At 39.1% G+C, this 52053-nt stretch overlaps 1 protein-coding gene across 2 annotated transcripts; it reads left to right on the forward strand.

Annotated features, from left to right (window-relative positions):
* The first annotated feature begins 15401 nt into the window (after positions 1 to 15401).
* Positions 15402 to 51643, forward strand: GXYLT1 (glucoside xylosyltransferase 1). 2 transcript variants are annotated; one of them, XM_052790183.1, is made up of 8 exons: positions 15402 to 15704; positions 24037 to 24129; positions 37354 to 37528; positions 38510 to 38635; positions 39496 to 39747; positions 47643 to 47766; positions 48073 to 48245; positions 49757 to 51643. In XM_052790183.1, the coding sequence occupies exons 1-8, from the start codon at positions 15505 to 15507 to the stop codon at positions 49916 to 49918; spliced, it is 1305 nt and encodes a 434-aa protein (XP_052646143.1). In that variant the 5' UTR covers positions 15402 to 15504; the 3' UTR covers positions 49919 to 51643. The 2 variants fall into 2 exon arrangements, with proteins under 2 accessions (XP_052646143.1, XP_052646144.1); XM_052790184.1 differs by lacking the exon at positions 24037 to 24129.
* The last annotated feature ends 410 nt before the right edge of the window (positions 51644 to 52053 follow it).

The raw sequence follows: 52053 nt of genomic DNA on the forward strand, positions 1-52053 counted from the left end.
CCCCAAATTATTACCAACGTATGATATGTCTTCTTAACAGCTAAAACAATGGATTTTTGTAGCCCCTGACAATTGTGATGTTTGGTGGTTTCTTGTAGTAATGTATTTTTCTGTTTATAATGCAGTACTTCTACAGGCACAATGGTACTGTTCTATTTTGTAAGATGCTAGTTGTGAAATACAGTTAGTTGCATAAAATGAAAGTCTGATGTGATATCTGAGAACATACATACCTCATTCCTTGGTGTTGCTGTTTGAACTTTTTAGACATCAAATGTTAATTATAGGCTATTTCAGATGGATAACTGCTGACCTGTTCATTATGTATTCTGCTTTATCTTACTAAATAGGATGTCTGTTCATTGCTGTTACCTGGCCAAATCTTAGTATCTGTAAAACGATGCATTTTAAGGTTCTTAAATGTTTTTGGGGCAGGGCTGGTGTTCAGAATAACATACACTAGTTTTTAAAAGAAAAAATAACATGCTTCTCAACTTTATTTTTTATATTTTATTTTTAGGTGGGACTATTTGCGGAATATACTGATGTAATGGATTACAAGAGAGCTAAAACTGTTTAAAGTAAGCAGTTTAATGATAGCAAATCTCATCGCAAGATGTTTTATGAAATGTGTTTCTAATTTAAAATGTAATGAATGCTAACACATTTCAGAACTCCTTGCAAACAAATCATAATCTATTACCAGTAGTTCACTAAATGGGAAACGTATTTTCATTTAATTTTATGTGAATAAACCACCCAGCACTGCCAACAAGAGGTCTCTTTGTATCTTCAGAAATAAGTAGCCATTTGGTTTGGAAGGAAGGGAGAATGGAGTGGATTTTGCTATGATTCAACTGTCTCTAGAGAATAATCTCAAAAATGTGGTACAAATATGTTTATAATCAAAAAGAATGCAGAAAAGTCTCACTGTTCTTTATGGAATAAGACATAGAAAAGCAGTTTCTAACCACAGGTACAACACAAGTCAGCTAGGATCTAGAAACTGAGCTGTGGTGGTTTTAACTGAACTGTTACGTTGCCAGTGTTTACATTGCAGTGATGCCTGTTTTGGCATTAAAGAAAGTTAACATAATTTTTGCCTGTTTGTGATTAAAGGGATGTGACAATACTGACAGCAGAGTAGACAAATTCTGAGTAGAATGTGGCATTTGACTCTGTTCATAATGTTATAATTTAAATGAACTTCACTTTCATAATTTCTAAATAATTTTGACTTGTAGTAATCCTAAGTCCTTTTTCTAACTGTAAATATATTTAAAAGCATCTTTACTCCATTTATAAAAAGTGAAAATTTAATGTTGTAATGTGTTTTGATTAGCTATTTTTCTCTGTGACTGCTCTCTGCATAAGAACTGTTATTTGTTAAATCTATATATGCACCAGTCCTCAACAGCCATACATCCTGGGTTGTTCATGAAATGGTGACCCAACAAAGACAAGTGTGATAGTGTTCCATGTAAATGAGTTCCTTTATGTGCTGATTGATTGTCCGGTTTCAGAAAAGAAAAGAGGGGAGAAATGGGGGAAAATGAAGTATAAATAGTTCATTGATAAAGTGTACAATAATTCAGTTCTTAAGTTCTTAACTTTGCCACTAATTATAGGTGGTATAAGGAAAAGAACAAATACACAGTTGTAGACTATGATCCATTTTTTTCCTGAATTTAAGTCTACATATTGGAGATAAACAAAAGTTGTTCTACTTAGTAGCAGGTTAAATTATGCCATATAAAATCTTGATTCTAACAGAAGCGGTAGTAAAAAAAACCAAATTACATTATCAATTTTAAAATTCTTGATATTAAAAGTCTTGAGATTTAAGACTATGTCTGAAGTTTTAACCTATTATATGTTTCTCTAGATACTTGATGTTTTGGGGCATAGATTGTAAAATCTTAAAAATGGTTTGATTTTATAATTTGTGCACTTTTTTTAATATTACAGATACCACATTTTTAGGTAGCTGTGTAAGATAGACTGCTTTTTATAATGTTTCCACCAGTTCACTATAGCGTTCAGGCAGATGTTCTAAACTTGACACAAGTGTGTGGCTCTGCATCTTAGATTCTTTAATTTTTCTCTGTCCTGTCTCAAAAGCCTGACCATTTCCCACATTATGCTGATTGATTATACTTTTGTTATACAGGATGGATTTGGCATGGAACTGTCTATTGTGTACTTTTCATGTACATCCGGGGTTCTTTAACTGTATCTGCTTGGTTTTTTTCTGTCACTTGCCTTTATTTGACTCTGCTCCCTACTAGGGAGTCTGGGTATACTTCCTTTCAAATATCAGAAACCATGTGGAAATAGAAATGCAATTTAATTTAATTTCTCCCAAGGGAGCAGCAAGTGCTATACTTGTAGTAAATTTGGCCTGTGCTTACTCAGGAATAAGATAGGTAAGATAAAAAGTTAATGCTGGTTTTGGCTAGTGGACCAGTCAAATTATGATATGTTGCAAATGCGTATTTCTGTCGTAATGTTAAGATCTGGGTGTGCTGGAAATACAGTTTGAGCTTTTGAAGGTTTTTCTTACCTGAAATTATGCCCTGGCTTAAGTCAAAGCAGTCTCAATTTGAAAGGGTGTAACTTCACAAACTAGCAAAAGCTGTACAGTAAAATCGGTCAAACTGAGGAAGCTCAGTTGGTTTTCTTTTGTACTGTCAACGTTTTAACAAGAGGAGAAACTGTTAAAAAGAGACTTAAGAGATTAATTGAAGACAACAATTAGATATTGAATTTAGTTTGAGATCTAAAGAACCACCCATGTTTTAATAAGAATTAACAGGACTTAACTACTAAATTAAAATCGGCAAAGTACTTCACAAGTTAATTACAAATCAATGCTTTACAGAAATTATTGTAACTTCCTGTCTAGGATGGAGTAAATGGTGCAACAGCAATGGATAGCTGCACACTTGCTAGTAAATGGTATTATCCAACAGCAAGTGATGTTTAAGTAACTTTCCTAAGACATTAATGCAAGAAGATTGTGATATGTTTATGAACAAGGCCTAGGAGTTCAGGTGTCCCCCTTATGCCTAAACTATACCATTGGATTCAAGCAGTGAAAGAAAGTGCAGTGAACAAATAAATTAGTTTCAGATCCTAGAGTCTTAGTAATGCAGGAACTGTTTACAGCTTCTGTTTAACTGTATCGGTGAAAATTAATTAAAATGAACCACCCCTGTGTAATACTTAATCCCTCAGGAGACGTTTTTGATCCTAATCCTGCCCCTTTTATTACGGGAAACAGATAGAAGTCATCTGACAGAACTTGCTCTGTCCACTGACACCGGGGATTGTAAGAGCAAACAGTTTAATGGGCACAGGAAGTTTTAGCTGTGCTTCTAAGAAGTTAAATATGGAAGATGAAGGGCAAAAGCATTTTCCATAGCTCACATGAGTATTACTAAGAATGATTACAAGATTGCTGTACCATTTGGGGTTTGTAAAAGACAAAATGGTAACATCACCTAATCACTCCTTACGTTTAAAAAGAAAATTGCCACCAGAAAAAATACTGTTCCATTTACAATAATTTAAAGAATAGTTCCAAAATGTTAATTATTTTGTAGAAAGTATGGCATATCTTGACAGAGGTAGGAATATCTGAGCAAGAAGCCCTTCAACACTACGTTTTCAGGATCTAGGCCACCTGGAAAAGTGTAATCTTTAACTACACTGTTCTCTGTGTATAGATATTGATCTTAGTCAAAGTGCTCACAAAGTGAACAAACTCCCTTAAACCTTCAGGTTTTAAGAAATGTGGCTTTAGACCAATGGAGCTCTAATTTACAACGAAATTATTGAGAAGACAACTGAGGAAAAGAGAATGTAAATCTATTTTTTGATAACCTGCTAACGACGTGCTTATAATTTTTCTCTTCTATATGAAGAAGCAAAAGGATACAGAAGAAGGACATATATGTAACCAGGGCTAATGAAATTTGGCTCTTTACCTCATTCCCAAACTCACTAGATTCTGCAAACTACAAATTCTGTTTGGTTCAAAGGCGTTTGCAGGTACTTTGTCACTAGAAAAGGATGGAGGTATTATTAACTTAGCATTTGTTAGTTAAGACAAGTGAGTGGTCAGGCCAATTCTACTTTCTGAATACCCACTTTGGGAATACAGAGATCTAATTTGCTGTTCATATGCATCTAATATATAACTAGCATCCATGACTAACCTATTTCAAGCTGATCCTTCTTTGCACAGAATAAATCAAAATGCTTCAATGCCAAGCCCAGTTCCTGACGGCACAGATCTCTGAGCAAGAAAATCTGCCATCTGATTTATCATCTCTTATTCTAACAGCCTTCAGCTATGAATTAATCTCAGCAAGGGAAATCTCTTAAGGTTACGTGTATTTATTGACTATCACCCCTCCCATCTCTGAAGGAAACACATTCTGATTCCTTCTTGTCCTTTTTTTTTTTTTTTTTTTTTAAAGTACATCTATAGTGTAAGTGGATGCAGTGAGTTCGAAATAATTTATTATGCCTGCTTTTGTAAGTGGGGAATTTGACTGCTATTCCCAGTTCGTCAACTATGTCTTGGTTTCCGTAAGACCAAAAATGGTATGTGGAGCTTAGAGGTTGTTATCAATTTTGTCACTGTTGTCCTTGTTTCTATATAATTGACGTACTGAACAGATACGTGCTGAGCAGACTTACTTACACCGATCCTGTACCATTCAAGCATTCTGGCTGGGGTAGCTGGCATTCTGGGATGCCAATTACTGGTCTTCATATCTGCATTTCTGCAAGTGGTCTGATTCTATTGTTGGGACACTTCCAAACATGGAAAAATAAGCAAAATGCTTTCCAACTGATGGAGGCTTAATGTTGCCAAGTAACTTGCGGTACCTGGAGGCTTTTTGAAAGGTGCAAGAAAATGCTCTCGGTGCCAGCTGGAGAAGGAGATCTGAGGAGTGTGCACAGATACTGAGCACTTTCTCAGCTTTCTTGCAGAAATTCCAAGCGGGCAGCTTCTGTTTCTAAAATGTCAAACACCTTCAAAAACCCTCAGTCCAACAAAAAGACAAGAGGATAAGGGGGGAAAGAACAAAGAAAATGTATTTTCAGAATAATACCTAGAAAAGCCACTATATAGTGTCGTCTTTGTGTGTTTAGTATTCCTTTCTCTGTGTACTGTATTGGAAGTAGGCAGCATCCCACGCTCCTTATAGGTGTGTGTTGCTTTGTAATTCTTGATACCTGTTGGTTCAGTGACTTTTGGCCTAAAAATAGATGTAGGGTTTTGTGAATTTAATAGTAAATGCCATGAACATTTCACTCTTGGATACAGGTCATTTATTGAAAGGGCAGAAGTATTGGTTGAAGAGCTAGTCAGGAAAAAAAATAAATTCCTCTTGTACATTTAGACACTAACCAATTTTAAAGGGTCTAATTCCTGGACTAACTAGAAAAAGGATAACCCTATATTGAAGGGGTAGTAAGAACCCAGACTAGAACGGATGTGGCTTGTGAAGAGTTTTGTGGCCAGTAGTTCATATGGCTGTTTGCAGTGATTATTCCACACTTTAGCCCGTTAATCTTGAAGCGTTGGTAGAGCATCCTCACAAACAAATCGAAACTACCAACAGCACTGTCAGATGCTCTTAAAATTTACTAAGTGCCTTACACAGAGCATCACTGAGGCAATGGTTCGATTGAAAGGAAGTTTGATAAAAGATTTACTCTGGATGGAGTCGCAGGTTATCAGTTGTAACCAAGGCGGTGTTCCTGGTTATAACACACTAGAATCTTATATTTTATTGCTGATACAAGTACCTAATAAGAAACAGTCCAGAAATTTCTGAGGCTTTCAGTTTGTAAAACATACATTCTTCAGAGGAGGTTTTTTTCTTCTAGTCAGCTGTGATAGCCTACTGGAATATCACAGAAGTGAATAAAACTTCTGAGTATTTCTGGAGTCTTTCATACTTCCTGGCTTCTCAATCAAGGACAGTATTACCTTTCTTAGGAAGGGGTACATGAGCTTGGTTTTATTCATAGGCTTTATGTTTATCCAACAGTAGTTTTGAAGGATTTTATTGTCAGAAAAAGGGCTTGTTATTTTGAAAATAAAAATCTTACCTGCCAGGTGTCTTCCCCAAAATGAGTAAGTGCCTTTTCTGTTGAAACTCTTAGAAGTATTTACTTTGTCAGATTGAATCTGAATGTCCTGCATAAACCAACTATTAAGTACCGAGTGTTACCAATGGCTTGAAATCCTTTCACTGGAAGAACGAGAGACAGAATGTAAGCCACTTGAATTATTTTGAGACTTGATGTTAACAGAAGTTTTATAACTGCTGTGAGTAGTATACTTCTAAGAACAATGTAACTTTTCAGGAACTTGATACTGATAGGAAATAAATATTTATTAAAAGAAGTATATTAAATAAATATTTATTTACCAATTTAAGTAAGAGAAAATGTTACACCATGGGGGCAACAGTCTTGCTGTTAGCAGTCCTGACTACTTAGTGGAAAGTAAAACTTAGGCCCTGAACTCTGACTGTAAAAGAATGTGTGGTATTTGGTGAGAGATTGGGACTGTAAATCTTAGGTCCACATTCTAATAAAGTAAATCTTCCTACCTAAGTTTTTACAAATTCTCAAGCAGAAAAGAAAGCATGAGCAGATATCAGTAAGAGGCCCTCTGGTTTTATTGGTGCTGCTTCCTATCTCTAGAGGATTTTTTGTTTGGTTTTTTTTTTAAACTTTGCTCAGGACTGGTACAGCTGAAAGTATATTTTCCCTTCATTCTTAAGCCTAGACTTTGAATGGAGTTTCTCTGAGACACTTTTGTAGTGAAATCGTATTCCCTACAAACATTGAAGACAAAAATAAACATCTCCATGAACAAAAGATTCTGTGTGGTTGTAATTTTTTAATATATACAAATTTATTATAGAAATTCTCAAGGTACTCTAAGAAAAACATAACCAGTATATTGGTCTACACGTAAAAGGCCTCTGTGTAGCAGTCAGAAAATACAGTTTGCATCATGAGATGCTACAGATATTCTGATAAACTATGTTCAATTCCAGCTAAGCACTTCTTTATTTAAAGATGACAATACATTGCATTTAGCCAAGTGTATAGTAACCCATTAAAACACTGCCTTAAAGTGAATTCTTCCTGAGCTCAATTCAAAGGCATTATTAAACAATTTGAAATTCTGAAAGCCTGGCAGAAAAGCTGAGAGGAAGTGTCTGGAAAGGAAGAAACAGTAAGAATCACAGTGCAAAGATATTTTTTCCAGAATAAATGCTATACAATTAATGATACTGGAATTGTTTAAAATGAACAACTCCATGTTGTTCGATAGCATACGGTTGGTTTCAGATGAGTGTAAATAGATGTGTTTGAAGCCCAGAGGAGTGACGTATTGAAATGCCTTCCCCAGAAATAAATTAGTACTTCTTGCCTGTGAACACTCCAACAAGAAAATTTTGGTGAAAATTATTGTGGGTGCGCTATATTCAATCTTGATTGGCAGTGGTGATGCATAGGGTGTGTTATGATAAATAAAATGGTAAATAAAATTATTAAAATCTTCAGAAGCCTTCTGTGAATGTGTTATTTGTACTGTCCAGGAAAAAGTGCAAGAAATACAAGTGGGCAATTTGGGGATAAACAGCAGACTTAGGGAGCTGGCTCTCAAAATGCCAAGAGGCCTTTGCTAATTTATCGGCACAGGTGATTCATTACCCCTTTTGGCTATGATGGAAGTTGAGATGCTCCTGGGAGTACTGCTTCTGAGGCAACAAACTATGAAAGCATCCCTGCTTGCAAATTAAAGTAACAACTGAGGTAAGAAGCTTGGGAAGAAGGCTTTGTCTAAGGCTTCATTTCACTGCATATGCAACTACTCTTTGTTACTAATGCAGGTTCTAAAAAAATGGTCTGTGTGGGTTATCTTCAAGCTACACACAGTTCCAGCTTTCAATTCTCTGAACTGTTTGTCTTTTGTGTTGCTTTGCAGCATGAGGCTAAGCTCCTACAAGGCATTCTTGAAAGAAGCTGCTTCCCTTGTAAGGTCCGTCAGAGTTTCCCATTTGCGTAGCAGGCGACTGAAGTATCGGCCATGAGTTCGTAAACTCATCCTCGCTCCAGGGAGGCAATGTGTGAGGCCGATACATCCTTGGGTGCAGAATGCTTTTAATGCCACCTGGTAAGTGCGGGGCAGAGATCCCGAAGCGCAGCCAGAGAGTGGTAGCAAAAACTGTTGATATAACTACCAAGTTTGGTACTAGGAGAAATGCTGTCTTATATGAGACTAAATTGGCATTAGATACCAGAATGGGGCTATTGTCGCTAATTAAGGGAGTCTAATTTAGTCTACTTGCTCATCTATTTTAGAAGAACAGAAGGAATTCAAAAGAAGAGAGCGAGCTGTAAAGCCCTTCTATCGCCCTTCTATTCATTTCTTTCCTCTGTTGACTGTTCAGTAAGTCCGCTACACAATTATGGGTCTGAAGATCAAAACAAATTTCTTGCATTCCACACAAATGTTTTGGCAGCCGTGGGAGATCACAGCATTCCACTGTGGGCCTGGTGCCTGGCGATAGTTAGGAGAGTGCCCAATTTTATTTTACCCTTTCTTGACCTGAAAAAAAAAAAAAAAGTTTAAAAAAAATCTTTCTGAAGTTACAGATAAAAGATGAGTGAAGGGAGGCTGAGTAATGTGCAAGTGCAATCATGAGTCAGCAGCGCTTGAAGTGATCTTAGATATCTGTTTCAGGCTTGAAGTTCAGTGCAACACAGTATCCCAACTACTCACCGACTCTGCTGCCACTCGTGCAGTGGAATAGTTTGAGAACACAATTCTAACGACACCTTAGGTAAATCAGTGTAACATCTGCACGCTCCAGGGAGTGGCACAAGACTGTGCGATGTAAGCCCACTGCTCACCGTAATTACTATTGTGAACTTCAGACACGACTAAGACTGTTGACCTCAAGTATAAGGATGGTACCAAAGCCTGCTCTGTACCCGAGGCATTTATCTGTTATGTGGCTGTTCTATTCAGTTTCAAAAGGAGCTGTCGGTACAAAGGAAAATATTAATGTCTTATTTCTTCTTCCTGATAATTCAAGCACTAAATGCTTTAAACAGCTAGCACATTTAACTGCTCTAATCTGGTTTTTGAATTCGTAATTATGGAAATAAAGCAACACTTAGAGAAAAGAATGTGGAGAGACAAACATTAAGACTTTATTTCTCTATCCTTGACATGTCTCTCCATCGGTCTACAATGTTAAACCCTACTTGAAGAGGACCAGGGAGCAAAAGCAGGGTACAGATAAACAAAATGAAAAGGTAAAACAGCAAGTGGGCTTGCTAGAAATTGACAAAGTAAATAAACTCTTCACCTGGTTTGACTGACTGACTGCTTTCCAAAACCTCTCCTTACTGAATGACTGTCTGTCATCTTTTCCGTTCTAGGCTATGCTGCTCTTTTGAAACCAGGGCAGCTGGCTACCTGGCTCACTGCCTCCGGTGTTACTGTCTGGCTTGCGCTGCCGAACGGCTCTCTGAGTCCCTGACAGCTTTCCTAAACCTCTGGTTCCTCTTACAAGGGCAGCTGGCAGTTGTCATCTAACTTTTTTTTTTTTCTTTCATTTTAGCTGCTTTCTAGATGCCATTTCACTCTCCTAGCAGTGCAGGCTTTTTGCACTTGGAAATAATAAATGCCTAAAGTTTTTACATCAAATATGAAAAAATAAACTAAAAAAAAAGCAGCGGTTTTCAGTCTGTGGTCTGAGCATCTCATGAGCTAATGCATTCCTTCTAAGGGTCTTCAAAAAAGTGACGAGGATGAGCATACTTACTACAAGTAGCATTAAATTCACTGCGTAGAGTCTGCACTGTTACTGTGAAGTGGAAAAGGTAGAAAATACCTTACAGGATTACCTTCCCATTATTTGATATATTTCATCTTAAAAATGGAACTTTCAAGCCGTAATGCAAAGTTGCTATTGTGTATGATTTCTGTTAGTAAATATTTATTCCAGTACAAGAAAAAAAAGATGTTGTATTGTAGAAATTTAAAGACCCTGATCTGGGTGTCAGGGGACTCAAAGCACGTGATGCTGTAGCAAACAACAGCAGGACAAGATAAGGACTTATAAACTTGAGTGTGGTTATATATATAAACAAACAAACAAACAAACAAAAGCCAGGCCTGCTTGCCTTACTTCTATATTTTTGTATATGGTACATATTTGCGTAAGTAGATAAGTTTGCTTTGAGTCTTCCAGGATTGCTTTAAACACAAATACCCATGCCAGGTATGGTCCTTGGAGAATTTTAGATGAGGCAAAGAAACAAAAGCCCAGCACTGAGAATCCCCTTTGGACTGATGTTTGGGAGCTCCATATTTAGAAATCTTTACAGAAAAAAAAAAAATTACCCATAAATAAAGAAAAAGATAAAAAGAAAATTCTCTTTATGCTCCTAGAAATTATTCTTTCTGCTTTTTTAATGTAGTAGAGCACTAAAAATTGTGCAAGTCTACATATATAGATGCATATTTATTTATTTAGGACATAGAAGTTGAACTTTCTTAAGAGGAGCAATACAAATATTTTGACTCTCTACTGTTTAATAACTTCTACTTGTTCCTAGAGGATCCATTAAATAAATTTTGAAGTAAATTGTACTATTGGTGAAATAATTGATTCAAATTAGAAGAAACTAGGAATTTTGCGAAGTATCACACCACTTTCCAAACTGCTTACAATGCAGCTTACTTAATTTTGTGTACTATTGTCCTCAGATGTGTATATTGCTGATACCAAGAGTAATTGCAAAATATTGTAAGCTCCTGCTTATAGTCTAAATAGGTTAAACGCACACTACAATGCAACGCAATGAGAGCTAAAAAGGGAAGGAATGGGGGAAGGCAATAATACATTGGTCATCAATAAAAACTGCTTTTGAGAATTTTTATTAACATTTTTATACGGGGGTGGGGGGGACAGATTTAGGGAAATATGAAGAGTAGATGCAATAAGAGTGGAAGGCAGTTGTACCAAACTAAGCCCTCGTCTTAAAAATTAATTGGAAAGAAAAATGATGTCTGGCAGCGACAGGGAAGGGACATTGCACCAAGAAGTCTGATGATACCATATGCACAACACATGGTAGTAAAGCCGTTTCCCCTTGCTTACCCAACCTTGCAACCTGTCATAGCAAAGTGTTGACGCTGCAGGTTGTACGAAAGGCACGTGAACATCAAAGAAAGTGTCTTTCCCTTTGAAAAACCCTTAACTGGTCTGCACACAAGGCAGCATTGACACAAATCTGTCAGCACAAAATCTTATTGCTTTGCCAACTTAACTAATGGTTCAACTTCCTGAAAGAACAAAACCAGAGGGAATGATACAAATGCATCTGATTAGGACTGGGTTTTTTAATTAGCAGAAAGTTGGAGTGGAAATTGATTTCTTTCTTTGTTCTCTCTGTTGCATGAGATAATCCTCTTCCATAATTGTGAATAATTCTTTTTTTTTAAGTTGGTCTGATTTATCTCTTGATCTAATGAGTTGTTAGAATTTTGGTTTCATCTTCTGGCACACAGTAACTGCTCTTACAACCCTTGAACACACTTGCAGAAGTATAAGATGCTGATTCTTTTAAAAAATCAATTGTCCTAACTACTTATTTAACATTCGTAGTTTGCTAAGATTACTGTTTTCTGGATTTCAGCTATTTTCCGGACATAGTAAATAGAATTGAATCCTAAAGATATAAAAGTTACCATGGCTAAGTAACTAAATTCCAGTAAAGAAAAGGATTTCAAGACTTAAAATTGGTAATAAGTGGAGAGAACCTTGCATCTGATGTACCTTTTCATGTTTTAAGTTTATTAAAGAGTAGCAAACATTATAGCATAAAATGTTATATATTGTTCATTAACTGTTTATGGTGAGTAATGAAGATGATACATAATTATTTCTCTTTAAAGAATTATAAAAGCTGAATTAGCTCATTGGATACCATGTGATAGTGGTTTTTCTCAGTGATACAACCTAGGTATGACATTTCAGTCACTCTTGCTTATCTTTGTTACTCACAAGGCTGAGTTTGTAGGAAGAAGCTTTTTATCTTTTATCAGACCAACCGATAGTTAGATTAAATGGACAGATCTTGCAGTGTGAAAAAAGGCTTCTGTGGGTGCAAGTTTATCTGTTTTTTTTCTCCCCAATAGCATCAGATACCTTAACAAAAGATACTAACTTTCTCTCTGACCTTGCTTCAGTTATATTTTTAGAGCACTGCAGATACATTCTCACTCATCAATTATTCAGGCATTATTGGACAGCACTGAATGAAGAGAATCCTGTAAATTCCTATTTGGGAAATGGTATGATTGAAAATCCCCCCCCCAAAATTATTTTCTCCCTCTGTCATCTCTCTTCAGCACTCCTTATTTCTTCCTTTCTCATCTAAGAATATACTTTATTCTTCTGAAGCATGAAAGCGTTATTGCTGCCCAGCTGCCACATTCATTCTTGATCCCTCTAGAGCACCCTTCAGACCTCATTTTCCCTGACTGGAACACTCCTCAATACAAAAGGCAAGTGTCACACCTCAGTAGGGACTAACTGGTCTTCGCTTTTATGCTCACTGTCAGTAAATACTCCATTGTAGCTCTCCACTCTGACTCCCGTATTGCTATGTTACTTATTCCCTGCCATATGGGCTTAATAGTATATGTAAGCACCTGTGAAGTGGGACAGGGAGTGAATTCATGACACAGGTCGGCAGGCAGATATGCAGGGAGCAACGAGCCAGGTTTTGAGCACAAACAGGTTCAGGAAAGCTGAGCGGCGGGTTCATCTGTTGCGGCAGAAAGCACGGAGGAACAGAAAACAGAGGGGCAGAAAGCCCAGCTAAGACTCTGAGTGGCACTTTCGGAGCCGGTTCTTCCTGTGGTACATGCCAGCACGTGGATCTCACTAACATAAATTTCCCTTGCTTCATTAAGCAATTTTTTTCTAGAGAGTCCTTTTCACAAGTCCTCCCCCATTTCATCTATGACTCTCCCATCATCACCCTGCCATCTTTGGCCCCAAATTCTCATCCTCCCTAGTTCTTTACTTCTCTTGGATTCTACTTCTTTTCTCAGTCCCAATTTCCCTGCTTGTATCTCTTAGTAATCATCCCGGTATCTGCACTGCAAGCGTAGCTGAGTATCCAGTATTTTCTGAGGGTCACTTTTTCTCCTCACTTCTCCTTTTGTTTTGAGGAAGAGGTGATGAACAATTCTGGCCAGACAATTTTGGCATTACTTTTCTTCCAGCTACTAGAATTGCCAGCTGGCATTCTGCTTTTTCCCTTCTGTTAAACACAGCCAAGAGCAGCAGTAAGCTACGGCTCAGGTTTTACGGGCATTCACATACGACATACACCCTCGGGCTCCAGAATCTACATCAGAACTATTTTTTTAAGCTTTATTGTAAATCATATTGGCATTTTTCTTAAAATGCAGGGTTCTGAATTCATGCGATTAAGTGGGGATATCATCGCTTATTTAAAAAAAACGATGTTTCCAGTCTGTAGAGGAAATGTGAGCCAAATGCATTGTAAGGACAAAAAACAAAGCAGAATTATTTCAAATTTGCCCCTTTTTTTTTTTAAACCAGCATGAGGAGCTGAGGGAGAAGCACCGACTGATGACTTTAAAACACTTGGTTGGCATCAGTGGGTTAGGCTGTTAGGCCTTTGCTCAGCAGACTGAGCTGGAGAGAGGGGATGTGGTACTACTGTATTGGATTCAGCTGAAACCCAGCCAACATCCCCCCCTGTCCAGCAGGATGCACGTCCATTATTTCTTCTCCCCACCGCCCCGCTTCCCAGACCTACTTCTTGTTCTCCAGAAGCAGGACTGGGGGTAAGCCAAGACGAGCCTCTCTTTGCTGGCGACCACGGACGGATCCTTCAGGCCCAGTTCACCCAGCTTCTCCGGCCCCAAGCCCAGCTGGGACCCTGCTCCCCCGGGGCCGGGGTGCTGCGCAGCCGCCTGCCTGCTGAGGCCGGAGAAGGAGGGAAGGGGGCTGGATTCCCCGACGATCTGCACGCTGAGGTGGGTGTCTCTGGAGGGAGAAAGGACGCCTGCGTAACCCCAGCTGCCTAACAAACGTGAGGGAATAGCCTTGTCAAGAGGCACTTGGGAAGCTTTTCGACGATACCACAACAGAAACCTTGAGCGTGGGGGTGATACCAAAAAGCCGGTCGAAGAAACTCTCTAAGACTCATTTTGGAGTTTTAGAAAGCAGGCATTCTTTATTGCAGCGCTGGATGCACGGGGGATAGTTCCACGTAGTGTGCATACCACAGCTTTAGCACTAACAGGTTATATAGAATAACTAATTGCATATTGATCAGATTAGTATACATATACATAAAAATAATTGCAACACACGCCATGAAGGATCCATTTGAGTCGAAGGGCTGCTTTTGCGACCACCAGACCCATTTGAAGTTCTTGCTGGCTGTCCTTGAAGTCTTTATTCTTGTCCTTGTTCTTTGATCTTGAAGCTTAACGCAGTTTCAATCGCATGTGGTCAGTCTCAACATTGTTCTCATCTAGCATACAGGAACATCTAGTCATAAGAGCAAAGAACTGCAAAACTTAGGAGTAACTACCTCTACTAGTTAATTGCTTGGCTATACTTTTGTCTATTGTTTCAATCATAGTGTTGGTATAAGATTTCTAATAAGTATTTACCAAATCTTACTTTTACAGTCACCTAGCAGCAAACTCGTTTCCACAGCTGGTACAAAGTATTAAAACCATCAAAATATTTAGACATACCATACAGAATGTATGGAAATATGCTATCAGGGGAAAGAAAATGTCATTTTCGGGGGGACCTTAGCGTCACTTTCGCCCTTGAGGAAGACGAGGCAAGACAGGAGCCTGCATGCTCGGCCTGTGGACCTCCAATTTGTCACGACCGGTCACCGCTTCTGCCCGCGACGTTTCTTCTCTCGACCTCGGCCCACGGATGCGCGTTCCGGAGGTCTGAGGGGGCGGCGAGGCCAGGCTGACCACAGAGGCCCCGGTGGAGGCGAGCAGCTTCTCCCGGGCCCTCCACAGGGCACCCCTGAGGGGAGCGAGGGCGGCGGCGGCGCCCCCCCGGGCTGCCACCGTGGGGGGACCCATTAGCAGCGGTGAAAGGGGGACTTTCAGCTTTATTCACATTTGGGGCCATTAAACGGGGACCTGCAGCCGCCACTACGCACCCGCCCCGCCGGCGGCGGCGGCACCTAGCTTCCCGCCCAGCGCCTCAGGGCTCGGCCCCGCCTTCTTCCCTCCCGCTCGGCCCCGCCTCTTGCATGCCGGGGCTCGCGCCGCCGCCGCCGCGTCCGTTGGGGCTCGCGCTGCCGGTTGGGCCCCGGCCGCCGCTTGGCGCCGGGGCCGGGGCCGGGGCCGGGTCGTGAGGGAGGATGCGGCGGTACGCGCGGATGGCGCTGCTCTGCCTGGGCTGCGGCGTCTGCTCGCTCCTCTACGGCTTCAGCCAGCTGGCCCTCTCGCTGGAGCAGGAGCCCGGCCGGCAGCGGCAGGCCCCAGATCTCGCCGCTACCGGCGACCGAGCGGCGGCGGCGGCGGCTGGGAGCGAGGGCCGGGGCCAGGCGGGGGCCGGCAGGTACGGGGCGCCGGGGCCGGGCGGGGGAGGAGGAGAAGGCGGGCGGGCGGTGGGGTCCCGTTCCCCTCACACATTCCTGCGGCGGGGGCTGCTCGGGCGGAGGCGAGGCCGGGGAGGTGCCGTGGGAGGAGGGAGCGGGGGGTGGTGGTGTGGCCGTGTGCTCCGGCTACCGGCGGTCAGAGGTTGAAAAGGCCTTAAAAAAAAAAACCAACAACAAAAAAACAAAAAAAAGTTTAACAAAGCGGTGTTGCAGGCCTAGCCGGTGGCCGAAGCCGGTGCCCGCGGCGGGAGAGGCCGTGCTGCCCGCGGTTCTGCCATCAGAAGCGGAGGGAACCGGTGCGGGCTGCTGTCGCCCCGTCTTCAAACCGGCCTGCCTCCCCGTTGTAGCAGGGTAGATGAGGCGAGGAGGGTGCGTTTCCTTCTTCCAAGCTGAGGTACTTTCAGGGTGTTACTCCGGCCCACAGCTCGATAGCTTTACGATCATCAAATACAACCGTATTTAAGCAAAAACGCTTACGACGGGGTACTCTAATAAAGCCAGTCTTCTCCCAGTGAACTGTGAGGTCAGTCCCACAGTTAAAGGGGAGCAGAGCCGAGCAGCTCACGCTCTTGCCTAGCTGCGTATTTCTGTTGCCCACCTCTGTATGTGGTCAAGCGGTGAGTGAGATTGTGGAAGGAAAAATACTGGTTTTCCTTTAGATTATGGTTTTGTGATCCTGTTCACCTGTGGAGAGGAGGAGTGACAAGAAATGGGTTACTAAAGCTGGAGGAGAAATTAGGAGCAGGCCTTTCTGGGCCAGCCTACCTCTAACTCTGCTTAGATCCCACAGGAGTTGAAAGCAATGTCAGTTTGATGGTTTGGTGACTGTCCCTCCTCCCCAGCGCTGCACACACTCACTCCCTACGCTGCCGCTGCTCCTCTGATCACACCAGCGAGTTGATCTGGCACGCTGACCAGCCTGGAAACTACCTAGTTTTCAGCCAGCTCAACACTCTGAATTGGCTCATCATGGAATTGTGAAAGTGTTGGTGCTGGTGCAAAGGAGTTATGGAGGACAGCAGGATGACAGAAGCTATGACTTAATCATCTTAAAATGTCATGAAACAGCATTCTGAGTTGCTAGGGGTGGAGTCAGCTGAAATGTGAAACCCAGCTTTTGACTGGCATAACTACTCCAGGGAATGTTTTCCCCCCAGCTTTGCTTTAGTTCAGGTTAATACAGATTATGACTTGAAAAAATGTGGGGATGCTTTTTCCTCACTTCTAGTTCACGATTAAAAACTCATTGTGAGAAGCTGAAATCTAGTTCTAAAGAACATAACTGGAATAGAAGAGTTAAAGGTAACAGTTTTACGTAAGATTTCATTGGTTTGATAACCAATGTTTATTTTAAACGCTGTACTTTTTCTTGTTTTTAGTATTTGCACTAAAGTGTAGTTTTTAAGTCAAAGATAGTGGTGGGGGAGAACCCTAACAAGGTACAGCAAGCTTCTTGTTTGCTGGGGTGAGGTGGAATGAGATGGAAATCTGCCCTGTGTTGCAATGTGGAAGAGCTTTACAAACTGAGAAAGTTATTTTCCAAAGGTCTTAAGTGCTGTAAATAATTCCTTGTGCATACAGTTTCACGGGTGCTTATCTGCTTGCAAAATCGGTGTCTGTTTGACACCCATGTGGGAATTCTTTACCTATAAACTGCTGTCAAACTGAAGGCTCAGGATGAGCATCGCCCTGTTGCAAATTACTGAAGTTTTGTATGCCGTTTGTACAAACAGCATGTGCAAAACTCGGGTGTGAGTCAGTCCCTTAGAACAGTCCCTAAAAGGCTTTTGTTTAAGGAAAAATTCTGTCCTGTGGCAGTTAAGAAATGCCCCACTGAATGTTCCTTCAGATGCATGTTTCAATTATTCTCAAGTATTAAATCTTGTTACGGTCACCTGTGTAACTGATGCACGCGTCTTGGTGAATGTATTGGTGTTTTTCAATTTTTATACTTCAGCTGCTTTTTTAGTGGAGACTGAGCATGACAGCCACATGGCTGTTTTATGCCTGCTTCTGACTATCTTGTGATGGTGTAATATCTTAAAGGCTTCATTATAGAGTAAATAGTGTTCAGATAACCTTCTAATCCTTCTTGAAGTTTAACATTTCGCATGCATTAATAATAATGGGTTGCTTCAGCTGTTTTCACCAATAGCTTTAAAATACAGTTTGGCAAAGCAAATGTAACTGCTGTCTGAAGGCATTTACACACTTAGCAGTGATTTCCCCTTCTCTTTAGCCAAGAAGCGTTTTCTTTGCCTGAATAATCTAGTTTAGTATATGATGTAAGGGCAGAAGGAGCGCAACCATACTGTGTGATGGCAGGGAGGGAAGTCGAGATTTCTGGTAGTTTTCAGAAGCATGCAAACACGAAAACTGCAAGCTTTGGATAAAGCTGAAGCGTACCACACCTGGAAGAATTTTGCAATAGTGATGACGCTTTTAAGTAGAAATCTTTAATTAAAAAGGAAGTACCATACTGAAACTAGAATTACAGGTTGAGGCAAGATCCTCCAATAAACATAGTAATTCAGGGGAGCTTGTTGGGTAATCACTTCGGTAAGGAGTTGTTTGTTTCAAAGGCTACAGTAGCCTGAGGAACAAGATGACTAGAAACTAAATGCTTGTATCTTGAAACATGATATAAATAGCTGAAAAACATTTCAAGAGTTTATTAGCTAAGTCCTAAGGTTGGGTTTTAGCTGTGAGGAAAGATTAACGTTGAAGGTAAATTGTCCTCCCGATTATTCATTCCAGTGAGGAAAGTAGTAATGACTAGTCGGTAGTGTGATATATGACAGCGAAATGAACAATAGATCTGAACTTGAAAAAAAAATATCGAAGTGTCTATTTGCAGAAGATACAAAGTCAGTCAAAAGCCAGTATATGTAGTCAGCCTTTTTCCTTTGCCAGTATGATTTATGGATGAGGAAGGTGGCTGTGAAAAAATGAAAAAAAACATAGAGTGAATAAATGCATTTTTGCTACATGTATGTTATTTAATAGTGCTCTAATAGGCTGCCTGTGGAGTATCCTTTTAAGTCAGTCTTTCTCCACATGCTTTCATCAGTTAATTAGCAGACTGAGCTTATGAAAAGTGAATCTTCAGTCAATTTTATCAGTATCGCCACTTCAATTAGGCAGATAATGTTCATGTTTCTATTCGGGTCCAAAAGAAATGCTATCCTAATGGCAAGTTTGAGAAGTAGAGCAGGTATCAGTCTGTCGTCAGTTCCGTGAATTCAGTGAGGTCAATGAATTTGACCCCATTAACATGAAACGTGTTTCCATTACGCTGTAGTTTAGCATTTTCGTGCACCCAGCCATACTGTTTTGTTATGGGTGACACTGATACCTGACTGTATCTGTCTCTTGCTCTCTAACTATCCTGGTAAAGGGAGAGTTAAATGGTTTGTAGTGCATGGAAAAGCATAGCAAGTATACCCACAGCTTAGACAGCAGAGAAGGGTGGTTGTAACAGGTAGTTCGTTCTTTCCTTGTGCTGTACGCAGCTGTTTTCATGTGTGTCAGAACGTAACCAGCAGTTTCACCAGTATGATTCTCAGCTACTCTTGTGCCCTAAGAAATTGGTCTAGAAACTGTCTAAGCATTTCAACATATGAGTAAAACTTAAAAGGATGAAACATTGAACAATTTGAAATTGAAACTGTTTTTAAAAAAAATCTGCTGAATTTGTCAAGCAGTTGACTAGCAAATGTTATTTTACATAGAAATGTTGTAAATTAATGAAACATTATCAAGATTTTTCTGGGTAAAAAGTTGGTCCTGTGTCAGACATTTAACATTACATCTGCTGTCCCCTATGTAATAAACCCATTGCTTCTCTGACAGAATATGTTATAATAAATTTGTGATATTGTTGCAAGTGTTCAGGAAAAGCTATTCGGAAGAATCAGAAATTCTCAGTGCATTTGGGAGTTGATTGAGCATCTCTTCCCAAATTTTTCCTCCTGTGATTATGAGCAGGAAGGAACTAAAAAATGTGTCCTTCCTGTTTTGCTGCACATTGTGGGTTATGCTGTAGGAGAGACACCAGTCTGTCTCTGTTAGTTCATCCTTGCAGTTGATTAGACTTCGGTTGTTAATGCAATACTGACAGGAACGCAATAGTCATGACTGCAACCGTCACCATTTGGACATACTGCTAAATTTGCTGTGCAGTTACTTTATACTACTGTGCTGTAGTATAAAAGATGCCACATGGACACATGGAAAAGTATACTTGAAAACTGTGATCTCCATTAATAGTAAGCCCACCAGCGTGCTTAACAAAAGGACTGGGTTTTTTACCACTGATGGTTGGGGGATTCCTTATGGTTAAAACTTGACTTGCCTGAGCACAGGGCCTCAGTCTTCATGAATGTGACTTGGGCGTTGCTGTGTATTTTGCACACAAATTTAAAATTGTCCTTGAATTCTGGAAAGTATTCTTCTTTTCAGGTCACAGTGTAGACACCTTTGCTATCTCTGCAAGACTAAAATTTTTACTGTCCAGTGGTGTTGAAGCTAAATTACCTGATAAAGGTAAAGGTGTTGAAGCTAAATTACCTGATAAAGGTAATTATGAAATGGCTGGTTGCCTAAGGGAGAGATACCTTGAACTGGCAAACAGATCTTTGAGAATGCTTGTCTGTGATACCAGTGATCTTTAAGACTTTATATTTCTTTGTTTTTATATTTTTGACAGTGGTTGGTGTTAGGAGTTGTCCAAGCCAGTAGTGTGATGGAGGTGAGGCTGCTGCAGCTCCATGTCTCTGGGTCCAGACAGTAGCAAAGCTGAGCATTTATTCCCAATGGGCACATATGCCCACAGTGCATACGTACATGGCTGGCCACAGAGATCCAGCACGGAGAAAACAGCGCTTGCACAACCACAAGCAACACAAGTGTCCTGATCCTGTTCCCTTCTCTGGCTGATCAGGGTGAAAGGCTTTTAGTGGAAGATATATTAAATGTATACGGTGTGGATCCCTCCAGTAACTGGCCTTAGACACTCGGTCTATCCAGGAATTGACTTCTGATCCTCTGCTCTCCCCTGTTGCTGGCCTGGGCATGTAAACCCACGAGGCTTGCAGCCCCAATTCAGTTGCTGGTACTCGGACCCTCGTGGACATGCGCTCACATGTGCACAGATGAATACACTATGGCTCCTTCCAGTTACTGGCCTTACCCTTGTAGCAGCTGGCCATGAGATTGCCTCAGGCAAATGGGTCTTTCGGACAGCTGGTCCAGACCTGTGGCCTTAACATTAGCCAACACTCAAACCCCAGGGCCTCTCTGGTGGTTGGCATAGACCTTCTGGTCCTTCCAGTAGCCATCCCTCAGACCCTAGTCTCCTGTGGCTAGCTTAAGAGAGAGGTTCTTTCAGACCCCCTGGTCTCTGCAGAGTCTGGCCCAGCCTTACGGCCTGTCTGATATACCTGGCTCCCAAGCCTCTTCTCTACTTGTGAGCTAGTCTGGCTTGATACTTGCTAGTGATTATGTGCACCAACACGCACACCCACGTGCTGTTTGCATGCACGTCTCCCCAGTTTCTGGCACTGCAGGCTCTGCGGCCACCTTTCCATTTGCTGGCGCTTTGACCTCTGTGCAGGCACATGCGCGTGGAATGGAGCACCCTGTCACCCAGGAAAACAGAAATCGAGTTTAATAAGGAAGCTGGCGATCAGGCATGCAACATGGCCAATTGTACTGACTGGCAACCTGTCTATGTGTGACCGGACCCTCTTCTCTCCGTTTTCGCATTCTCGTTCCTCCCCAGTCCACCTTGATCCCAGAGCGAGCCCCGCACCCCTGCAGGCAGTAACCCCCGTAGGCAGTCGGTAAGGTGGTCTGGAGAGCCTCCTCAGTTGTCTCATCTGGTCGATCTTCTGGCTGGACCATGGGCTGACTGCTCTCCTGCACTGGGGCTGGGTCAGGGTGCTCCATGTCCCTGGGTTAGATTGCTGGGTTTCCTTCACCTGACATTGTTTTCTGCTTTCTATTTGTGGAGGCTGGCCTTTAATCACATAACCTATAATAGATGTGAGCAAAATATCCCTCCCTAATGCTGAAGGCAACTATTCCTGTCTGACTAGTAACCTTGCTCAGGTAACAATGACTGTGCCTGTTTGATGAACAGATAATACAGTGCATCTCCCTCACTTTGTAAAGCACTTGATGTGGCACTTATTTGTAGTCTAAGCTTTCCTTTTTTTTTCAAGTAAAATAAAGTTTTGTTTCAAGTAAAAAAAAAAAAGAAAATCTTCATGAGTGGCATTTTGAATGATCTTATTGTGAATAACAGGAAGAAAATGCTGTCTAGTGATTCCAGTCTCTTTATCCTTTGTATGCAAAGGCTTTATGGAATATGGTAGCATATGGTCAGTTGAGAGACACTGCTGTTGGCAGGAAAAAAGTCTAACATTAGGTAAATTACATACGTATGTATCCTAGTAACATTTTTGTTTCAAATGTGAAATTTATGAATCAAATCCAAGGCTGGCAACCTTCTCATCGTGCTAAATGGGATATTGGAAAGGCCTAATGTGTCAGAGAAATGACGTGGGCATTAATTCAAGCTTGCCTCTTGCCTTGGTAGTCTGGATAAGATAGTAGCACAAAGCAGCTGAGAAAACACAGCTTTTGATGGTGGGAAGAGGAATCCCCTGTAATAATAATAATAATAATATAATCTTCCAAACCAGAAGACTGTTTTTGAGAGAGTCTATTAATTTATCCTAAAAGTAATGAGAGACAGTTACTTCAAAAAGGTACACAGTGGAGATTGTAAAGATTGTTCTTCAGATAAGGGCAAGGTCTTAATGTGCCTTGAAGTTTTTAAGACACTTCAAAAGCTGCAAAGATTAATGTAAGAAAGAATCTGGCAGAGAGAACTTGTAGTTTTATACCATTTACTTTCCTCAGAGGAATGCAGATATCCCAGTCACAACGTACAATATCCTTTTTTGTACCTGGATATTTATTTGTGGAGACCGTTCTTAAGTAGTGAGATAGAATTACTTGAATAATTCTTGCAAACACATGTATCTACAGGATACGAGGATTTCCTGTGATCTCTGCCAAAGAACTGCTCCGCCCCCCCCCCAACACTTAGTGAAGCTTTGTGAAAACACTCTGTTTATCAGGTCATTTTTCTCAAGTGTTGAAAAAAGGAGAAATTATACAGCTTGCCATTTTCGATGCTACATTAATCTATTAAATCTGGTATTTGCAAAACATTGGCCCTTACAGATACCAGATAACCCTACCAAGATGACGCTGATTCATTTCAAACTTGCAAAGCCAACTTCCAGTAGAGTTCTGAGCTGTAGTCCTTAAATATGTTTTCATTATGAAGCTTTTGTGGGGGTTTTCTTCTTGCACATGTCTTTCATTCACAGATACCGACTTTCAAGGGAGGATAAACACTATTTGGCATTGTGTCAGCAGGGCAGGAAGAGGGAGCAGAGGAGGTCACTCAAGAGTATACCCTTTCCTTTGCAATATTATACTTGCTTATTTAAGGTTTTAAATCTTGATGTTGATTTCCTCACCAGAACCTTTGAAAATACACTTCTGTTGCTCTTTTTAAATATTTCCTATATTATTGTTGCATAAAATGTAGTGGTAGACTAGTAAAACCTGCTTTTTCAGTTGTTAGTGTAGCACAAGTCAATAAATTATTAGTCTTGTCATTGGTATGGAGAAGCAAAACTTGCCAGATGTGGTGATTATTTCTGTATCACATTAACCTTTTGTAATGAAACAATGGAATTCATTGGTGCTGCAAAACCCTGTTTTTTGTTAAAAATCAGCTTTGCAGGTGTGCACCGAATAGAGTCGTGGATGAATAGGGATTGTGTTTAAATGGACAATGTAACTTTGAAAATGAAATGTTCTACTTATTCTTCTGCTTGAAGTAGACAAAGGTATTGTAAAGGCGAAGGAGTTCTTTCCAGCAGTAAGTGTTGCCATTCACTGTATTACCTATGGACTTACACTAAGCCAAGAACATAGAATGATCCTCAAAAATCCCAGCCCCTCTGTTTTTCTCACTCTGAAAATACATGGAGAGGAAAGGCTAAAGGATGGGGACTGTTCTTCCTTAAAATGATTCTTCTGGTTGGCACCTAATACCTCCTCTTTTGTGTTATCCAAGTTCCATGGCATAGCCAGTCTTCTGCCAGGTAATTAACTGTTCAAGTTGTGTTTGAGCTAGAAAATGATCCATTTAACTTTGCCATAAAATCAGTAACATTTATATAGGTTATTTTTGTCTTATCCTGTTAGGTGTAAGAATTTGTCTGTATCTTTCTGGAATTCCTATTGGATGCTGCCCTCTGATGTTTGTGGAATGAACTGCTTTTGGGAAGCTGCTTTTAGGTAGGATCTATTATTAAATAGTATTTATTGTTTGATTGCAGACAGGTGTAGCTGATAAGTATTTTTGGCTAGTTAGCAAGGTGACAAAGCAAAATATTTTGATTGCTTCACATGCATTTCACCTGCTTATATTATGGTTGCCTTTAGCTGGGCTTTCTCCTGTTCTATTATGTTTGTAGACTCAAGTGTTATTACAAAGAGTAGATTTTTTCAGTTATGTTGCTTCATTAAATAGAGACTTGCTAAGATTGGTAAAAGGTCTATCTGAATATAGTCTGAAAAGTTACTGATTAATTAATTATTTTTGATAAATAAAACTTGCTGCACAGTAATACCCGTGATGTAACTTGCAATAAAAACTGGCAGGTATGTTTGGTAGTTAAGTTTGGAGTTTTTTTATTCAAGTTACATGTTTTATAGAATTTGAGGAGGGTACTTCATCCAAAAGCACTGTAACAACCATTTTAGAATGTGCTTTAAGATACAGTATGTTAAAGCATAGACTGCGTCCTTAAAGTTGCATCTTTAACAGTAAGTTTAAATGTTTTGATGTGGTTGTTCAGATGCTTTAGGCTGTCAGATTACGGAAGTAGCTTGAAAGGAATGGAAGAAGCCTTAAGCTACTTGATAGATACGTTCTCTGACCTGCGTAGTTCTCTTCAGTATGTAACTAAAGTTGTAAGTCAATTTTTTGTATATTTAAAATTTTACTGATCATCCTTTGATATGGTTATCTCTTCCTCTTAGTCTGAAGCTTGAATATTTCTAGGGAAGCAAAAGAAAAAAAAAAGTTTACCTTCACAAGACACAATGTATTTTTGAAAATTATGATTGTGGGAAAGGTTTTACATCGGTCCCCTGTTCCTCTCTGCTTGTGTGCTGTCAGTGCTTTTTAAGCTTATCAGTTGCCAAGAAGTTACTTAAAGAGATGGGTTAGACTGATTTTTAGTCTGTTAGTGAACTGCACCTGTAATTTGGGAATGCCGAGTCTTTTTCGCTGCCCTTGGTAGCCAGTGTGTCAATCCACAGGGATTCATCTGACTTTCCCTTTGACAGATTTAGCTGTCTGAATGAACTCAATTCACTCTTTTTTTTTTTTTTCCTTAAAGATTAGCTTTTGGGAGTGTAACTTTATGAAGTTTAGCACAGGGGGGTAACCAAATGTCAGTGCGGTTGTGGCGGAGGGTGCAGGGGCTTAGCCTATGCTTAGTGGAAGGGCAGGATGTGACCGTAAGTTTCATTCATCCATGGACATCTGAGCCAGTCTAACAGTTGTGTAGTGCTGAGAGAGGTGAGGATCTTGCTGTCTTCTGACCCCAGTGACCGTGATGATGTCCATGAACAATACAAGGTAATGCACTAAAACAGCAGAAAACTTCCTTACTGGATTTTCTGCCAGGCTTAAGGGAAGTGGGACCTTGGAACCAGAAGTGGAGAAACCCCATGCAGTTCCTTTGCACGTACCTTAAGCTGTAACTTGTATTATTGTATTAAGAATGCCGTATGTGGCTGTGAAGACAAGTCAGTTGAAGTACGCATTGATTATGACATTACTGGGCGAGTGCAATTTCTTTTATGGTGAAACAATTGTCGTGGTGAACTCCTAATATTTGCAAAATTTCATGTTTATACATTTTGAAACTGAAAGAAAAAAAGCTGCTTAAATGTGTAAAAGGGGATGTGGTGTTCAGATTAATAATTTCAGATTGAGTTTGATTATTTTATCAATATATTACTATTAAATTAATCTCCATATGTTGTGCTGGCTCTGGTGCTTGTTGAATTCCTCAGTGAGATGCTCAACTTCAGAAAGGTCCCCCTTGCCCCCCCCCCAAACTTTATTTATTGCTTGCTCTGTTTAGTAAGTTCAGTTGGTTTCAGAGAGGTGCGGTGAGTTTGTGTAAGAGAAGAGGTGGGGAAGATGGTAGAGGGAAGGGGAAAGTGCTCGCTCTTTGGATAGCAGCAAGCAATTACAATGGCTCAGCATCTGAACCAGCTGCCTATGCCTCATTTCCTTGTATGTACTGGAATGACACAGAAGATAGTTGCAGTTCGGTTTCAGCTTTGGATAGGAGTTAGAATTTTGTTTAACTCTCAAACAAAATAGTGCATTATAGAAGCTGAAGGCTTTAGACCTTTGATAGCACCTTATGCTTTGAACATGATATGTGGTAGTTGTTCTCAAGTTTGCAGTTAGATTTTTGGGGGAAGAGGAATGAACTTAATTCCATGCAAGTTTATTAACCACACCAAATGACGTCTAGCATTCTTGTTTTCTGAGATTGTATGTGCAGGGCTGCTTCGAGATTCTTCATGAAGATAAAGCCTCTTGAAAGCTTTTTCTGTAAAGAGGCAACGTTGAGGTTCTAAATTGGGTATCTTTTGAAATAGAAAGGATTGAGAATTCTGCCATAGTGTCTTATTCCAAATAATTTGATCCTGGGTTGACTAAGCCTTTGTGTTCTTGTTAAGTGCAGTTGTGGTAGTGAGGTGCAGAATAAAGGTGGACTCTGAAGAGACTGGGATAGGGAGAGGGATATGAGAAAAACCGAAGAGTTACATTTCTGATTGAACTCAGGATAGCTAACTCCACTGCCTGTAGATGTGCCAACAAAATAATGGGAATTCCAATGAGTTTGCTTTTAATAGAAATGGCAGAGTCTGGTCATTGAACTGCACTAATACTTATCTTGAATCTTCTATTTGGCCTGGTTTAATCCATAAAAAGAGAACAACACTATTTATCTAGATCATAAATCAGTTTGTGAATGGAGATTCTGGTGTTCTATTCTTGCTGTTTCAATAAACTAACCAAATGAGTTTGTTCAGAGGAGCAGGTCATATAGCCGGAATTTCTTTGCCCATAGTAGATTCATAAAATTTATCTCATTGTTAGAATGTCTGCTTTCCCTTTACCAGTGAAGTTTTTCAAGCATTGGAAGGTAGTCCTTCAGCTTTTGGATTTTTAAGTCTTTTGTTTTCTCTCTGTTCCTAGCTTGAAATTCCAGTCTCTTTTTTCTCCTGGATATCAGAACCTTAGGGATTTGTTTATCCATGAGAGAAAGAACTTGGCATAGACATTTTTGAAATGCAGCTTGCTACGTCATTTCCTCTGAGTGGCTGTAAGTGTGTAAAGTGTGAAGTGACAACTAATGTTCTGTGTATTTGTAAGACTCAAGTTAGCATAATAGAAGTGCTGGAGACTGTCGTGGTTTAAGCCCAGCTGCAACTAAGTCCCCCACAGCTGCTCGCTCACTCCTCTTCAGCGGGATGAGGAGAGAATCGGAAGAGTAAAAGCAAGAAACTTGTGGGTTGAGATAAAGACAGTTTAATAGGTAAAGCAAAAGCTGTGCACGCAAGCAAAGCAGAACAAGGAATCCATTCCCCACTCCCCATGGGCAGGCAGGAGTTCAGCCATCCCCAGGACAGCAGGGCTCCATCACACCTAACGGGGACTGGGGAAGACAAATGCCATCGCTCCGAATGTCCCCCCTTCCTTCTTCTTCCCCCAGCTCTATATGCTGAGCATGACCTCCTATGGTCTGGGATCTCCCTTGGGTCAGTTGGGGTCAGCTGTCCCAGCTGTGTCCCCTCCTAACCCCTTGTGCCCCCCCAGCCTCCTCGCTGGTGGGGTGGGGGGAGAAGCAGAAAAGCCCTTGGCTCTGGGTAAGCACTGCTCAGCGGTGACGGAAACATCCCTGGGTTATCGACATGATTTTCAGCACAAATCCAAAGCATAGCCCCATACCAGCTGCTATGAAGAAAATTAACTGTATCCCAGCCAAAACCAGCACAGAGACCTATAGAGTAATCTGGAAATTTTTTAGGAGAGAGGTGTATATATAGACTTCAGTATGACTCATGCTATAGCTAATTCAACATCGTTTGAAATAGATGAGCTCTGAGCAATTGCTGATTCTAATAATGGATAATAAGGATCTTCCTTCTTTAAGTTAATCAGTGTAAGATCAATTGCCTATGCTGTATGTGGGAAGGATTTTGAAGCTATTCTGCCCTCACATTTTTTATCACCATTCTGATTATCAGCATTATTGAGACAGAAAGTCTTGTGTTGTGCTTTTGGTACAGAATATTTGTTAGCTTTTGCATTGATAGAGGAAGCATGAGATACCGTGGTGTAGGTTTTTATCAAAAATTTAAAAAATGCTGATGAAGATAACATGGTGCTCGGGTTTCGCATGATCTAGATGATGTGTATCTTTTCTAGTACACATTTCAAGGTGCTCGGTGTCATCTAGCTGGTATGGCTGCTTATTTCCTACTGAGACTGATTAAGAAGAAATTCTTAGGGGTCATTGCTATGGCTATCTGACCTGCCTGATTTCAGTTGTTGGATGTTGCTTCTAAGTGGGTTTTAACTTGTGTTGCCTATTAAAAAATAAGTTTCACTATTTTTTGAGTATATAGAGGTCCCGGTGATGTGGATATATTGAGATGAATTGTGACAGTCCTGAAAAACAGGACTTCTCTAAACTAGCCAGCTCATTGGAGGATGGGCCTTTGAATCTTTATAGTCAATTTTTAAATGACTAATATATTGTAACTTCAAACCTAATCTACTACTTGAGTTTGTAATTGAATGGATGACATTTGGACATCATGTGCACTGGTATCATTAGCATACTTTTACAAAATAAGCTCTGATTATGACCTATTTTTAATTCAGTGCAGTAGTAGAAAGTTAAGAAGCTGAACAAAACCTAAAATTTTCATCACCTACAAATCCAGATAATTTCTGTAGTTACCTTGATCCTACTTCTCATAAGTGTGGGAATGATTTAGCAGTTGCATTTTATTCAGTGTAGGTTTTGTTGCCTTCTCACTCTGCCTATTTGCTTTTTCTGGTGACTAAAGGCTGCTGGGGAAGGCTCCTTAATGATTGATTGAATTAGATCAAACACAAAGCATTAAAAGAAAAAAGGATGTGATAAGTAAGCCATCTGTATCGTATTTACCTATCTACTGTTTGTTTTTCTGAGGCACGTTGTGGTGCCAGGTTTGAAATAATACATTAAAATATTTTTGCCTGTATATTCTAACGAATATAATTTGCATTTTTCATGCTAATTGTCAAAAAACTTGTATGGGTAAAATATTGGCACTGATAATGTGGTTAGCTTTTTATATTGAAGAAGAAAACACATTTGCAGTAGGCTTCTGTTTGTTCTTTTTGTAAGTGTAAACAACTTTAATACAGCTGAGCCTGGCAACCTAGTCCATTTGGTTATAATATCAAGGAAAGTTAGTTCCTCTGTGGAAGGACTAAGAGTTTATTAAGCTACCTCGTTTAGGAAGCTGAATATTGCATGATTCAGGTGCATTACAGACCATATGGAGAAAAGATCAAAGAAAAGCAAGGTTGTAGCTCTATCAGAACCAGTGTAGGAAAACTTGTTTTGATGTAGAATAATTTTAAAAATGTTTTTTGTAACTGTCGTGGTTTAACCCCAGCCAGCAACTAAACACCACGCAGCCGCTCACTCACTCCCCCCCACCCAGTGGGATGGGGGAGAAAATCAGGAAAAGAAGCAAAACCCGTGGGTTGAGATAAGAACGGTTTAATAGAACTGAAAAGAAGAAACTAATAATGATAATGATAACACTCATAAAATGACAACAGCAATAATGAAAGGATTGGAATGTACAAATGATGCGCAGTGCAATTGCTCACCACCCGCCGACCGACACCCCGCCAGTCCCCGAGCGGCGAATCCCTGCCCCCACTTCCCCGTTCCTATACTAGATGGGACGCCACATGGTATGGAATACACCGTTGGCCAGTTTGGGTCAGGTGCCCTGGCTGTGTCCTGTGCCAACTTCTTGTGCCCCTCCAGCTTTCTCACTGGCTGGGCATGAGAAGCTGAAAAATCCTTGACATTAGTCTAAACACTACTGAGCAACAACTGAAAACATCAGTGTTATCAACATTCTTCACATACTGAACTCAAAACACAGCACTGTACCAGCTACTAGGAAGACAGTTAACTCTATCCCAGCTGAAACCAGGACAGTAACCTACAAAATAATTCTTACATCCTTCTATTATCATTATGTAATACAGTGGTGGTCGTACATAAAAACTAGCGGTGCAAGTTAGGATGACAGCAGTTTTCTCAGAAAATGACAAATATTTTTACATTGTTCAAAACTCATGCAATTATATTAAAAGTGGTAACTCCTCAGTGGGCCAGAGTAAAATTTGAAAGGACAACTGAGGTCAATTTATTGCTTCAGTTATTCATACCACTCTGTGCTCTCGGTATCTGGATGCTCATCTTTCCTTCCTTGGCTTCCCCAGCCGTGTTAAGGGAACAGGAGCGGACAGCTTGATTGCCAGTGAAGTTGGGCAGGGAGCTTCCTGTTGATCCCTAGGCGTGTTCTTAGTAGTACATCAACGGATGGGCAAAGGGAACTCTAGTGCACAAAGTTTGTAACAGAATTACGGGTGTCTGTGGTTCCTCCATGGCTTTCCATAATAACAGTGCCACTATACTTGAATGTGGCTTAAAAACAGGAGAAAAGTAAAATTGCCCTTGGTCACACTGACAGCTCTTTGAACAGTACCCAGGTCACAGTAGTTGCTGTAACACTGCGGCTGCTCTGGAAGGTTTGGAGCTTGGAAGGTGGCAGTGTGTGCGTGCAGCAGAAGCTGTTGTACGTGGCCTCAGTAAAGCAGGCTAGGATTGGGACAGGCTTAATGATCACAAATTAGATGGAGCTGTACGCAGGGTTCCTTATGTCTGTCTGGGTGTTCCTGAGAGTTTGGTACCCTCTCACCTGTGCTCTTAATGTGTTATGTAAGAATAAGAATAGGAGAACCCTACCTTAAACGTATGCAGGAGATGCCCAGCTGCAATATCTTGTGCCAAGTCTAGAGGGCAGAGCTAAGATTTTCGTGGAGGTGATGATATCATTTGGGTTTGGGTTTTTTTCCAAGTTCAGCTGGGATGCAGTGAAGGGTCTAGAAGAGTACAACTCATCAAAACATACCTCTGTAGCTTACTACCAAATTATTACTTCATAATTTTAATTGACCTAGAAATGCTAATTTAATATACAGTGTGTCATGGTACACATCTTTAAACATAAGGCGGTGTCTTGACAGACAGGCTCTGGAAAATCTTGTTGTAGCAGATTCACTAAGCGTATCCAGCTATGTTCCTCTGTCAGAGGTTATTAACCCCACAGCAGAATTAATCGGTACAGAATGAAGGTCTACACTTCAACACAGAAATACTTCAGGGCAAGGCTTGTACCTGGCCTTATGCTGCTGCTGAGCAGCGTGTTTTAAAATACATGTTTTTGCTCTCACAGTGTCAAAGTGGATGGTTCTAAATGTGTTTTCTACACTCATGGGAGTATGCATGGTGCTCTCTCTCAAGTGTTTTATTTCATTTATTTTTACTGTCCCTACCCACTCATGTGTAATTAGTATCCTTAGACAAATGAAGTTCTCTTATTTGACCCTAAACACTCAAATCCTGTCATGGCTTCCTGCTCAATATCTTCTATGGGATTACAGGTGCATTCTTTGTTCTTCCATTTTCATTACCGGAGGTTTTTTTTCCCTGCAGGAGCTAGGACTCCCACATTATTGAAGATTTCTTTTTCTTTAGAAATTAGGGCTGCCAAGTTCTCCTTGTTAGTCTGTCCAAAATCCTTACTGAAATACAGTTTTATTTCACTCTATCGTTGCTTTTTCCAGCTTTGACACTAAGTTCGCCCACACCAAAACATCAGGCTCCTAGTAATAAGAAGTGTGTATATAAAAATCTGCATTTGTATTTTTGTGTTTTCCACATTGCCTCTGAACATTTTTTTTTAAAGTATCTCCTGTCATGCTTTAAGCCCAGCCGGCAACAAAGCACCACAAGGCCGCTTGCTCACTCCTTCCCCCCGGTGGGATACGAAGGACAGGGAGGGATCGCTCACCAATTATGGTCACGGGCAAAAAACTAGACTCAACTTGGGGAAAAAAAACAGAATCAATTTAAATTACTACCAATCAAATCAAAATAAGTATAATGAGAAGTAGAACCACATCTTAGAACACCTTCCCCCCACCCCTCCTTCCTTCCCAGCTCAACCCCGCTCCCAATTTTCTCTACCTTCTCCTCCCCAGCAGCCCAGGGGGACGGGGAATGGGGGCTGGGGTCGGTTCCTCACCCGTTGTCTCTGCTGCTCCTTCCTCCTCAGGGGGAGGACTCCTCACTCGTCCCCTGCTCCATCATGTGGTCCCTCCCACGGGAGACAGTCCTCCACGAACTTCTCCAGCATGGGTCCTTTCCACAGGCTGCAGTTCTTCATGAACTGCTCCAGCGTGGGTCCCTTCCATGGGCTGCAGTCCTTCAAGCACAGACTGCTCCACCGCGGGCTTTCCCATGGAGTCGCGGCCATTTTGGGTGGCCTCCGCTCCCCCGCTCTCCTCCACGGGCTGGGGGGGACAGCCTGCCACCTCACCATGGGCTGCGGGGGCATCCCCTCCTCCTCTTCCTCCTTCACTGACCTCAGTATCTGCAGAGGGGTTCCTCTCACATTCCAATCCCTCGACTCACTGGGGGTTCCCCTTCTGAAATCTGTTCTCCCAGAGGCGCTACCACTGTCGCTGACAGGCTCGGCCTGGGCCAGCGGCGGGTCCGGCTTGGAGCCAGGGGAGCTTCGAGCAGCTTCTCACAGGAGCCGGCCCTGCGGCCCCTACCCTGCTACCAAAACCCCACCATGCAAACACATAACATCTCCTCACTTTTGAAAGTGTCTTAACAGTTTCAGAACCTGGATTTGAAGTTCAGTAAGGGTATTGCTGTGATACTCTGATACCAAACTTGCTCAGGTTCAGACAAGTTACGGTTCTTGTAAAATACATTTTGCTCACAGTCAACTCAGCTACTGAACTGCTAAAAAAAAAATCTGTATTGCTGAAAAATCTTGTGTCATTAGGTCATACGAGACCCAGGGCTGTCTAAATGAACAAAGTTTTCCTTTCCCTGTCTTCTGGTGAGGTGGTTGCATGACTAACTGCAGTGGAGAGCAGTGGAGGAAAGATGGGGAAAAGGGTTACAGAGGCTGGAAAATTCAAGAAGGAGAAGTAGAGAAGGGAGCAGCTGAGGGTGGATAATTTTGAAAGGACTTAGGGGAAGGACCAAAGTCATGTAAACATAATATTGAAGAAGGGAGTGAAGTCATGGCATAGATAACTGGCTCTGTGGGTGGGGTGTTTTAATATTGAAGGTGAGACTGCAGAGCTCAAGCTGATAAACTCTGCTGGACAACTTAAACTTCATGCTACTTCTAGCAGGACAAGGAGGAAAAAGTGATGAAAGATGCTGGCAGCAGAGGATTAGCATGAGAGTTTAAGTAGTTAGTGTCCCTGGATGAAGATGGGGCAGTGATTTCCCTCTGGGAGTGGAGAGGTGTATATGTAGGGAGAGGAGCAGCACTGGAGGCCTGGTTATTAAAAAGGAGGCTGTGATTGCCAGTCGTCTGTGTGCAGGGAAGTCATATGCAGCTTATAATCGCTAAAGGGTGTCTCGTCATGGAGTCTGAAGTAAGAACCACAATTCTGGAGTCTCATAACTTCTCCTGCTGTAATATGTCTTTATGTCTCATCCCCTTCTTAACGGATAGTCCCCAGAGGGAATGGTGGCCTGTTCTTTCCGATGGCTTCTTGCTCCATCTGCTTCAGGGGTAAAGCTTTGTGTTGTGGACTTAACAGATCTGAGTCCAGCTGTTCCTCATACTGGGCAGCTGAAATTCAGTTGTTATTAGCTTTTTCTAAATATTTTTTTGCCTTTACAAAAAATTACTTTTAAGCACAGATTTAAAAAATTGAACTAATGAAGTCAGAAGCTTGTAAAACAGAGATCGTGTGAACAAAGTGACTGTAAAAGCATTATAATATGATCAGTTTGGGTTTTGTTGTGTGGCTTGAAATGTTCTTTTATTCACAGATGTCGCTAGATGTAGAAATAAAATAGTCTTTAAATCTCAATGCGTTTTAGAGTTGCTTTGGCATAATTTTCATCATACCTTACTCATGGAAAGCCATGTGTTACATATGGTTCAGGAACTTGGCTTTCAGCTATGCAGTTTGTGTAGGTTGTGCCCTTATTTATCACATGACCTTGCAATATCACTGTAGGCTTTCATGACTTCAGGGCTTAATTATTGTAATTCCCTTTTCAGTGGATTAGTGATGAGGCTAATCTGCTGCTTGCAGCTTGTTCTGACTGCAGCAGCGTACTTATTTGTGGGTTTCGGCTACCCTCATCACATTCAGCTTGCTTTGTGTTTTTTACATTAGCTACTTAGTACACAGTGTAATGTTTAAATTAGCTTTATGTATAAAGGCCTGAATGGGTATGCCTTGGTTACATTTAAAGATTCTATTTTATAATTTTTTTTTTCCTGTTAACCTGAACTAATTTTTCAGGTTTTGCTGCAAGACTTATAAAAGGTTTCAGTCTGTGGATTAAATCGTCTGAATATAGATGTCTGCATATAGGTGTCTATGTCAAGTAGGTCTCAAGAGGTCATTAGAATTGAAAGAGGGTAGAGAATGATCCGGGTGACTAGCCGTTAAGTTGCTGAGACGTAAACGGCTGGTGTTAACGGAGAAGCACTTGGGTATCCTAGATGTCTCCTTAGGACTAGTAGATACCACATGATCTTTGAGGCACCCGGTCCTTTTGGACTGGCACCTGGAGGTCAGGTGGGATGTTCTAGCGCTTATTAAATGTCGCTATACCTGTGTTAAAAAATTGAATCAAGCCCTTGGTATTTACTTTGAAATAAGATAAATTGCTGTCTATGCTCCATATCCTGCTCACTAGATCTCCATTGGCTTTAATGAGACTTTGGACACAATCTGTATGTCAGCATCTTCATTTAGATCTCCTATTTTGGATCTGACTCCTACCTATGAGGTCTTTCATCTATGTGATTTTTAATAATGCCCCAAACCTTGACTTAAGACTGACTGCATCTTCTAATTAAAATTTTATTGATCTTAAATCCCTGGGATGCTGGAGTTTTTTAGTTCCAAGGCATTAAACTCTTCCAAAACTCAGAATGTTTTTTAAATGCAGCCATTATTTATGGCATTAAACTTCAGCAGTTTACAGTGATATCTTTGCTTATATTTTGCCTCATGGAACTCAAAATAATGTGTGTTGCTCTTCCATGCCTTAAAGAAAAAAAGGCATATTTGCGTAGTATCTTTTGTCAATTTAAAAGAAAACTTGTATGCATCTAAATGTTTTAGTTACATAAATTGGGTGGAGGTTATGTGCTAAGAATCGCATCTGTTAATTTCTGTTTTGAAGTGTTTCTCCCTTTGGCAAGTTTCTAAGAATGGGTAGTATGTTTGCCAAGCATTTCTCTACTGTTACTAGTTTGGGAAAGTGTCTTCTAACTTAAGAATTTTTTTTGTGTGAATAACTTGGAATTAATCTTGTAATTTAAGCCTTCAGATACTCTTAGTTCTATTAGTCCCCTTCTCCCATAGTCGATGCGAATAGCTGAAGTGCAGAGTATTGGTTTAAAGATTGGCTTTGACTTGACATATGTTTAAAACCCTTGAAAGCTTTTTTGATTAAATATATGAAATCCAACAGAACATGGTTTCAGGTTTAGTATGTCCACTGTGTTTGCCACCAAGCTAATGGTATTTACCCGATGATAATTTTAGCCTATTGTATTAAAATAATGAAATAACTTTTAAATGTACCCTGTTATCATGGCTTAACCCCAGACAGCAACTAAACACCACGCAGCCGCTTGCTCTCTTCACCTCCACCCAGTGGGATGGGGGAGAGAATAGGGGAAAAAAAAGTAAAACTTGTGGGTTGAGGTGAGAACAGTTTAATAGGACAGAAAGGAAGAAAATAATAATGACAGTAACAATAATAAAATGACAATAATAATAATAATAAAAGAATTGGAATATGCAAAACAAGTGATGCACAATGCAATGGCTAACCACTCGCCAACCGATGCCCAGTCAGTTCCCAAGCAGCGATCCCCCCAGGCCAACTCCCCCCAGTTTATATACTGGGCATGACATCACATGGTCTGGAATACCCCTCTGGCCAGTTTGGGTCAGCTGTCCTGGCTGTGTCCCCTCCCAACTTCTTGTGCCCCTCCAGCCTTCTTGCTGGCTGGGCATGAGAAGCTGAGAAATCCTTGACTTAGTCTAAACGCTGCTCAGCAACAACTGAAAACATCGGTGTGTTATCAACGTTCTTCTCATGCTAAATCCAAAACATAACACTATACCAGCTACTAGAAAGAAAATTAACTCAATCCCAGCCAAAACCAGGACACCTGTATAATACCTACCAGGCACTTCTCACCATAACTGTTGGACAGCTGTCTTCAGGAAGAAAGGACTTTACAATCCCCACACCTTGCACTGGTTTAGCCCCAAGGACATGGGCAGTGCATGCGGTCAGTGTACCTGAGGGATTTTCCAGAATCACTGGGAGCACCAGGACATCCCACAAGGCCATTTGAGCTGTTAGTTTTAGCCCCTTCCAACTGAAGTTGTACTCCTGAAGGATGGAAGTTGAGGAGAAAGCTTTTGCGTTTTGCCAGTGCTTGGGAGAAGCCCTGAACCATGGGTTTGACAAAAGGACTTACTGGAGCAGAAAACGGATAAAATGCCTAGATCACTCAAAAATGTTCTTAACTGAACTTCTTAAAAGTAGGGGTTATCTCACTTTTGTTGTTGAGTTTAACTCTGCTATTTTTATCATGTTTACCTATCTCTGTACTGACTCCAGGGAAAGAGGAGAAAATGAACTCGTGCATAGACTTAATGTGCTGTCAGCCTTTCACATTTCGATGTAACTTCATGTGATCGTTCTTTTAACATAGTTATTTTGATGGAATTCATTGCTAGTAGCAGATAGTAAGATTACTAAGAAAATAAATGTTTGTTTGTTTAGTTTCCATATAGCTCTTCCGTACCTTGTTTTTCCCTCATAGGCTGGGGTGATGGGAGTGAATATGAGAATAGTTCAGGTTAAACATAAGCCTACATACAAGGTGTAATGCTGTAGTTTGTATGTTCTGTTTGAGTCATCCTTTGCTGGTTTAAATATGATAAAAGATATTTTGTTAAATTACATGCTGCAGTAAATAATAGAGCTTTTCTTTAAGCCTGTGCTAGAAATAATGTCAAATGAAAAAATATTTTTGTATCAGATATGATTATATGAAAACACATCCTTCTGAGAAAATGCATCTAGCAGTGGTTGCCTGTGGTGAAAGACTGGAGGAGACACTTACTATGTTGAGATCAGCCATTATTTTCAGCATCAAACCTCTCCAGTTTCATATTTTTGCTGAGGACCAATTGCATGAGAATTTCAAAGACATAGTAAGTACCCAAATAACTTATTTAATCATTTTGTAGTACAAATTGAGTAATATATAGGAATTTCTCTGTTTCTTGGGTAGTAGTTGTTGGACATAGTGGCAGAAATGCAGGGGTCTAAAAATAAGGTAATAGACAAGTCTTTCGTAATGTTGGATGGGGATTTTTGAAATTTTTTTCCTGCAGAAAAATGCCAGTTGCTGATATCAAAGCTTTTCATAGAGATAGACCAGAACTTCCTGATTTGTCATCTTGAATCTGTTAAATACAAACCTGATGTTCTGAACACAAACCAGTTATCTTGTGTGAGCTTATTTAAAGTTGGTTTTACAAGAGAAAAGAGAGGTCTGTCCTTTTTTGTCCCTGTGCTTACAGTATGAGTCAGCCTTACATTGTCTAAACAAAGTGAAACATAAGTCTTTGAAAATGGTAGATATGGTTATGTCTAATTTTAGTAAATTCCAGTTAATTAATAGAACATTATGACTGGAGTAGCAGTATTAGAAGCTGACTAGTATATAGCTGTGGAGGATTGTACTATTTTTGTGCTTAAAATGTCACACTATGACATTAGTATGTTATACATACTAATATATATATGCTAATGTCATGTGAACAGTATCTGTGGCAAAAATTGGGTAAGGTTATTTTAAATTGAGAAGACTTCATTGGTATTTCTCCTGTGAAAACTAGTTAAGAGGGGAAAAAGTTTTATTTGATGTATTTGCTGTTTGGAAATACTAATTTATTTTACTTGTTCTTCGGTATATGATCTGATATGATGTGTTTTCTTCATAGTGGCCTGCAGGTGCCACTTTTTGTTCAAATATTTTGACTAGTCGACAGATTCTTGTAGTTCAGGAAGCATTTCTGTTATGGAAGAGGTGTTGCAGTTGTGTTCAATTATCAATTTGAATGGGGGATTGATTTCTTTTTTGTAATAGAATTGAACTGAAGTAATTTTTGTGATCTCTTTTCACATAGCTTGATGACTTCCCCTATGAAGGAAAAGTTAATTACACATTATATCCAATAACATTTCCAACTGAGAGTGCAGCAGAATGGAAGAAATTGTTTAAACCCTGTGCTTCACAAAGGCTATTCTTGCCAGTAAGTTATTCTGTAATAGGACAATAAAGAAGTCTGTTTATGAAGCATCAAGCTGTCCATGTTAGTCTAATTTCTGCTTAGTTTTAAATTAAGTACTACTAGTCCTAAAAGTTACTTTTATGACATCCTAAAAAACCCTCTGAATTTAACCTTCTTCTGTGGCACTAATACACTCTGAATAAAAGTCCTTTTCTTACTTGCTGCATTATGGCACAGTATCCTCAGTGAGAGGTGCAAGTCATGTCATCCTCTCAGAGGTAAGAAGGAGTTATCACACCTCATCTCCTCATTTAGTTGGAAAGTTTCCTGCATGTGGGGGTCAGAGGAGTGTTAGAGAAAATGAAACAAGAAATGGGCTATTGTTGCCAGAGTGTTTTGTGCAGCCTTTTCTTTGGTCATCCAAGACACTTCAGAAATCGTACTTCAGGCTATGTGAATTCTAGCAGTGGCAGCTATCTCCCAAATACTGTCTCTTCTGGGGCTCCCTTGCACCTCTCCCTTGTTTGATTAGATGCATAGGAAAGCAAGGGAACAGGAGATAAATAGGAGCTCCTGTTATGGTAATGTTTCACCTGTCCTGCAACCTACTCCTGAGGAGCCCCGGGATGTAAAATGTAGACTACTGCCTTTGCATTACTATTCTATATAGAACTTCTGTTTCACTCTACAGAAATTCTCCAAAATGAGAGGAGAGGAAATGATGACAAATTTATTGACTGCAAACTGTCAGTCTAAAGTGAATTTATTTGCATATAACAAAAATGTATTAAACTTTATTGTGTAATGGTAGCAACTTCTGTTTTATGAAGAGAAGCTCAATAAAACTTAAAAGTTTGGTTTTAAATTTCTTTCTCTCACAGTTAATCCTCAAAAATGTGGATTCGCTACTGTATGTTGATACTGACATCCTGTTTTTGAGACCTGTTGATGATATTTGGTCTTTTCTGGGAAAGTTCAACTCCACACAAATTGCTGCAATGGCACCGGAACATGAAGAGCCTCGTATCGGGTGGTATAATCGCTTTGCTAGACATCCCTATTATGGAGTAACTGGAATAAATTCTGGAGTCATGTTAATGAATATGACACGTATCAGAAGAAAGTATTTCAAGGTATGTCTGTTGCCTTTATTGCATTTTCTGTGGTTTTACATCTTTTAATTCTAATCCTGTTTCAGATTCATGTGGGACAGTATTTTTCAAAATGTTTTTCTTGTAAATGGAATAATGCTCTCAAAATACATTGTGTTTAAAATGGTATCTAACTTGTGTTTTCTAAATGTCATTCACTGTAAGGCTTGGAATTCCTGAATTTCAAGTGTGCTTGATTGTTTTAATTTTTCTTAGTTCTGAGAGATCCCGTGACTTGATAGAGTCTGCTGTAAATTACATTTGTCAGTATATATTTTGGTATTTTTTTCTTCACTGTAGAGATCCCAGAAAACAGTTAATGTATACTGTAAACTAACTTTAAAAATGTGTGTGGTAGTACGACCAGGAGGTGGTGCTAAAACATTTAGTAAGTTATTTAAACTCTAGGATTTCCAAATTTTGATCTTTTACATTGTAACCAGGTGATTATCACCTTAAGTATCTTTTGATTTACTTTGAAGTCATAGTTTTTGTAGAGAAGCAAGTTCACCATGAAAGTACTTGCTAAAGCAGTGCATGCAGCAGCAGAAATGGTCATTGCTTCACAGATGGGAAGCTTTTTCTTACACACGTGAAACACAAGTACAAAAGCAGTGCTACATGATTATGCTAGGGGAAAAAGTACTTCTCTGTTTAAGAGAAGTTTGATTGGGGAAAACCAATCTTGCAGTCAAAAGCTGTTGGAAGGTGCACCCATAAGAGGGGCAATATAAACTTGCAGTAGACGTTACTACTTCTCCCCCATTTCCAATTTAAGAAAGATTTAGCTTTTATCTTAACGTTCTTGCTATGTATTTTTTGTTATGGAAATACAGAGAATTGAAGAAAAATGGAGAATGGATTATCTTGGTTGTACTTAAAGTAGAAAGTTATAGGTTATAGTAGCTATAGTATATAGCTGTAGTTTCCCCAAGAAGAAAACTTCTCTGTATATATCATCAGTGGAATCTTGCATTGTCTACTTTATTTGTTTGTTTTCCTGATTATAGCATCTGGAGAAATGAAAATATTGAAAAGTATAACAATAAAAATATGGGACTGAAAACTGCATGTATCTTAACCTCTGACAATGCATTTCTGTGTAGCGGATTATTTTTAGTGTGGTAAACTCCGAGATAAGGTTGGTCTTTCATTCATACTGTGCCAGAATTCTGGTTGGGCTTCTCAGTAGAACTGTGGTTATCAATTTCTTGGGAACTTTATCCATTTTTACTAAAATCGGAGTTAAAATTTTCAAAAGTATACAGATTATGTAGGATACTAAAATTGTCTTTCAAATTAACTGCAGTTTTCTAAAGGACAATATAAAGTCCTTTCTCCTTAATACCTAAAATTGGTGGTTTCTTAAAATTTAAGTCTATATGTACAGATTCAAGTAGGCAAAATCATTCATTAATATTTTGAAATTCAAAATGGAATATTGCAGCTTTCCCTTGGTACTAGAGGGCTGGAGTATTTTCCAGGTCCTGAAAATACTTGCAACATAGTCCTGTTGTTGCCGTGTTGCATATTTATTATGCAATGAAACATGTCAGATTGCTAAACCAAAACCAACCTTGGAGGAAGTGATTTTTTTATAATTGCTCTTTATTATGGAGGGTGAATGTCTGTGATTTATAAGACCTCAGCTGTAAGGCAGGGCACAAATCCGTATGCTTTTCTCGTGATCCTGCTGGCAAACTTCAGTATACCTAACATGATGTACAGTTTCTGGCTAAGTGGGCCACTGAACTTAGTTCTGTAGTAAGGAAGATTGTGTGTCACAACTGGTATGGGGAATCAGAACAAAAAAAAAAAGTCTTGAATTGTACTGAAAACATTCATCTTAATGCTCTTCTCAAATTGTTCAGTACATACTGTACTAAGCAAGTCTGCTTGATGAGTTGCTGGCTTAGCATTCATACAATTAAGGGAAGGGAACTGAGATTGGAATGAGCTACCCAGTGCTGTGCAAATACACTGAATACTCAGATTTATGAAAGAGCACTTGAGAAAGGGAGGCAGAAACAGAGCAAAGCTTCCCAATAGCAAAGCACATCATTCAAAGACCTTTTTGATGGCTTGAGTTAAGAAAAAAAAAAAGGGGGGGGGGGGCAATTAACCCATTCCCTGCTCCACTTCAATTGTTTTAAATGTTAGAAATACAGCATTTTCTGCCCTTAATTGTTAGTTGTGATTCTTTGGCACTCTTCCCAGGGTTCTATGGTCACTTCAGACTTAGACTTTCCCTTCAGTGTCTGATGCATATATGCTTCTGACCCTTGCTTTCGCATGTCTTCTGAACTTCATACTTGTCCAGGAATGCTTGTGTGCGCACTGCGGCTATTCCTCAAACATTTGAGACTAGTGGTACACATAAATACTATTTCACTCTTGCTTGATAGTAAGAAGTAGAAAAGAAATAAAAAAGGTGTTGTGTTCTGTATACCTGGGGTTTTGGGCAGTTGTTTGTTTTCTTTGTTTTGTTTTGGGTTTGGGGTTTTTTTTGTGTGTGTGCAGCTTTTAACATGGTTGCTGAGAACTTATTTCTTGCATGAATTTAATCTTTTTCCTTCTATTCCTATACCTTTTTTCCTCCCTGCTTTCATCATCCTGCACATCTTTCCTGGAGACTTATCTTGAGCAAGAAACACTGATATAATGTTTGGATGCGTGGTGTTTTGACATACATGGATTTTCTGCTTCAGCTGAAGCGTTTTGAAATGCCCTCTTTGGATACCCTTCTTGATTTAAAACCTTGCCCCAGTATCTTTTAGGGCCTTGTATAACAAATGCTGAGCATCTAGCTGAGCATCCAGGTGTTTTGCCTCTGTCTTTGTATGTTTCTGGCAAGTGTAATGTTTGTTACTTGTTCAAGCTTTGAATTTGTAGAGATAGATACTTTCTCCTGTGTAACTGGCTTGCTAAGACTCTGTGTTAGACCTTATTGCCAGTGACCAGCATACTTACCAGTGGAGACTTTTTGGTATTGGAAGGCTCAGAATTGTTTCTGACAGGAGACTACCCATGCTGCTGATTTAGTCCTTCCACCTGTTGGACACACTGGAGAAGTGTCCTGTAGTATCAGGCTTGTGGTAGCATGCTCAGCCCAGTCAGAACAGTTTGAGTATGTCTAATCAGAGAGCTACTAGGTTACCTGAAACTTAGTCCTTGATTGTTCTCTCGTATCATAGCTAAATAGTGCAGCATGGGTAATGACTAAGCAGGAAATGAGTTTCTGTTATACAATATTGATTATTGAGATCTTGGCTTAGAGAGCACTCAGCAGGGGAACCATTTAGTTTATGCTCCCCTAGTACCTAGCATGTGGTCCCACAAGCTTGCGGAGCATCACAGGGCCCTAAGATGCACAAGCTTTATTACAAAAACTCTGCTGTTTGTGGAGACTTGCAGAGACTTTGTTTTCATCTTCAGGTTCTTTGAAAGTCTTAAAAGGAAGAGTGGTTGATATGAAAAATTGCAAGCCTCACAGCAAAACTTTGAAAAGGGTTTAGTGTAGCTGAGACTATACACGGTAGGCCTGAGAGTGTATGGCTTCCCTTGTGACTGATAGTAAAGAAGCTACTAGTCTCAAGCCTTTAGAAGAGAGGTAAACCAAATTCAGGGGTAGGGACTATCATAATACCCCTTGCCAGCAACACTGCAGATGCTTTTGGACCTTTACAGATACTGTCCCATGTCGTGTCCCATTAACTCTTCCGGTCAAATACAGTAGAACTAGAAAATGCTTCATTGTCTTATAGGAAGGTCTGAATTTGTTTATATTCATTCACTCAACAAATTCCTCAAGGAGTGTAAAAGTTCTGGGAATTTTTGTATCTTTAAAAAGCTGCCTGTAGACCTTTTTGTATGACTGTCTAGTGGCTAGAGCACTTGTCTAAACAGTGGAAGTTTTGGATCAGGATATTCCTCCAATACAATGGATTTGAACCTGTGGGTTCTTTGTCTGTTGTAGTTTCTTCAGCCTGAAATTACAGGCTGAGCTGCTCGAGGCCTTCAAGCATCTTTCTTCTGTTGTCACATTGATTTGTAAGAGTCAGGAGGAACCAGAAGATGAATAACTAAAAAGGAGAACCGGAGACTTTAGCCAATAGTTATAGTGCTCACCTGGGTAACAGAAAACCTGTAGTTCCTGTATTGCTCCAGGGTTAAGTCTTCTTTTATCCACTTACTTATTCAAGCCTCAATCTTCTCAAGACTCTCAGGTCTATTCATTTCAGACAAGCATCCTACTTACTTGGCTATCTGTGGTGCCTGATGGAAGTTGTCACTCCTGGTCCTAACTATCTTGTCTTCAGTGTTTTGAGACTCTGTGTATATATACAGTATAAATATATGCACTGTATATATACATATATATGCACACATGTGTATACATATGTACAGATACATATGCGTGAACATGTATGTTATTGAATATAGTGTGGTCATTAAACAGTGCGTAACTGGACGCAAGACTAGAATTGGTAATGAAGCTTCCGATGGTTAGTGCCTGCCTGTTGTCTTTGCTAAGCAGCAATTAGAAAATGGGAATGTAAAACATGCAAGAGTATTTAGGAGATGGAAGAGGTAATAGTAGATGACTTTTTTTTATATTTGTATACATATAGATGTAGATAACTTTAAACTGGAAGAGACGTAGCAAATACCACAGATACGGTGTTTTAACAAAAAGTCCTAGACCAGCGAATAGAGAACAATGACTTTTATCAAATTTATTAAGGAACTTAGTTGTTGTGATGCCTGAGACACAGGCAGGCATGAAAAGGAATGAGCTCTTAGAAAATCAAACAAGCCCCAAACAAAATAATTCCAGATAGTATGTGCAAAGGAGAGGTTTCATGGGTATGCTTTAGACAAAAAAAGATGAAAGTTCAGAGAGTTTCTATGACCTAATCTATTATACACTTTTTTTTTTTTTTTACCATTCAGTATTGCTGTATAGTTCCAAGAAATATGGTGAGCCTGTGCAAAAGCTAATTGCTTCTAAAAGGAAGGTTCCCATCTCTTAACAGCTGCTTTCCCCTGCCTGCTTTTCTTATTTACTTTGTCCTAGCTTCTGGTGTTTGTTGGTCCTTTCTATGATTCAATTAAATTTGGTAACAGTAGAAAAAATAAATCCTACTGCTGGGTTAGTGAAGTAAATCAGCTCACAAAAACATCTAGGAAGCGTTAGCACTACACTGTTAATGCAAGAACAGGATAGTCATGGAACCAGAAGGGAGAGGGCTTGCTCTCATTTGTCATTAAAGAAATTTAAATTGGCCTACTCTTTGTAGGACACAGCTGCAGTTTGTTTAGATATTACTGTGTGATTTGAGTATTTTTCCTCAACTTTGTATTTTCTTACTAGAATTAAGAGAAAGGTAATACTAGGTTGCTACAGGCTAAATGTGATGGCTCTTGTAAGTCTAACTTCAGCCTTGGCCAGGCAGAAGTCTTCTGGGACAGAAATCAGTAATGACCAAACTAATTAAAACACAGAATCTAAACCAAAAATAGATATAGGAGAATATCTTAATGTCCTTATCTATATGTTGTTCTTACACATTTTCTTCCACTCAAAAAACCCTAGAATTTTGAGGGTTCGTAAACCTCTTTAACCTTCTTTGCAACTTGTTGAATATTGGAGAGGTTTATATTCTGGAAATCCTTAAGTTACCATAGAGTTATTTTTCTCATATTTACTTAAGTAACTTTTGAAAAGCAATTCTATCATCAATTTGGATTGAAGTTGTCATTCTACTTCTCACACTGTTTGACCTTACTACAAGTTATAGTAGAATTTTAGAGGAGGAGGTTGTATAACTATTTAAATAGTTTCTCCTCCTTTGTGATTCTTACACTGGTTTCATTATACATCAGTGTTAATAAAATAATATATATCTCTTTTCTATTTATGCAAAAGTTATTGAAATATTACAATTTCCAATTCTTAACTCTGATAGTGCTATTTGTCAAGTAGTATTGCTTCTAGACATCTGGCAGTGTGTTGTATGCTGTTACCTGCTCTGCATCTTCTTGTGATATACTCTGGATTTCACTGCTATTAAAACTATACAAGTTAAATGAAAAGTATATGAAATAATGACTTCAACAATTTGAAGTAATATATCTATGGGTTGCTCTAAAATGTATTTACTACTGTATATTCTCTTATCATGATTATCCTGGTATCACTGAGCTAATTTAATTCCGTTTTCAATTCTTAGCTTTGAGTCTAAATTTAAACCTTAGGTCAATATTCTATGGATAGCAAAGTTCAGGTGAGGGAGTAATCTTTACCCACTGTGATTCAGTCTGGTTTATTTGCTTTTTGGAAGGTTTTAGCTTGGTGTTAAGCCCGTGTTTTCTTTTGTTTAATCACATTGCACTGAGCCTAATGATAATTCTTGTAAGAGAAGAATTCTCTTGTGCATTTCTTATGCCTGCTCTCATCAAATACTTGCAAGCAATCATAGTCATAAATTTTTTAGGACGGGAGGGACTGTAATATTCCATTTGGCTTCTTGGATAATATAAGCTATAGATCTTTTTTGTATTAATTCTTGTCTGAAATCTGATAGTATTTCTTTTTTTAGTCTTCAATTCTGAAAGCCCTTCATATTTGAGGGCTGAAATGATTTGAGGAAAGACTAAAAACTGAATTGCTAACTTTTGCACTTTCTAGCTTGTCAGTGGAAAGCTCGGAGAATAAAGTCTTGATACTGTAATTCTAAAACTGAGTATTTTGCTCCTGGTAATCTTTTCTGTTTCTTAATATGGTATTTCTGTATACAGATCCCAAACCATACTGGAGTTCTAATTTTTTTTTTTTTTTTTTTGCAACTTGGTTAAAAAGAATCAAGGGTGCAATCCTGTACTTGTTCAGGAATTTTCTCTCTTTGGGACTTACTGTTATTCCATCCTCACTCTCCTAACTGAAGTAGAGGGTAGAGAATGAGCAGCCTTGTTCCTTTTCTGTTCTAGTTGAGCTTAAATGTGGTGTAAAGATAAGAAATTAGCTTTAGAATATGTAACCTGTTAATGCTGCAGATGGTGACCCCTTTGGTAATGTGGAGTTCAGCATAGGCCAGCTTACTGCAAGTAGCACCTCCTCAGCCAAAACCTTAGAAGAACTCCTTTTCCTTTTCCTTTGATTTTACAAAATCAAGAATTTGGGAATTAAGTAACAGCTGTTGGTTTAGTGTCTTACTGCCTTTTGCTAGTGAAAAGTTGTACCTTTGCTGTGGAAGTTCAAGTTCAGTAACTAAAAAAATTAGTTAAACTCAATGAAAATTCTTTTGAAGAACCTTTGAAGGATTTCTGTATTTTTGTACACTGCTTTGTAGCCAATATTTTTTAGCTGTATGTGTTTGGGACTATTTAATAATTAATTTTATATTGAGCTGTTTTGAACTTTTGAAGTTAACGTTGAAACCCGTCTATATTATCACTCTGTGAGAAAGACAGAGAAATTGCATAGTGTGGATATTTAAATAGTGCCCATCTACTTGCACACATCACTTAAATGCACTTTTTGTGTTAGATGCTACTGCTGCATAAAAAACCCCTTGCTATTTCTTAGAACTCTTGGTTTAAGATGTTTGGGGGAAATCTTGAAGACAAAAATTTAATGTGGCAGTTAAATAGAAGTAGGAGATGCATATGATTTTCCTTATGATAAATAAAGCATATTGGAAATGTCCATAACTATTTTCCTTAGATATGCTCATTTGTTTAAAAGGAAGAAATCATCCATACATTTGAGATTTGTAACTCTGAAAAGCAAATTACTGCGATTCTGTAGGGCATTTCCTTCTTTATAGGTATAATTGTTCTGAATGTGTGTTGTTTTGCTTTGTTTTGTTTAATAGAATGATATGACACCAGTCCGATTACAGTGGGGAGAAATTCTTATGCCACTGCTGAAGAAGTACAAGTTGAACATAACATGGGGTGATCAGGATCTATTGAACATTATGTTTTTTCACAATCCAGGTAAATCCACATTGATTCTAAGTCTAGTACGACAAAGTTGATCTTTTCCATGATGTTCAAAAATCCAGGAAAATACTCTTTTAGCAGACTTCTCAGTGAAAGTATTCAAGGGACTCTTCACTTCTTTTGTTTTCTGAAAGTGTTTACTTTGAGAGAGAGCATTGGAGCTTGCTTGAGTGTAATTAGCTGTTAGGTTTCAAAACAACTGTACAGAAATTTACGAAGCAGCCTTAAGAAAAAAAGAGGTTAGTGTATTTCCTGAAAAGATTTTGATACTTAATCCAGAGTTCTCATTTTTCTGCACAGAAAGTCTTTATGTCTTTCCTTGCCAATGGAATTATCGGCCTGACCACTGCATCTATGGAAGCAATTGTAAGGAAGCTGAAGAAGAAGGTATATTTATTCTTCATGGAAACAGAGGTGTTTACCATGATGATAAACAACCGACTTTTAGGGCTGTCTATGAAGCAATAAAAAATGTAAGTGTTTCCAGCATTATACTTGGACAAAGTTATTTTTTTGATGTATTTTTATCTACAGTGCTGCATATAGGTTTTGTTGATACTCACCTTGATTGCAACAAAGTAATTTTTTTCTCTTTTAAGTGATGCTAAGTGTTTCACCAATTTTTCCTTTACTGCTTGGATAGAATTCTAGTGTATTCCTTTTGTGATGAGCATCTTTTGAAACATAGTGTAGACTATGTCTAGGTTAGGATTCTAAAACATTGCCTCTAGTTGTCAATGTCTATTTAAAAGGCTTTATTCCCATTCCTTTAATAAATACATCTCATAAACTGTATGAGCATTTGGTGATCACCAGAAGCTTCATTTTTCTGCAGATTTTAAAATGCAGAAAAAACCCCTTCTTCACAAAGTTTGTGTGCATTTGCTGCAACATTTCAACATTTAATTGTAGCTAGATTTGGTTTGTAGAAAATATTTTTTTATACTGTGTTTTGACCTTTTCTAGAGACTCAGTGTATTAATATGTTGCTGTTCCTTTAAATACCAAGCACAGTGAATTCTTTTCATGCTGCAAATAAGTCATCTAATAAACTATTTATCACTACATCAGTATACTCACTGAAGAGCTGTAAAATTTAGCACTGATGCACATTTTAATGTAGCAGGCTATTGTGTGTGTATAACCTTCAAAAATCAATAGTATATTTTAATGGTGCTTTATTACATATTGTCATATGGATATAAAAATGAAGAAAAGTACTTTTGGGGGTCTGAGAATACATTGGAGGGAAAGTGAATGTGTTTCCATAAAAATACGATGTCTTTGTTTCTTTTGAGCATTGTCAAAAACAGAAGAAAAAATTATTTCTTTTTATTTATGAACCCATTTGGTTTATGAATATGTCAGAGAAAGGATGTAAACCACCGCTGATTCGGTGGTAATAAGATCAACAAAATTATGTTACTTTGAAATGCTGTTTGAGCTTATCATTTGTTTATAAAAAATATTGCACTGTTGAATTAATGACTTCTTTATTTCAAGTCCATGTTAAACATAGTATGTTTGACCATCATTCAGTTTAATGAAACTTCAGTAGTACCACTTTTCGTACTGTTGTTTCATTATAATTTGATGAGAATTGTATTCCTTAAAAGTTATATGTCTTTCAAGAAAGTTACTGTTCAACAAACAAACAGAAATCATTTTAGATCTGTAAATTTTAATTTAATAAGGTAATTTTAAACTTCCTCCTTGCCTGTCTGGATATGTTAATTTGCTTACATTAAAAAAAAAAAAAAATCTTGCTTGTTAGGCTTATTGAAAGCATTAGAGAATATTTCTGTAATGTAGAGATGTTTTTCAAATATTGTATTCAGAAGCTCTTAGTTCTTAAAAATGTTTAACAAACCTATAGAAAGCAAATATGATGTTCAAACGCATTGTTATAAAACTGTTTAATAATTCTGAATAATGACACTCCTCCGTATTGACCTTAAATCTTCTTTTCTTAACCTCTTTACAGTATTCATTTGGAGATGATCTGATTCATTCCCTGTTGCAGCCCCTAGAACTGGAATTAAGGAAAACCATGCATACATACTGTGGAAGAGTATACAAAGTGTTCATAAAGCAGCTAACAAAAAGCGTAAGAGACTTGTATGCCAGAAGATCAAAGGGAAGGTGATTTTTACTCCAAGCTGTTAAATCAAGAGACTGAATTAACATACTGATCAAAAGGTGCAAAAATTCTAATGTGGCTTGAATCAGCTCTTCATGTGCCCAGATAAAAGTTTACTAGCATACATAAAAATGAAGAAAATATTAATGTAATGAAGAACAGGAACTTTTTTCTGCAAAGGCGACTTTTTGCTCTTTTGAAGTTTAATCACTGCTAATGTTTGTCTTGGATCTGGTGATTTGGGTGTTACTGGCTTCTATGGCCAGTAGTTTTAGTCTGCATAATTCGGTTATCCAATGATCAAATGAACAAGGAAGAAATTAAGATGGCTCTATTTGGGAGTGTACCTCATATATTGTCTAAAGTTCTGTTAAACTGTGAATGTAGCAATAACTGAGTCAGCGGCACTAACCTCACTTTAAAGGTGTGAGCCTTTATGTAAACAAAGTTGTTTACAAGTGCAGAAAATACTCTGTTTTCAAAGAGATGTGATATAATCTTTGACAATCTGTATGTGCCTTTATATGTTCATCTCTTACATGTTGAAGTACTGTTTTGACAATCTCGCTTATCTTGGATGTTAACTGCACACTATAAATATGATTTTCTGAGAAATTAGTAACTAGTATGTGATACTAGTTTTCTCTGGTAGATACGGAGGCTTTTCAATATACAGCATTTGTTTCAATGTTGTTGAGCCATCATGGCCAAAAGACAGCGCAGAGTTGAGGGTTTTTTTAGCAAAAATTCGGTTCGAAGTTACATCTTACAATACTTTTTAAAAATTACATGGTTTTGCAGCTTTCTAGGGCGTTTTGGAAGTAGGAAAAAAAAAACAGTGGAAAGCTGTTGCCATTGTATTTCCTTACTAAGAATCATTATCTGATGTTTATTATAGAGTATTTAGTACCTAAAAGTAAAGAGCTGTAATAAGAGTTCTGATGCTTCATCAGACTGTATATTAGATGGATTTCTTAGAGAATATATCTTGTTACCGTTTTTTTTTAATAACATGGCTTTAAAATAGTTGTGGGGCAGACCCTCAACTACGTGAATGCATGACTGTCAAGAGGGTGATAGTGATTTACAACAGATAAGGATTAGGCTTTCTTTCGTTATTTTAGTGAAAAAAACCAAGCTCTGTTTATGTAATACAAACTTTTTTTCAGAGAAAAACATGAAGAAAAAGGCTGAGTTCTAGTGTTACAGTAAAATATTATTTAAACTTGCATGGTGTGAAATGTATTTGTAAAGTATATTTGAACTTGGATAACCTGTCTAACTGAGATGAAGTCTTCATAAAGTGAGTTTTTGGATTCCAGAAAAGTTCCTGTGTGTTGAACACAGAGGATCAACTCACTGACTTGCACCTTCATGCCAACCCCATTTAGAAGCTTAATTTTTGTGGCTGTTTCCTTGTCAAAGGCAGGCTGGCTCTGACTCCCAGATCCATGTGAGCTGGACGAATGCTTTAGCAGTACAAAACCACACTCCATTGTAAGCAGAGTTTATATTCTTCTCCTAATCTCCCTGCTGGCTCAGGGTGTAAATTTCTGGGATGGAAACTAGGAAGCAGTCTGCCTCGCATGTAGTTACAGTCTCTTTTCCTTGCTATGTAACCTTTTGAAGTCTGAAAATCTAGAAATCTGTGTGAAGGTGAATACTGTTATTGACTGATTTTACAATATGCAATGCATTATTTTTTTACATAAATACTGATTTTTATATCAATTTGTGTTCAGCTTTTTTTTTTTACCTGTACTGTGTGTTTGTATTTAAAAATTCTTTCGGCCTGTTTTTTATGTTTGTCTTTGCAGAAACTTTCAATTTTGAATTTATTTTTAGTATGTTGTATGCATGTAAAGATACTGCTTAAAACCCAATGAGCCATTTTAGAGAAAAAGTGGAATGTGAACATTAGCAGCAACCTTTCCACTTAAATTTCAGTTTTTGTGGGGGATTCAAACAAAAAGGGTTAATATTGAAGCTTTGATAGGATAAAAATTATTACTTTGTACTTAATTCAATAGATGTTTACTTAGCATATTACAAATAGCAGAATATACTGCCTTATGCCATAGTTTTTGTTTAATTTTTATTAATATAAACTTAAAATGTTTACCTCAACTAACCATTCCCAA

This window comes from Harpia harpyja, chromosome 6 (genome assembly GCF_026419915.1).
Source record: "Harpia harpyja isolate bHarHar1 chromosome 6, bHarHar1 primary haplotype, whole genome shotgun sequence".
NCBI classification, from domain to species: domain Eukaryota; kingdom Metazoa; phylum Chordata; class Aves; order Accipitriformes; family Accipitridae; genus Harpia; species Harpia harpyja.

Excerpts from the sequence above, each read along its gene's own strand:
- GXYLT1 (XM_052790183.1), top strand. The coding sequence starts at position 15,505 with ATGCGGCGGTACGCGCGGATGGCGCTGCTCTGCCTGGGCTGCGGCGTC. Across the intron at positions 37,529-38,509 it reads ATGAGAATTTCAAAGACATA|CTTGATGACTTCCCCTATGA; the intron begins GTAAGTACCCAA and ends CTTTTCACATAG. Across the intron at positions 48,246-49,756 it reads TCTATGAAGCAATAAAAAAT|TATTCATTTGGAGATGATCT; the intron begins GTAAGTGTTTCC and ends ACCTCTTTACAG.